The following is a 68,693-nucleotide window of genomic DNA, read 5'->3' as shown; positions in this document are numbered from 1 at the left end:
TGAGCTGGTCGCTCTCGATATCCATGGTCCATTTCCTACTATCCCTCGTGGGAATAAGTATTTACTAGTGGGCGTCGAATATTTTTCGCGCTGGCCAATGGCCTGGCCGCTTTACAACCAGTCGGGGCGGCCATCACCGAGGCATTTCTCGATGGATATATGATGGACAAGGGTGCCCCTGAGCGTATTTTGACCGATCAGGGCAAAAGAAAATATTTTAAATTGCTGCGGGAGGTGTGCGACTTGTTGGGAAAAAAGAAAGTACGTACGTTGCCATACCACTACCAGACAGATGGAATGGTGGAGCGGCTGCAGAGGACTCTGACCTCCATGTTGAGCCATGAGGTCAGCGAGTCCCAGCTTGACTGGGTTTTGCATGTTCCCAGGGTCCTGGCTGCCTATAGAATGGCCCCTCACGTGTCCACTGGCTACTCACCATTATTTTAATGTACAGAAGAAAACACGACCCCCTGATTGATATCCAATTACGACCTGCGCCAAACAAGGCTAAATCGAAATTTCAGACTCCATGCGCTTTACTCTTCAGAGGCTTTCTGAAGCATGAGAGGCTTCCAGAGGGGTCTCAGTCTTTCTGCAGACAGAGCCTGGCTGCACTGTCCACAGATACCAGTGGGTACGTTACACACATTTTTTTAATCCTGGAGGGGGCCAGTTGATGTGATTCGGGTCGTTCAGCCCTAGTGTGTTCAAATTTGGTGGGGTCGGCGGAGTTGGTTCGTACATCCCTCTCGCCTCAAGCCCTTCATCGCACTGCATGAATTCATCCCATCTCCACTACGCAGGGGCCGAGTGTCAGATGTGTCCAGCGAGCTGAGGTGTGTACCCGTGATCCCCATACACACACGCTTCCACACCGTCAGTTGGTTGTCGCACTCAGCAGGCCGTGTTAGTTATTGGCTGAACCTGGCCTTCATGGTGTTTGCGGGTGTTGTGGTGGGATATGCTGGTGGTGGAGCAGATCCCGAGGTTCACGTGTTACTGCGTTTTTTTTATCTTTCTCTCTCTTCCTTTGTTTTGCCTATTGTTCTTCTGTACTTTTGTCCCCTTTCCCCATTAGTTGCTGTATATTTGTATATAGTGTACATTCTTGATTTGAAACTTTCGTGACTGCAAAAATCCATACTCTTTGGTTCTTTCGGTAAAGTCACATAAGTATTTTATTTTATGTTATGCCTACGTGACTTTACCGAAAGAACCGACGAGTAAAGTGTACATATTGTATAGATGGGTTGTGGTATTTATTTGTTGAGGTACACAAGAGGTTATTCATTGGGTTTATTTGTTGAAGGGGGAGTTGACAACCGGGACGGCTGAGTGCTACGACATCGTGAGATGTCACTGTGTAGTGCCGGCCCTAGAGAGGCATGGCGTGCGGTGTAACGACATCGCAGATACCACTATGGTGTCGGTGTCGTTCCGGCCCTACAGGGGCTCGGTGAGTGCTGATTGATAGCGCTAAATGGCACCACGCTTGGCGTGCAGTGCCGGCCCTACAGGATAGGGTGTGGGAGTGCTGGACATAGCAATGGGGTTACTAAAGGCCTTGGCATTCTGATTAACCCGAAAGAACATGTGACCAATTAAGTCTACAAATGAGCCCCAAGTGGGGGCTCAGGGTGGTCACGTGGTCGGGGTCCAGATCCTGCTCGAGGATTTTGGAAGGTGGTCGTGGCCAAGGGCGGAGTCAGCCACGCCGCAGAGAATATAAGCCGGGTCTCCCAGAGGGACCGGCGTGGTTGTTCATCCTGAAGAAACCTTCGTCTACGTCTACGTTCTACGGAGTCTCCAACACGTGCACCTGGACACGAGCTGTGGTCCAGTCCGTAGTAGCTAGTTACATTGTAATTATGGTAGTTAGCCTGGTGGTCACCACCATAGGTTGCTATTCTGTTAAGGGGTAGTTACCCCGTGTGTTGGTGTTAAATACATTTGTTACCTTCAAGAGTACATCTGCGACTCAGTTGAACTCACTACACTTGTCAAGCTTTTAACTGACAAACTGTTGGGTTTAAGTTTTAACAAAGTACACATATATAACAAACTAAGCCCCTGGACGAAAACTCGCTATTTGTCTTTGCCCTTAGTCCAATGTCAACTAATAAAATCACACTTGATGCACGCTGATCATAATGATAACTTTGAGCACGTGCCAATGCACGCTCCGGCGCATGCACGGAAATGCCGACTGATGGTCGCCCCTAGCAACGCAAACAAGCTTGCTGAGCGGCGACGAAGGGAGGTTCTCCTTCACGTTAAAAATGCCAAAAAGGAAAAAATAAGCACAGTTACTGCTGCACAAGCACACGCTGAGGTAAATCCTGAACAGCGTGATGTTCTCTTCTCCCCCGCTCCCCAATGTGTGCAGTTACTACTGTAATGACGACTTGACACACTTGTCTTGAGATGGTTTCTTTATTGTAGAGACACATTCACTCGAACAGGCGGAGACCCCACTACAACTGCCCCGGGTATCCCGCGCATCTCCCTTATATACAGAGGCCACGCCCCCATTCTCAAACCATCTCGCTGGCTCTAGATGCTCGCTCCACCAGCAGACTCTACCGTTCTCTTCCGTCACATGGCCACGCTCCTATTCTCGATCATTCCCGTAGCCACCTATCCCTTCGTAATGCAAGCTAATACCCCTGTCATTACCTCTCGTGGCCACTAGTCCATTCGCACTGTCGGCTGACTCCTCTGTCAATACCTCCCATAGCCTCTAGTCCGCTCACACCGCAGGTTGACTCTACTGTAATTAGACTACTATAGTCAGTAGATACTACTGTAGAGTCAGTAGATACTACTGCAGAGTCAATAAATACTACTGCAGTCCATAGATACTACTGTAGAGTCAATAGATACTGCTATAGAGTCCTAGATACTGCTATTGAGTCAGTAGTTACTACTATAGTGTCAGTAGGTACTAATATAGTCAGTAGATACTAATATACATTGGGGAAATTAAACGACATGTCTCGGACCGTGTTCGCGAACACAAGGCAGATTTGAAACACGGCAGAACCATTACCTCTGCCGTGGCTGATCACTGCTTGAACGCGGTGGGCTCACACGACATTGTTTTCTCTGAGACCAAGGTACTCTGCAAACCTTGGGGCTACCATCAAAGATTTGTTCATGAAGCCATACAGATATTTTAACACAGACATAACTTCAACCGAGAAGATGGGTACAAATTGAGCAATCATTGGAAGGACGTTATTAACCAGGTAAAGCCTTAACTGGTTGTTGATGTTTCCATCCTACCTGCCATTGTCAGCAGTTAATTCCGACACTCTTGAGTCGCATTACCAAGTTAAATGTCTTTACATTATCGGGCGAAATGTCTCACAAACAAGGCCAACGTTGCCTCTTTCTATAACTGTGATGTTGTTGTGTGTGTTTCTCTCTCTGTGTGTTTGTTTCTTTGTGTGTGTGTCTCACTCTGTGTGTGTGTCTTTCTCTGTGTCTCTATATATATGTGTCTGTGTGTGCCTCTCTCTCTGTGTCTCTGTGTGTGTGTGTCTCTGTCTGTGTGTGTCTCTATATATGTGTCTCTCTCTCTGTGTGTTGTGTGTGTGTGTCTCTCTCTGTGTGTGTGGGTGCGCCTCTCGGTGTGTGTCTCTCTCTCCTCCCCTCGATGTGGTGTTGTCCCTCGTTTGTTTCCCTCGTTTTCTAACGAGCTGGATGTCTCACTAGCACAGCCACCGTTGCGTTGGTTCGTTTACATTTGTAGTGACTGTACTTGTCACGGTGTGGTGCCGGGATTTGCGAAGTCACGGCTGGTAATGTTGTCATTGCGGGCAGCCCGGGTTGCGGGCTGCAGTACCAACACTAGCGGTGGTTGGGTGAGCGGTGCCGGCTCCAGTGAGGGAGCGAGAGCGAGCGTCAGCCAGCCAGGGTTACTCTGGGGCATGATACTCTGGCTGACCTGTTGTCACGTGACCGGACGATACTGGAGGGGGGCCACCCGTGGACAGGGGCCGAGGGGTGGTCACATGGTCCCGGAGAGCTCTCGGGAACATTCGAGAAGGAGCCCGAGGAGCCTGGAAGGTGGGCGGGGCTAAGGGCGGAGCCAGCCCCAGCCCGGGAACATATAACGAGAGCTCCGTGAGGAGCTCATAGGTTCTTTAAGTGTTGGTGTTCGAAGATCCATGTCGGGGAGAAGAAGCCTCTAGCCATGCAGTCCGGGACCCAGCTTGTGGTCCGGACCGGGATAGCGAACCGTGTCTAGTTCTGCCGTAGCGTGGTTAGATGGGCATTCGAGACCCGAGCGTAGGTTGTTTTATGTTCGTGCTGTATGTGAATAAATAGTGTTGCTCCCAAGATAATGTCTGCGACTCAGTTGGACTCACTACACATTGACATGCTAATCTCTCACAATACAATGGCCACCTCCTCATCTCTTCCATCATCGTGGAGGTGCATCAACCACAACCCCCCCTTCCTCTCTCATCTCGGTTCCCATCTTTGGATTTCCCACTCGCTTAGGCACAATCTCTAGCCCCCTCCCTCTTGCCCGATGCGGCACCCCCCCCTCCCCCCCTCTCGGCTCTATATATAAGGACTTGTTTCTTGTTTCAGCAGCCAAACAGGCTGCTCTCCCACCTGAAAACGATTGCTTGTGTGGTGATCGAAATGTCGTGATCTATTATTTTTTCTACCTACGTGACCTTACCGAAAGAAACAAAGAGTATGGATTCCTGAGTCACAAAAGCGTCATATCAAAATTGATGTTATCTCCCTCGCCTGGTATGCAGGAGTTTTTTTCTGGGTCCTCCAGTTTTTCCCTCCACATTGAGAATCAACGTGCGTTTAGATTAGTTGGCTGCTATACATGTCCACGTGATAAACCACTGTGTTGAGCTATCCTTTGTGGCTTGGTCGCTTTTGAAAACGAGCTATATAGCTCAGTTGGCCTTACCTGATGAATACAAATTTTAGTTGTACCTATAGTTCTTCCTCAGTGGACGCATTCTCTTTTTCTGTCGATATCTCATCCATGATGCTGATGATGCCTCAGACACGTGTCTTAGCTGTTAATGATTAATTTGTGTTAGCTGTTCCATCGCATATTGTGTACACTGAAGCCCTCACTGCAATGAACATGTGCAGCATTTTTACTGCTATTGACCAAAATCCGTTCAAATAGTTCCACCATGACCATTTTTTTAACTAATGTAAAGGTCGTGTAAGGACACATTCAAGTAAGCTAAGAGTCACGTAAGGGCATGAACGATAGCTGGGACAGCCAGGCGGGAGACTACATTCGATTGGCTGAGGACTTGGGAGATATTTGGCAGGATAATAAAGGGAGAGCGAGAGGTGGAGAAAGAGACAAAGGGACAGTGTTGATGTAAAGGAGGTTTAGAGGAACGAGGAGGAGGATATATGAAGGGGAGTGTGACGTGTGCTCGGGGCTTGGCTGGGAAGAGCTTCCTACGAGTGTGTGTGAGTTGTGTTGCTGGAACAATAAGGTCCGCTTTCCACGACGACTCATGTGGACTCCCTTTCACTAGCAACTGCAATTGTGCAATGCTATACTGCTATAGGCTCGTATACTCACGAGTAGTTAATCACTGGCCCAGATAAAATAGAAGTACAATTATAATTGACCCACCACTACTGATCAGTCCCTACTGGAAATCTGTAAAAAAGAGCTTCATAGGGCGTCGGATTACTCTATAATAAATTACGATTCTGATTCTAATAGCAGTGGAATTTTTCATACATTCAACTGCTGCGACAGGAGAAGGAATCGAACTTGCGTTCTTTAAAGTGCAAGTCAAGTGGTGTGCGCTCACCACTAAGAAGGGAAATGTTGTAGCGTTTCGCTGCTCTAAACGTGCTGGGGAGAGTCGAAATCTGGTACTGATGGTGACGCTGGGCTCTGAACCCGGGGAGGAGGGTGGAAGGGGGGGGAAAGAGAGGAGGGGGTTAATGCGGGCAGGGAAGGAGGGGGAGAAGGGCTTTTGTGACGCCCCCACCTCGGGGGCGTCATAAGAGCCCCGCCCCCATGCTGGGGGTCACCTTGGGAGGCTTCCAGCGTTTGGCAGCAGCAGCATCAGTGGTGGACACGGTAGGACAAGCGCGGCGCCCGCGTTTGAGCGAGCGAGTCACCCTCACCTCACCCCCCATCTCTCTAGTATAGGGAGCGGTGGCGCAGTGATTAGCACTACGAGCCTGACCACCCGAGGTCGATTACCGCTCAAGTCAAAAACATGAGTGGCGAATATCAGAACCGGACCTGGGCCTTCGCCGGGTCAGCGTTGGAATGCGCGCATGGCGCTGTGCACAGCGGCAGCGGCGAAACAATGGCGACTGACCGACCGCTCGTTTCGGCCCTCATAGATGCTCCGCCAACAGCACTTGCCCCGACAGCAGCCTGTGTGGGGTACACGGAGAGTATGTGTCTCAGTATATTATGTGTATACTCTAGTCCCTCAAAAACACTTAGATATGCTGACTTGAGTGACACGTTTTTCGATATATTGGAAGTGACTCTTTACGATTGAAACATTTTGAGTGCTCTTCGTGAGACAGTGGCTGCTCACAGCTGCATACTGTGGGGTTTAAAGCCGAGAGTTTATTGTTCACGAGTCAGTGAGTCAATACACGACACACAGCAGCAATCATCACCCCCTGTTGCCAGCAGACGACTTCCCGCCTCACGGGCCAGGTGCTGAGTCACCCTCGTGCGGCACAGGGACAGCTGCCACTTTGGGGTGCCGTCTCAAATATGTTGAGATGAAATATAAGTCTAATTGAACTAAAACTTAACTTTTTTTACCAAGGTCAAGGCCCACTGAGCTACGTAGATATTTTTCAGAAGCGACCTGGCCACAAATGATAGCTCAACGAAGTGGCTTATCGTTACGTGGAAATGTATAGCAGTCAAATAATCTAAACGTATGTTGTTGATTCCGGAGAAAAATTCACACGACCACGGGGAGAGAGACACAAATTCCAAATATACGGGTGTCAGGGTCGAAGTCGAACCCACGACCTCCCTGTATACCAGGCAAGGTAGTTAACATCTAGCCATCGTGACGCTTGTCGCGTGTGAAACGCTCTGGAGACAGGAAGGAGTACGGCTCTAACGGACACCACTCATTCTATATAATGGGACTTGTTTCTGGTCCCAGGATCAAAAGTCAATGCATAGATTATGGGAGCAAGTGTGTTTGCATGTTTTTGCCACCAGTTCGTGTGGTTAATGCAGACTTTATTCCTTGCAAAAGCTATCTATTTGGTGTTTGAACATTTTAACAAAACTGTTGCCAGATAGGGTAAAAACCTATTTTTTTTCATACCACGCATTCTCATAAGGGGGCGCTACGGTGGCGAGGTGTTAACTACCTCGCATGGTATACAGGTGCTCGTGGGTTCCATCCCGACCCTGACGCCTTCTGTATATTTAGCGTCTGCGTTCTCTTTCTCTACCTCCCTGTGGTGGCCTGAAATTTTATCCGGTTCCTCCACATTTAGAAGCATGCGTTTATGTATTGTTTAGCTGCTATAAGTTCCCACATAAGCTCACTTCGTTTAGCTATTATTTGTGGCCACGTCGCTTCTGAAAAATAGATAATAGCTCAATGGGCTTCATATGTTCAAATAAAAACTGTTGAGTTTAATGGTAATACCCTGGCTAATGTAGGTCGTATCCCAAAACCTCCAAATGAAGTGTAATAATACTATGAATACAACAACTGTACGGTTGTTTTTACAAAATGTGCTGTCAATATGAAGATAGTCCATTCAGTTCAATGAAACTTCATATACGATGCCTTATGGTAAAGAAACTATGTTGAAACAATCCAAGATTAAGGTGCAGCTATTATGTTACATAAAACAAATATAAACACCTCCATAAAAATATCTAAACGAGTTTAATTTACACAAGAAAATAACAATCTAAACAATGTTTCACAAAATGTTTGAAGTATATTTGTATATAGTGTGTGGAGCTGGGTTTTTGTTGTTACTGGTGGTGGTTATGAATGGCCGTATGAAAATGCTTCAAATGTATGCACTAATCATAAGACTCTTTCTCCAGATGGTTGTGCTGTCAAAGGAGTATGGCTGTGTGGTGTTGACAGGTGTTGCCAGCACTTTGCTGGTGACTTACCTGGGCATACGGGTTGGCATGGCTCGTAGGAAGTATAAAGTGCTGGTGAGTTTGCATGTTTTTTTCGTGTGTGATGATGTTCTACCCCAGAAGAACAACACTACATATTCATGATACATCATAGGGTTATTGTTTAAACAGCTCAAAACGCCTTGCATCACATCTAATTTCAAACAATCCGAAGGAGACCCCTAGGGACAATTGTCCCTATGTGGCACAAGGGGACTCGGCTTTGGCCACAAGGTGACTTCGCCTGCTGTGCGGTTTATATGGTCTTGTGTACTAATCGGTGCATTCGTTATTAAAGTTCCACTGGCAGCGGATACCAGCTCCTGACTTTTGAAACTGGCTTCTCAGATACCGTTTTACAGGCCTAGTTCGTCGGGCAGTTTGCTAACAGCTTTGTTACGCAGTTATTTGTTGAAGTGATGTAAATATGTGAGAAATAAGGGTTTGATGACCTGGAAGTTCTGGGTGCTGTCCTCGCGTGCACAAACACTCATTACTGGAGTCGGCCAAACATCCAAATAAAGCAACACAAAGCTTCGAGCAAATGTTGGTACTGGTTCTGGCTGCCCTCCACTATGCCTGTGGTTTCTGTGCGAAAATTTCACTCTATTTTACAGTGTTTTGAGATGCAATTTGTATGACTAACGCTTTATAAAATGAATACTTTATTCTTCTTGGGAGGGGTTTGATGGTTCCCTGTAGATTTAATGCCGAGTAAAAAGTGGAGTCTGAATTTTGACTTCGAAGTGACTTCAGAAGCCATCGCTCTGGTTTAAATGCGTATCTCTACATTGGAAATGTTTAGTTTGTTATCTGCACAGTGGAGAGTTATTTCCTACATTCGCTATTGTACATAGTAGAGCCATTGACCACCAATAATAAGAAATTATGCTGGTGACATGACCCAGCTTGTTGCAGATTTTTCAGTTTGATTCCAGCAGGAAACACTGGTAAATATTGTGAAGATGTGCATTAACCATGCAATAAGTGCCGTCTGCTACACAGCGGACGTTTAAAAAGATCCCGTAACATCATTGGAAACAAGGAGGTCATTATGTGCCGCCAACATGGTCCAAATTTGCCAAAGTTGAAAAAAAATACTCAATTGAGAAAATACATAGCAACGTCACCTCCTATTGGGAAACCACTGCCGACTGTGAAGCAGATCGACCTTCATTATTCGAACAGCACGAATACCAAATGTACTCGTGCTGTTTTGATTGGATAAATATGCAATGTGCTATTTAAGCGACATTTAGTTTGGCTAAGCGTGCAACTTCACAAGCATTAGTTATGTGCCCCAGTTCCAATGCAAAGCATGCACATTTATTAAATGAGCAAAAGCAAATATATTTCATTCCCAAATGTGCATCATCATTCGCTTCGACTCGCTTTGTACTCTAAGTTATAGCGCTGAGGGCAGAAGTGTTAACTCTTGAGCCTCACAGCAAGAATAACTTTGTTCGATTCCTGACTTGGGTACATTTCTCCGTGGAATTTGTATGTTCCCCTATTCTACATGAGTTTTCTCAGGGCTTTTCAGTTTACTGCCATAGTAAAAAAACATACAGTGTCACTGGTTTTGGCCAAACATCCCGAAGCTGAAATGACCTGCAAATTACTCAATTGGGATTACAAACAGCAGCAACATCACCCCCAAACGAGAAAACTTGGCAGGACCCTCCTGAAAAAGAGTCTTGAGGCTCAGTGAGGCTTTTCTGGTTAAACAAGCATGAATAAAATCGAAAAAAAATCAACGGTGTTGACCACAAAACTGCCGATGGAAAATATTGACCTTGTGAGTCTGTGTGTCAATATTTTTTTCTTAAATGTCATGGTTTAAAAAAAAAGTATTTTGGGTCCAGTATACAACAATGTGTATTTTTTAAGCATCTGTTATGGAATATATTACAATACACTTAAACAATGGGGGAATTACAGTACTAGACCCTGTGGAGCGCCCTCTAGTGGAGGCCCCTCTGCCAGCAATGGCGTGAGCAAGCAATTGCAGGGCTGAACCTTTTACCTTTTTATGACCGTTTGAGACGTCTTGGAATAAAAACTATATTTCCACATTAGGGAAAGATGGGTGGACTTTGACAGTAGAGAGGGTGAATTTAATCCACATAATAGAAGCAGATATGAAGACACAGGGCTCGGGGGGCCTGTGCTTAACGATTCTCTTAAAGAAACTTCCTCGGATATTTGTACAGAAAAAGAAGAGGTAGTCGTAGAGTATATGGCACCTCTTTATTAAGCTGATGCACATGCGTCCAGCAACTAACTGCATTGTCATACTGTGTGTTTTCTTACAGTACCCAGAAATGTACAGCAATGATCCGGAACATGGCCATATATTCAACTGCATTCAGCGTGCCCACCAAAATACGTGAGTAACTTTTATTTTGGAGATTGCTCCTGTAAACAAATCTGTAGTTAATTTCTCAAGTAAGTTTTCTTAGCCAATATCCTGATTCATAATTGATTTTGGGTTATGCCATGTAATAATCTCATTGTTAAGAAGTAACCATCTATCATAACATTTGAAATAAATAGCGGTGGAAAGCCATAACCTGCAGAAGTAGATTTCTGTGGTAGAATATTTTTGGTGGCAGAAGACATTGTAGAAGAGTCCACCATCTAAAAGGAGGAGGTGCCATCTTATGGGTGGAAGAACCATCTGGGGCTGGAGAATGGAGGTGTGTTTCAAGATGAGGCTGGGAGTATCCTGCACCCAGTCTCACAATATAATTCTTGAGAACAACCTGGAAAGTTGTCAGGAAAACCCAGGAGACCTGCCTGGAAACACTAATAACTGTGGAGCAGTGGGGTGAACATTTTGAAATTGCCCTTGTTGACTTTAACTTGTACAGACTGTAAGGCCTCATTCCAAGGCACTTTACAAACAAATATAAAATTGTACATAATATGATAGTGTTTGAGAAAAAGACTTAGGTTATTAAAATGGTGTAGTTATGGTGACAGGATAACAAGTGGCAGTGGTTAAGGAGGGGTTGGGGTAGTGATAGGGGTTTGGGTAGTGATCGGGGTAGTGATAGGAGTAGGCCTGGTTGTAGCTGCGCGACAGGGGCAGGAAGTAGCAGTAGTAGGATGTGCTAGAGAGAATATGGGTTTTGAGAGAGGCAATGGAAGCAGGTTAGTGAAGATGATTTTTTTATTTGCTGCAGTAGGAGTTTGTTCCAACTTACACATTTCAAAGGCTATAGCCACAAAACCAGGCTCTCATATATGGCCCACATAAATGAGAATAAAAGAATAATACATTTTAACAGTTCATACATTATTTAAATCTCATTGGTTGCTGTGAGGTCTTGACACCTATTTAAAAAGGCAGGTCAGTTAACACACTTAATCTGACTTCCTGAATCTTGTTCTGATAAGATTTGATGCAGTTTCAGACCAAACATCACTTATCTAATTGATACATTTGATTCAGAGAATTGTGCTTAAACTTACCAGGAAGTGGAAACAATAGGCATTTTTTATTTTATTATGTTTTATTTCTATTATTTTATTATTTCCCTTCTACGTGACTTCACCAAAAGAACCAATAAGAATAATAGGTATGTAAAAAGATTGTATAAGTGATCGTTTTATTTGTTTGGCTGTGCTGGATATTTGAGAATTTTACAGTACAAATTTGTCCAGATCATTTGGTGGCCTAACCCAAAAATCACATATGATTCAAGTGTTAACACATTTCTTGAATTGAGCAAGGTTATAAGGGCTTGGGAAAAGAGACCGTGGGATTACTAAGTGAAGCGGTGTGAGGAAGAAGCAGAAAGAAAAATATGGTGACCTGCAATGTGGTGGTTGAGTGGGTAAGTGTGTGAATAAGTGGATGAATGTGTGAATGATTGAGTGAGTGGATGTGAGTGAATATGTATGTATGTTTAAATTGTTTCGCACTGTATGTAGCCAACCATGCTAATCGGAGTTGCAGGGGAAGAACATTAAACTAAACACAAAAAGCAGCGCTACAGAAATGAGTTTTCAATTTAGATTTAAAAGTGCATAGTTCAAGTGGTATCCCAATATTGTAAGGAAGAGTGTTCCAGATGGCCGTAGGAGTGCATCTGAAAGCACGCGATGCCGTAACCGTCTTTGTTAAATGGTTAGCCAAAAGGTTCTGCGAGAATGACTTGAGTGTGCGTGATGGTTTATGCTCCTTGACAAGATTAGCAAGGTATTGTGGTTCATTTGAGGCTCATTTGTGGCAAGCACTTTGTGTGTAATGAGCGTGACCTTGCAATGTATTCGTTCAGCAACTGAAAGCCAGTGCAGCTCGGCAAGCACCGGACGGACATGGTCGGATCTTTGCTGTACCCGTCATGACACGTGCCAAAGAAATTTGTGCACCTTCTTGGTTCTTTCGGTAAAGTCACGAAAGCTTAAAATCGAAATTTTGTGCACGCTATAGCTTGATAATATTTTTTCCAGACATCCCATAGAGAAGTGAGTTGCAGTAATACTATGCTACATGCCACCATATTGGTTATGTTACGACTCAACAGTGGCCGAATGTGTTGTAGAGCCGTGATAAGACAATTGCAGGACCTGAATGTGGTCGAGTATGGTGCCGAAGCTCTTCCCACAAATGATTTCGCCTGAGCCCAAGTGCCAACCAGCAGAACCTCAGATTTTCCTGGATTAAGCAGCATTCCCTTTTGTGCAAACCACATAAGCACTGCTGCCGTGAAATCTTCGAGGTTACCGAGGCTCTCTATATCTAACTTTCACTTCACTATGGTGTACAATTGTGTATCATTAGCATATTTATGGAATTTGATGTCATGCGATAAGATTACTTCGGCAATTGGAGAGCAGTATGTTGAAAATACGAAGGGCTTGAGAATGGACCCCTGTGGTACGCCAACTAGGCATGGTATAGGTGATGACTTCGTCACCCAGCTTGACGAACTGTGATCGAACTGTGATCGGCCATATCTGATACCTTGACCTTAGCCACCCGATGAGTATCTCATGGTCGATAGTGTCGAAGGCGGCTGAGAGATCGAGACCAACCAATGCTGTGGCAAACCAGTCATCTGTGATCTTGTAGAGATCATCAGTGATCATTATTAAAGCCATCTCAGTGCTGTAAAACTTTTGGTACGCCAATTTGAACAGGTTGAATCTCCTCGTCGCAACGACATGGAGAAGTAACTGCTTCAGACAAAGCTTTGTGGGGTCACTATGGCTCAAGCCAGCTTTTTTCAGGAGCGGTGTTACCTGCGCCATTTTGAACCAGTCTGGAAAACAGCCCTCGCTGAACTAAAGATTTCCCAAGTGGACAATCAGCAGCGCAAGCACACCCGAGCATGATTTGAGAATCGACGCATGGATGTAGTCGAGTGCCGATGTCTTATTTGGCAGCTGTGTGATGAACATCGACACCTCTGCCACTGACATTGGTGCCAAGGTCTCGAGTTTTGCATTGGTTCCAGATTTCTCAAACTCAGATGGCAGACTGAGAGAATGCGTTGCCTTCGAGTTAGAAACTGCCATCTTTACCATCACTATTTTATTGGAAAAGAACATGGTAAGTTCTTTGCACAGACTGAGTTTATTAGTTAATGGGTAGTTGGAAAACGGCAGACACTTCACGACGCGCCCCAAAGCTATGGCGTCATGAGCCAGATCTGCAGGTGGCTCTGTAAGCGAGGAGGACAGTCTCCAAACCAGTTTTCTTCCAGAGACACTGCAGCATCCTCCGGATCTGCTTCTCTGCGATCGCCTCCGGTGACAGCCAGTTACCGCGCGCTTTCCCTGTTCTCTTTTTGATTGTTCAGATGGGGAGAAGTTCATCAAGAACAGCAGTCATGACATTTTCTAATGGATCTTTTAGTGGATGAGGTGTTCGGTGAGTGTGAATAAGTGAGTTGGTGAGTGGGTGGATGAGTAAGTGCATGAGTGTATTTTTGTAACCTGAATTGCAGTAGTAAAACACAGTAGAGTCTGGCAAACCGAGTCTTCCATACTGCACTGTTGACGACTCATTTTACTAGTAAGATCACGAATAACAATATATCACATTGCGTATCCCCTGTTAAAACATTGCATCGCGTTGTTGTGTTGTGCAGGCTGGAGGGCTACCCGGTCTTCCTATTCCTCCTCATGACAGGCGGCCTGCAGCATCCAGTACGTGTTCACCACTGCTCTGCCTTGCCTGCATCACTGTGTCTGTTGCTGGATTGACCATTCAATGATGATCATTCGTACATTTTTGGTATTGGCGCTATCATTCGTATTGCATACGGTTCTCATCGTTACAGGCACAGTCTGCAGTAGTTTCACTGTGGGGGACGATGTTGCAATGTGTAATACCAATTGAGTCATTTGCAGTGTAAATGTATCAATTTGAACCGTGACGCTGGCACATGGGTTCTTTAATGTCCACTGTGAGAGAAGCAGATGGTGCGTAATATTTTACAGTTAATACACCCACAGCATTATCAATGGTTACTTATGATGATAATGTCATCGTAGACGGTGTGCACTTCATGAAAACTCCTCTTTAAACACATTGCTATGTTGAATTTATTTTTAAATACATTTTTTCAAAAAGCAGTCCACTCTGCTCTTGTTCACCTGCTCATGTTCTGTTCTGTTTTTTTTTTATCCCCAAATGTATTTAATTTTGTTCGGCAAACTCGTATATGACTCATAATAATAAATACATGCACATCCTGGTTTAAAACTAGAAACTATTAGTTCACAGTGAAGTAAAATGATACCTCCAATTACTTGCGAGGCAGAAACGGAAACGTGGATTAAAGAGCATTCGCAGGTTAGTGTCATCTAAACTACTGTATTGTCAGCAGAGCAGGAGACAAGGTTTATCAGGAGCACCTTCTTTATTAACGCCTTAACAGGTTCACAGGTTTGCCCTCGCACTCTCCCTAGTCGTCTAGCCTAGCCTAAACACAACCCTGACCATGTAACACTGATGGTACCGATTGAGACAGCCAACAACTATTCGGCCGCGCAATATCTAGTTAAGACGGCAGTGACGAAGGCGGCGAAGGCGACAGCGACGAGACGAGTCCACTTACAGAACCGGCAGCCATGAAGCTCCCACTCTCAGCTGCCTTCATGCTCCCCAGTGTGGCCTGGCTCCGCTCTGACTGCACCTCCCTTCTCGAACCCACTAGCAGGTTCCAGGGGCTTCCAGATGAGGTCTTCCATGATCCTTGCCCCAGTTCCTCCGCCCTGCCAACACATCCGTGTATCACCGTCGTGCATACTGTTCGTCCACCGCAGTTGCAAGTGGGCTTGGGCAGGACGCGTCATGGCTAGAATGGGTGATGGGACAATCGTCAAGATTAATAACAGTGGCAGCCAAGGAATTTAAAGCGTCGAAGAGGATATCCACCTCGGAGAAAGAGGGATGAAATCAACTCGTGTGCAGGGGCTGGGTAGATTGTTGCATTCGCAGGATCATGAGAGGTGGCACTAACTTGATGATGTCTTCATCCAGCAGTGGATTGACCATGCCTGATAATGGTGAAATGTATGTGATGTAATATTTAATTTTACATTTTTATTTCCATTCTCTAGCGGATCTCCAGCGCTCTGGGTGGTGTGTGGATCCTTGGCCGGTTCGTTTTTGCTCATGGCTACTCCACAGGTGGTAAGAGTATTTTCATCACTGACCAAGTGATACAAAACAAAGTCAGCCTGGTAGACCAAGACCTTGAAACGGGTCAAGGAATCAACGAGTGAAATGACCAGAACAGCAATCATTATAGCGATAGAAGTGGATGAGTGATTGGTTAAGTGAGTGGGTGAGATTGGATAAGTGTGTTCAGTCAGTGAGTAGGTGGGTAAGTGGGTGAGTGCGTTTGTTGTTGCCATATGCAGTATAATGAGTCAACACTGGAAGAGACAAAACAGTGTTGTCCTCAACATGGGAGGAGGAATCAATGAGTGAAGTTCATGGGAAGAGTAACCACAGCGAGTGAGTGGGTGGGTGGGTGAGTGAAAGTGAGTGAGTGAGTGAAAGTGGGTGACTGGGCAAGTGAGTTGTGACCTGCTGTGTGGTGGTTGAACAGAGTATGGATGAAAGAGAAATGTCAATCTAGTAGGGTCTACCAGACTCGATTGTTTAGGAATCAAATTTGTCCTGAACTTGGGTGTAGTATAAGAACTACCATGATATGTAAATTTTGCTGTAAATGGAATTGTAATAATTGTATTGGCTTGAACATTCAATTATCTGAATGTACACTTGTTAAGTGAAACGCTCATCTTCTCCTCTCACAGACCCGAGGAAGCGAATGCGCGGGATGTTCGGTAACTTGGGGCTGCTTGGCCTGCTTGGAACTTCGGTCTGCTTCGCGGTGCACCAGTTGGGCTGGGCACCGATCCGCTAACTTAGGAACACCATGTCAGCATAAAACACTCCAACACTAATTATACCGCCAAGTAATAATTAAAGGTATCATGGAGAATAAAATGTAAAATAAATAAGCAACAAGATACCTCATATCTATCCCTCCATATGAAAAATACAAGTATTTTTTACACATCCCTTCAGCCACAGCGTTCTGGGAGTGCATACTATTAGTAGCATTGTTTAAACACAAGCAAACTGTTTTAGTTTTTACATTCAACGTCCCATTAGCAGCCAGGCTTGCTTGATCCAATGCTGGTGAACTGCCAGATGCCATATGCAAGGATCCTCTCGGTATGGGTCATAATTCATTGCAAAAATATATAATAGACAATACAGATTTAACACGTAGGCTTTCACGACCAACCCAAAATCTTCTATTATGGAAGACAATACAGAAAAATAATTAGCATCTAAACGGCCACGTGACTGATGCATTGTGTATGAGAGAGAGCTCTGAAGGTGTATTGTCTGCTTATTTACATTGGATCACTGGTGTGGGAAAGATAACTTGTAAAACAGCCAGGCTACGGAAGTATGTTTGGCCGTTGGTACACTTCGTTTTATATTCATCGTTGATTTTGTGGGTTAAGCCACCACATAATGATCTGATAAAATATATGTAAAGACCCTCCGCCACCCAATATGGCCAAAAATGTTTAATTGTCATTGGCACGGGCATTTAACTCGTCAATTGTTATTGTAGAGCTCAGAACAATTCTCACTGGTGATCTGTAACAAAATTATCATAATTAGCCATTTCAAATAACTGCAGTATGTCTTGACTATCACCAAAAAATAAATTCTACTTTTCTGACCTGACCATAGCTGAAGTATAAAACCAATTGCCATTTCCTATGAACTCAATGTGTTTGTGGTTTATGTCTTTTGAATACGCATTTGTACTGCGTGAGTTTGTGTTTCCTTTGCTTTATAGAAATAGGGTGGCTCGTTGCTATTGTCACACCGAGTATGGTAATCACTTTGGGAGAGGACTTTATGTGGCCAGTATTTGATTCCTTGTGCTGCTCTTAAATGGGTTTGTGATTGTATTTACCTCTAACAGAAATGTCAGCCAATTTTTGGGATGAAATAAAAAATAGTTTGCATATACTGCAGTTAACTTTTTTATTCAAACACTTTCACGTTATAAGATATGCATATAGCAACAAATATCAGTTCTCAAAGTTAAAATTGCTATGTTGTAACACTGGTTCCCTTTATAGTGCTAAACTCTTTCCTGCATCATCAGCCATGATCAGTCCACTGCTGGATGAAGGCCTCCCCAAGCTGCAGCCACAACTCACAATTGTGCGATGCAACAATACACCCAGCACCTGCACACGAGACGATTTTTTATTGCTCCATCTGTGGTGGTCGTACTTTTGGGGACGTCGCCATTAGTCTCAAGCACTGGCCTTGTTCCTTTTTAGCGACGTGTTCTGCCATTCTCGTTTTTTTAAGTCGGTATGATGACCAACTTGCACATATCCTCTTATTCATGTTTTCTTCCAAAGAAGCATGGAGAGATGCACACTTGGAATTACACTGGGAGACAGGAATGTGAGTAAATGTATTAGAAACATACATTGATGTTGGAAGGTGGTGGATCCAATGGAGTGGCAGCCAAATGAAGGAATGTGCCCGAGAGGGCATCCACCACAAAGATGGAGTGATTAAATTAGCACGGGTGCAGGAGCTCGACAGTCTGTTGCATCATGAGGGTTAGACAGATCGTGACAGCTTGCATAATAAAGTGTTGTTTATAAATGTGTCGTTAAACCCACCACCTTCCGACAGCCAATTAGTAAGATTTGTCACGTAAACAAAACGTGCCAATTAGTTGTTACAGCACACCTGTGTGTTGGAGAGTAAACCAACAATTTACAATTCGAGTACGACGTTTTGCTGGTGATTAAAACCAGTCTCATCAGGAAATAGCCAGATTTGTGAAGAAGTCTTCACAAATCTGGCTATAAAGTAAAGGTGATGTCATCACTGTGAGACTATCACAAGACCAGAGGAGGGTTAATGTCATATAAATTGCAATGGATCATGTTAATTTGAGAATTTGCAGTACCTATTATTGGTTGGGTTAGTCACAGTTAATCGACATACAGTGGAATGATTTTGTGTTTAGTTTTCTGTACATACATTATGTTGCTCTGAGAATATTCAGTACCTATTATTGGCTGCTCACAGTTAATCAACATACAGTGGAATGTTTTTATGTTTAGTTATCCAGCCCCGCTCTGATTAGTACGGTTCGCCACTCACAGTGCGAAAAAAGTTCAAAATACATACATTAATTCACAGTTAATCAACATAACTTGTATAGACATGCAGTTAAACAGTGTATTACTTGATAATATGCTTACAAGCAGTAATAAGCCTGTAGCTATCAGAAATGTTAAAAGTATATTTATTTCAATATATTCTCTAGTCTTGGCCAATAGCAATTAGTTTTACACGAAACATTAAAATCAATTGAATGTCCTTGTTGGCACGCATATTCTACAACTGCCCACAGTTGTGTTTGTGAGTATTTAATATTTATATGGTATTCTTTTAGTCTTATACTGATCATTTGTCCCATCTGACTAACATAGCATTGGCCACAGGAGAAATTAATCCAGTACACACCTGTTGATATCTTCGGTAATTCATCTTTATTACCTGATATTAGTTTTAGTATTTTATGTACCATGCCAAATCTCACTCGGATGGTTTGTTTCTCCAAAAATCTCGCTAGTTTATCAGCTTCTGCAATGTATGGTGTTTTAATTGTTTTAATAATTTGATCAATTTCAACATTTATTATATTTGATTTAGTTTTGACATGTAGTGTCCTGTTGATATGTGCATTATAGTAACTGTTTAATGGCAGCGCCTTAACATATTTAATCTCACTCCTCAGACTTTCACCATCTGACATTTTTTTTGCCTAATGTATGAGCATATTGAGAGAGGATTTATGTGTGTGGTGATGATGTGACTGCATTTCGGTCACGCCCAAGCAGACTATCCAGAAATAGTTTTATCCACTGGATGGACGGGTTTTACGAGTTGGGATGATTTAGAAATTCATTCAGTGTAACTTTATCGTGTGACCAGACAATTCATGTGTCGTCCACACACAAACATCAACTAGAGGGTTTTGCTTCAGAGTTTTCCATGTACAGATTCGCAATAGCAGGAGACGACAAAGCAGAGCCCATTGCTGTTACTTCCTTTTGTTTATAGAAATCACCTTTCCACAAGGAATAGGTGTTGTTTAGACAATGCTCAGCTAATTGTGGGATATATTTTGGTAAACCTATGTTAGTTACCAGAGTATCGAGTAATTTAATTGACTAGTTCACCGGAACCCTCATGAACAGGGAAGTCACATCAAAACGTACCAGACTATCATTAGGGTTGTATTTGTTTTATTACGTATTGTGAATTATTAATATGTCGCAAGAGCCTATTGTACTTACTATGGGTCTTAATGGGACACCAGGTGTGTGAATCTTTGGCAACCCATAAAGTCTTGGCGGTTTCGACGCCCTTGGTTTGATTAAGTATTGTTCTTCCTCGTTAATTAATTAATTTCTCAATGATTTCAGTAGTCTTTTATTCCACAGTATTGTTTGGGTCTTGTTAAAATTTCACGGTAGGTACCTTTAAAAAAAATATCAGATTTTATTATAACCCCCACTAGATATCACCACAGTTGATCGGACTTTATCAGCAGCAAGAATTTGGATATTTTCTATTCTCTTAAGGTTTTGCCTCACTGAAATTAACTTTTTTTTTTGGCAATTTACTGTTCTCAAAATAATTGAGAACAAATGTCAAAACTTCATACTCCAATTGTAAATGTTGTTAGGTAAACCTATGTTAGTTACCAGAGTATTGAGTAATTTAATTGACTAGTTCACTGGAACCCTCATGAACAGGGAATTCACACAAAAATGTACCAGACTGTCATTAGGGTTGTATTTTATTATGTATTGTGAATAATTTATATGTCGCAGAGCCTATTGGTACTTACTATGACTCTGAATGGGACACCGGGTGTGTGAATCTTTGGCAACCCATAAAGTCTTAGCAGTTTTGATGCCCTTGGTTTGATCAAGTATTGTTCTTCCTTGTTCATTAATTAATGCTCAATGATTTCAGTAGTCTTACATTACAACGCATTGGTTGGGTCTTGTAAACATTTCATGGTAGGTACCTTTAAAAAACATCTGATTTTATTATAATCCCCACTAGACATCACCACAGTTGATCAGACTTCATCAGCAGCAATAATTTGAATATTTTAATTTTCTGTACTCTTAAGGTTTTGCCTCACTGAAACTAACATTTGTTTAGGCAATTTACTGTTCTCAAAATAATTGAAAATTAATTTTAAAACTTTTAACTCCAATTGTAAATGTTGTGGGTTTACTCCAACACACCGGTGTGCTGAACTAGTAACGAATTAGCATGTTTTGTTTACGTGACGACCCTTAATTGGCTGTGTGAAGTGGTGGCGGGTTTAGCGACACACATTTATGCAATCTAACCCGAAGAAACATGGATAATATTGATCGCAAAAGCCTACATGTTAAAGTGACTTTGGAGAGTCAATCATCCAGCAGTGGATAGATAATGGATGTTTCTGTCTTAATACAAATTTCAGAACATTCAAATTGCATTAAGTAGCAAAATACTCATCGCAAGGGAGTAAGACGAGGAGGCGTGCTCTCACTGAAAATCCTTGCATGAATTTGCTAAACATTTATTTCGTTTGAATATCAGAAGTGCTTTCATGGAAACTTGTCGTCAAGGCAACACTTTATTATGCGTCTTTATTTGTGTAATGTAGTAACTCGGCGGGAGACGACTTCACGGGTAACACACTCTTTATTTTATCAAACTCGTTCACAGGTGACTAACACCTACTTTGTATCTCGGGTGACAAACACCCACTTAGTATCTCGGGTGACAAACACCCACTTAGCTACTTGGCGACTAACGCCCACTGAGCTACTCGGATGACCAACATCCACTTAGTATCTCGGGTGACAAACACCCACTTAGCTACTCGGCGACTAACGCCACTGAGCTACTCGGATGACCAACATCCACTTAGCTACTCGGCGACTAACGCCACTGAGCTACTCGGGACACTCCCTGCCCGGGGTATCCGTCTCGACTGTGGGTCCCCAGCCCGACCCACGGGGGCGTCGGACCCCGGGTCCCACAGCCTCGCCTCCGAGCCACACAGGGCCCCGGTCCCCACAAGGACGGCGGGACTAGGGGTCTCGGGGCACTAGGTCTTCAGCTCCGTCTTCGGGTCTTCAACTGGGTAACTCTCCCCGAGTGCTCTCGCGCGTCCCCCTTTATACCCCACCTGCGGACGTCGCTGCGAGCACCCACTTATTCGACCAATCGCCGGGCGCTGGCTACGATCCTCTTTTCCCACATCTCATCGTGCCTCACCACCCACGCCGCGCCGCCCCGTCATCTGTCACTCCCGGCGCGCGCGTCCACACCACGCCCACAACGCGTGCCCAACCCCGCACCCCGCGCCGCCCCGTGATCCATCACTGTCACAGTCGGCGCACGTCAATACCACCACTACATCACCCCCTACCACATAGCTCGCAGCCGACCCGGCTGCTATAAAAATATACAAACCGCCCTGTGTGCCCCGTAACACAACACAACAACAAGAACAACAACTAACTTAACAACACAACACGACGCGAACACTACCATCCGCAACCCTCAACCAATGCCACCGCGACAATAGAACAATATATACAAACCGGCGAGTGACAATAGCAATGTGTATGCAAAAAGGAAAATAAATGGAAAATTTTTTTTTTCTTTCGACTCGTGCAGTGTCCCCTTCTTCTTCCGAGCGTCCCTACAACGGGACATTACCCCGGCAGAGGGGAACACCGGGCGAGCTCGGTGTAGAGAAAAAAACGTCTTCATGAAAATTGTTGAGACCTAGCCCGAGTCCGCCTTGCCGGTCCGTCGTACGGCACCAGACGCGGTTGAACGTCCGGTGGTGCCGGCGGTTCAGGAAGACATCGGCCAGGCATCGAGGACCCGTGCGTGCCCCGGGGTTCAGGCTCTCGACGGTCAGCAGCCGTCAAGCCCGAGGCACCTGGGGGTGGGTCAGGTGGAGACACGTGAGGATCAGCCTGCGACACCTCCCTCCCCGAGTCGACGGTCACATCACACGCCCGGTCGTCACGGCACAGAACGGGGTCACACGGTGCCGCATAGGGCTTCAGTCGGGAGGGGTGCACGTACCAACGGCGTTTCCCCCATTTAATCTGTATACTCTGGGGTCGTGCAACCCGCACAATTTCCACCGGTCCCCTCCAAGGTCTCAACAACTTGGGGGACGTAGCCAACGGTGCATGTGGACAATGCAGCCAGGCCTTATCGCCTGGTTTCCAATCATGCATATGCACCCTCCGCTCATGCAATTTCTCGTTCGCAATTTGCCGCGACCGCGAATTCAACCTTGCCGCCTCCCGCGCTTCAGTCAATTTGGCGATATTAAATTTGATGTGGTCTGCCAATTTAGATTTTGCACGTGGCTGGGAAATCCCCAGTTGGACGTCCATGGCCGGATCGGCCTCCCGCCCATACATAAGAAAAAATGGGGAAAACCCCGTCGCCGCATGAGGGGCCATTCGATAGGCCGCGAGTACCCCCGGCACCTGTAAGTCCCAATCAACCTGATCGTCGCAGACCTGTTGGCACAACATAGACGTAATCGTCCTGTTCAGACGCTCAACCATCCCGTCAGTCTGCGGGTGGTAGGGGGAAGTACGCACTTTCTTTGTACCCAACAGGTCGCACACCTCGCGCAACAAAACGCTCGAAAAATTCTTTCCTTGATCCGTCAGCAAGCGTTCGGGGGCGCCCTTGTCCAAAACATAACCCTGGACAAAGGCGTCCGCCACCGCCGCAGCCGACTGGTTGGCGAGCGGCCATGCCATAGGCCATCAGGTGAAGTATTCCACGCCAACCAGCAGGAACCTATTTCCCCTTGGTGTAGCCGGAAAGGGCCCCAAGATGTCCAACGCTACCAATTCGTTTATACGCGAAACCTGAATGGATTGCAGCGGTGGATTAGCTGCCAATGGTGGCGGTTTCCTTTTGGCGCACCCTACGCATCCCTTAAGAATATTTGCCACGTCGTTACCCATCCCCGGCCAATAATAGTCTCGCTGGATTAGGGCGAGCGTTTTGTGAAAACCCAGATGCATGAGCCGTTCATGAGCTGCCAGAACAACCCTACCCCGCATAGCAACAGGCACAACGAGCACGTGACGCCGGGACATGTTGTTCCACTTCATCAAAAGGCCCTGTCTGCACACCCAGGAACCGACCCGCGCCTCCCCTACCCCGGGAGCGCCAACTTTCCGACGTAGCGTAAGTAGGGAGCTGTCGGACATCTGGAGGCGGCCCCACTCAATGAGGGGCAACGACAACAGCGAATCCCTCCCCGTGGGGGCGCCCTCTCCCGGCGTGTCAGTGGCGGCGAGCGCAACTCCCGGGGTGCCGGCGACCGGGGGTTTGCACCGCGCCGATCCCAACAAACATGTGCAGTCCGTGCACGGAGGCAACCGCGACAAGGCGTCCGCATTTGAGTGTCGCAACCCCTTGCGGTAAATCGTCGTGAATTGGTAGTCTTGAAGGACCTCCAACCATCGGGACAATTGGCCCGATGGCTGTGCCACGCGCATAGCGTATTGTAGAGCCGCATGGTCCGTACGGACCGTAAAATGACGGCCGTAAAGATACGGCCTGAATTGCTGTGTAAAAACCACAATGGCTAGCAATTCACGACGAGTTACGCAATAGCGTTGTTCGGCGGGGGAAAGAACTCTACTACCGTAGGCGACCACCCGTTCAACCCCCCCGACCACCTGTGAGAGCACCCCCCCGATACCCGTATTGCTGGCGTCTGTGTCAAGCAAAAACGGTTGTGTGAAATCGGGGTAACACAAGGGGGGAGCCTGCACCAAGGCGTCACGGAGGGAGCAGAACGCAGCCTCCTCTTCCGCCCCCCAGTGAAACCTCACACCCTTAGCCGTCAAAGCGTGCAGGGGCCTGGCTATGGTGGCAAATTGCTTGACAAAACGACGGTAATAGGAGGCGAAAGCAATGAAACTACGAACCTCCATGACCGAGGTTGGCGTTGGCCATGAGCTGACGCAATGCGTCTTAGCAGGGTCCGTCGAGATCCCTGAACGACTCACGATATGGCCCAAATACCTGACCGATTCCCGAAGCAGAAAACATTTAGCCGGTTTAAATTTAAGCTTAGCGGAACGCATCCTGAGGAACACCGCTCTCAGTCGCTGGAGGTGCTCCTCGAAAGTCCGACTAAAGACGATGATATCGTCGAGATAAATCAAACAGGTATCCCATTGGAGGCCTGACAAAACCAATTCCATGAGTCTCTGGAACGTGGCGGGAGCGGAATGTAAGCCCATGGGCAAACGGTTGAATTCAAATAGGCCCCCAGGTGTCCGGAAAGCAGTTTTAGGTTTTGACTCGTTATCGAGTGGCAATTGCCAAAATCCAGAAAGCAGATCGAGTGTGGAAAAAAACTGCGCTCCCGCCAAGGCATCCAGCGACTCATCCATCCTGGGGAGCGGATACGCATCCGCCATCGAGATTTTGTTTAAGCGGCGGAAATCGACACAAAACCGCAAGGACCCGTCCTGTTTCTTTACTAGGACAATAGGAGCACCCCACGGACTAGAAGAGGGCGAAATGATATCGGCCGCCAACATATCATTAACCGCCGATTGCACATGTTCCTTCTCGGCTGGGCTGAGCCGGAAGGGATTCTGACGAATAGGGGCCGCGTCCCCTGTAGCTATGTGGTGGCGCAACAGGTCAGTGCAGCCGATATCGTACTTATGTTTGCTGAACACGTCAGCAAACTCGATTAGCAAACCCCTCAATGCTCCCAATTGCACCCCGGACAAGTTAGCAGAACCGGCACACAGCGAGTCCAACCACTCAGTCCCCTCATCACTTTGAGGATGCGACTCAACAGTGAAATCTGCTTGAGCCACGAGCCGTTCCTCAACGGGTAGCGGCGCGGCGTGAGCCAGCACCGTTCCCTGCGCAATTACGGCCGGCCGCGACCCCGTATTCAGGACCATTACGAACGGCTCACTGTCCCCTCTCACCATGGTTTGAGCAACCGCTAAGTCGAGGCCCTTACTGGCTCTGTTTGACGGCCCCAACAGCACCCCCTGTGCCTCCGCACCCACCTCGAGTGGCTTCCTGAACCGAAGGGGTACTAACATTTGCGATCCCGGGGGCACCCGTACAGTGTGAGTCGCCAGCGCCTGCACCGTCGCACAAACCGTGCGCACTTTGGTAGGGCTCGACAAGAACGCAACCCGCCGACCTGACGGAAGCTCTATGCAGGCCTGATCTATAAGAATTTTGATGGGCATTTTGGACAAAAAGTCCGTACCTAGCAAACAGGGAACGGCCAGCGATGATGATACAAAAATAGGGCCCGCCAATTTAATGTCACCAATGCAAATAGTCGCCCGAATCTGGCCGATGATCCCCAGGGATCCCCCATTCGCCGCATAAAATGGCACGTCTACTGGCAGAAGGGGTCTACTTTGGACGGGAAGAATGTTATAAATAAGGTCCGAGATGATGGTGGCCGACGCACCCGTGTCAACAAGCACCCGGACCTCAACCCCGTCAATGAACCCCGTTACCACGGACGACCCGGCCGACGCAGCCACGATCCTGTGGGCCAATTCGGACCACTCGACTGCTTGCGGGCCGCGTACGGACCCCCCTCGCCGAATTGAACCCCCGGCACCCAGCCGCGAACCCCCCACCGCGAAGCGGCGACCCGAATGTGCCGTGTTTGTGGACCGAACGTGTGAGGTGCCGCGACTTGCCGGGTTTTGTTGGGATGACTTGTGGCCCTGGTCGTCGTCCCGACGTGGTCCTGTGGCGCGCTGACGCGGGGCCCGGCACCCGGCTGCGACGTGACCCCGAAGGCCGCAGTTGTAGCAGACGACGGACGTCGTAGGTTTCGGTTGCTCCAGCTTGCGGGGCGAACGTGTGGGCGAACGACCTCCCGTTCTCCACTCCCCCGGACGCGATGCAGCGAAGGCCTGCTCCTGCACCGCAGCTGGCTGAGGTTCGGCGATCGTGGCGGCCAGTGCCGCGTTCCCCGCCCATTTGCAGACGACCCCCGGCTTGCGTTTGAGGACCTCGTACGCGTGAATGCTCGTGGCGATCGCCAGGGAGCAGATATCCATCTCGTCCGCCACGTTGATGGGGACCCCCAACTCGTGGGCCAACACCAGCAGCTGCTCCGTCACCATGGCGTCCTTCCCCTCCTTATCCATGCGGGGAAAAGCTGCGTCCGCCAAGGCGAGTAGTGCCGTGCGGTAGGCGAGCGTCGTTTCTCCAGCCACCTTCCGCCGATCGTAGAACTGGTGGCGACACGTGGAGGGCGGCCCGAACACCTTCGCCATCAGGTGTAGTGCGGCCTGGAGCGTAGAGCGGGACGACCTTGCAGCAGATGTGAAGGCTGCAAGTGCGTCGTCGTCAAGCATCGCTGGCAACGCACGCAGGGCAGTGGTGTCGGACCACCCCGACATCTCCTGATGAGCGAGGAACCTCCGTTGGAAGGCTCCCCAGTCGCCCCCATCCGCCTTGAACGCCGACAGCGCGGGCAATCTTTGCTGGAGGACCCGATCGTCGTCGACGTCGGAGAGATTTTCCCGCGCTCCGCTGGAGTTGTGTAAAATGTCGGCTCGGTTGTCAGGCGCAAAATGGAGGGCTCCGGCGCGCGCTGATGACGTGGGCTGCGCTGCGCGGAGGTGTCCGTCCACGTGGCGTCCGTCTTTCCCGCCAATCGGTGGCGGCCCCCCAAAAACGGCGGCAACTTCCAGACTTTTGGCGCGAAGCGCCTTTTGGCGGGAATCCTCCAACGTCGCTTCCTCCACGACCCCCGCAGCCGTTTTTCCGCTCGCCGGAACGGAGATGTCGGCCAAGACAGCGGCGGCGGCGAGTAGCAACTCCGCCAACCGGAAGTGCGCGTCCTGGAGGCTGGTGTCGGAGGCAAGCGGAGCGTCGGCCATCACCGCAAAGTGCTGCATCGGCGGCAACTCCTCGTCCTCTACTCCCGAGGTCGGTGTCCCCGGTACGCCGTCGTCGTCCCGACCTCGCTCGTGGGTACGGGTAGTCTTCCTTGTGTCCATACTTCTTGAAGACAGGTTTACTTCTGACGCCAGTTGTAATGTAGTAACTCGGCGGGAGACGACTTCACGGGTAACACACTCTTTATTTTATCAAACTCGTTCACAGGTGACTAACACCTACTTTGTATCTCGGGTGACAAACACCCACTTAGTATCTCGGGTGACAAACACCCACTTAGCTACTTGGCGACTAACGCCCACTGAGCTACTCGGATGACCAACATCCACTTAGTATCTCGGGTGACAAACACCCACTTAGCTACTCGGCGACTAACGCCACTGAGCTACTCGGATGACCAACATCCACTTAGCTACTCGGCGACTAACGCCACTGAGCTACTCGGGACACTCCCTGCCCGGGGTATCCGTCTCGACTGTGGGTCCCCAGCCCGACCCACGGGGGCGTCGGACCCCGGGTCCCACAGCCTCGCCTCCGAGCCACACAGGGCCCCGGTCCCCACAAGGACGGCGGGACTAGGGGTCTCGGGGCACTAGGTCTTCAGCTCCGTCTTCGGGTCTTCAACTGGGTAACTCTCCCCGAGTGCTCTCGCGCGTCCCCCTTTATACCCCACCTGCGGACGTCGCTGCGAGCACCCACTTATTCGACCAATCGCCGGGCGCTGGCTACGATCCTCTTTTCCCACATCTCATCGTGCCTCACCACCCACGCTGCGCCGCCCCGTCATCTGTCACTCCCGGCGCGCGCGTCCACACCACGCCCACAACGCGTGCCCAACCCCGCACCCCGCGCCGCCCCGTGATCCATCACTGTCACAGTCGGCGCACGTCAATACCACCACTACATTTGCACCGAGCCAGGCAGCAACGTCATCATTTGTAAAATGCAGTAGTGTTCTCAGACCGCTGCTATGCTTGGTTACTGTTTTTCTTGCAGCACAGATACAATTCTGGTTGCGTAAGCCCCATCTGCTAAGGCTTGCTGCACACACGCTTTGGCTATTTTGGACCTGTTGAGCAGGGCTCAGTCACAGCACTGAAGTTCAAACCCAGACGGGCAGATCGTAAAGTCGTCCACGAGGTTTTGGTCCCTTGTTGACGATGAGAGCCACTATTTGTGCCATAATGGCTCAAGTCCTGGCGTGCTATGTTGGCCCACAGTGATTGCCGTGAAAGACCGAGACATTTGATGTAAGCTGGAAGAACCAAATAAATTGTGAAGCTCTTTCAGAGATGTTCAGCTCAAGCTGAAGTCGGCAATGGTGGTAAATTACAAAGGAAGTTACGTAGATAAAATTAAACAATCGTGCGTAAACTGAATTACACGTTAATTGAATCGCTCAAATATAATTTCACACTCAATTGTATGTAAAGTTACTGTTACATGAAGTCATTGGTTTGTAAACTCAATTGTACGAAAACTCAACCCCGTGTAACCTCAACCATACATATGTAGTGAGTCCAACTGAGTCGCAGACGTCTTAGGGAGCAACACTTTGATTAAACTATTAACACAACATACTCTATGGTGGTAACCACCCAACTAACCACGCTATGGCGAACCCCCTCGATGGGTCCGCAATCCCGGTTCGGACCACGAGCTGGGTCCTGGAACGCGTGGCTGGAGGCTTCTTCAAGCTGGATGTGGATCTCCTGCATGTCCAATAGTAAGAACCCGAGCCCTCTCAGGGACCCCCTTATATAGGGCCGGACTGGGGCTGGCTCCGCCTCTTTCCCCGCCAACCTCGATCTCTCTAGCCCTTGCCCGAAGGCTCTCGAGAGCTCTCTCCATCCCACGTGACCACCCATCGGCCCCCTCCACCGGTGGCCCCCCTCCAGTATCATCTGGTCACGTGCCTCCAGGTCAGCCAGAGTATCATGCCTCCAATGTAACCCTAGCTGGCTGACACTCTCTTGCTCTCTCAACGGGAGCCCGCACCGCACGCTGTGCGTGGTGCCACCGCACTTAACCAGCGCTCACCCAAGCCCCCACTCGGGCTGGTACTACACCCCGTGTCTGGGGTTTACACACAACAGTATACCTCCCGCCGTGGCCTCGCAGGCCCGGCACCACACAGTGACATTCCCAGTCACTACACATACACGAAACAAAAAGTACACCTAGCCCTGACCGCACCATCCACCAAGCTGTTTCTCCCACCATACAGAAACAGCCACTTGAAACTCCGATCAAAACTATCACGTTGCCATACATAGCAGGCGTGACCAAAAATATTTCCAAAATTCTAAACAAACATAATATCCAAGTCCGATTCAGTACAGTACATAAAATCCGTGATCTAATTTTATCTGTGAAGGATGTCATTCCTGACTTGCAATACCCTAGAGTCTATAAACTGAGTTGCAGCTGTGGTGATTGTTATATTGGAGAAACGAAACGTCATATCTCTGATCGTGTCCGCGAGCACAAGTCAGATCTGAAACACGGAAAAATTGAGTCTTCCGCCGTTGCCGATCATTGCTACAACGCTATGGGTTCTCATGAGATTGTCTTTTCTGAGACCAAGGTGCTCTGCAAACCTGGATACCATCAAATGTTTGTGCACGAAGCCATCCAGATATACAAACACAGACATAACTTCAACCGTGATGATGGGTACAAACTGAGTAATCATTGGAAAGATGTCATTAACCATGTAAAAGAGATTTAACTACACATATTTGTACCATCTTATCTGACAGGTACTATTCTACTTTACCGAGTGTTGACATCCCCAGCGTTTACCAGTATTGCTTAATTTTATGCTTATTATCAGCTAACACCGGCCACAACCAAGAGCCGATGTGCACCATTGTTTCTCTTTTAGCCCCACATTCAGACAAGCCCCCCCCCTTCCCCCCTTAACTTGTATTTAAGGACTTGTCTCTTGGATTTTTTCCTCACTTAATACAATAAATTCAGCTGTGACGGTCCCACCTGATGACGGAGACTTGTGTTGCCTCCGAAACGTCGTCATTTATTATTTTATTTCTTTTATAATTTCTATTATTTTTATTATTTATTTTTACCTACGTGACTTTACCGAAAAAACCTAAGAGTATAAAAAGTACACCATTTATGTAGTGCCAAAGAAGAATTAAATTAGAGCCACGCTTAACTTCATTTGCACAAAGCAGGAACAAGGCAAATGAGTTGACAATTTTGTGACATCACTGCGGCTCCTCGTGAAAGACTGTATTTGGCAATCTAGAAGAATGGATGCTTCACGGCCCAATTATGTGGTCTCTACATGCACGATTCGGAGAGAAATGCCTTGAGGAGGCATCCTCTTCACGATAGACAAGGTTATCAGCAAATGCCAACATTTCAAAGTGTCTCGAGAGCACGAAGATGATTATACAAGAGGAGGATGCGAGTATCAACGTGCTACGGCGGGATGGTAGAAGTCAAGACAAGCCGCATGCCATTACGTCGTATGCTACGTCATCTACTGTACATGGGAAAACGCCATGAGCCTCGCTGGACAAGTGTCCAGCCAAGGATTACCTCTGCAATTACTGCTACAAGCCAGGATATTTTGCCTGCGTTTGTTGGCAGGAAGTCAGGACAGCCACGCATGCTGTTGACACAGATGTAGAGGTGATAGTTACTCATTATTCAGGGACCTAGGGTACGGCGTTGCCTTCCTCGGTAAACGGTCGGAGTCAGGGGGAGGTGAGAGCGGATCGCATTTACAGATTCCCGCCAGACAAACGGCCAAGGGTCAGCTAAGAGGAAAGAGGATCCAAACGACAGATTGGGAAGGACAAATCAGAAGGGTCCACAAAGTAGCGTGGGATTGGACGAGCCCAGCCACGAACCAGTATAAAAGCCAGAGCGCTGAGAGCTCTGGTTGGGTTCTCCTCACACGAAGACCGAAGCCCGGGATGTAGAAGATAGGACCCTGGACCAAGCCTTCTAGCTCTTCTAAGGGCTGAGGCTCAGTGTTCCAGCGGTCAAGGGGGAATAGGTCCTGGATAGACAGGACCCTGGGTCCCAGCCTTCCAGCCCTTCTAAGGGCTAAGGCTCTGCGTGACCAGAGGTCAGGGGACCCACCGAGCCAGTGGTGGGTCAAGCTAGCCTACCCTAGGTCCCAGCCGGAGGACGCTAGGGTAGTGGGTAGACTGCATGTAGCTCCCGCCAGTTCAGAGGCTGTACCTCCCTGGGCTAGCAGCCAGACCCGTGTGTAGGTCCCGCCAGATAGGGAGGCTGTACCTCCTCAGGTTACGGGTTAGGGAACCGTATATCCCTCTGCGTGTAGGGACCGTGTCGGAAGAAAGACAAATAAACAGTGTGTGCCTTAAAGGACTTTATTCATCTGTTATTCAAGACACTACACAGACATCAGCCAGATCATCGACAGCTCAGAAGAGGACAGCCTTGAGGATGACTCAGAATGTGCATATCTGGTTATTGTGGTGCATGCGCCGCGAGAGAGAGGTAAAGACATTTGGTTGGGAGGAAATCCTGATTGAGGGGAAACCAGTCCGAGTCACTTCACACCCTTCATCGTTTGCTCTCTTCATGCTCCTCTAAGGCTACATTTTATATTGCTTAGCGACTAACACTGTAACATGCATCTGTTCACTCATTTGCATGTTTTTCATATTATCAAATTAAAACACAGTCATTATAAAAGAACACATGAAAATGAACAAAATAACAAATTATTAAAAATATCAGTCATGGTGTTTTCGAAACCTACTACCCCTTAATTCCGATGTAATCAATGGTTATTATGATGCTACAGTATTTTTGTATTACGCGGTGTTCTTCACTAATGCAACTACCGTGTTATATAGATATGACAATGCCATCTGTTGTCCATGGGCTGCGCCGACAACCAAACGCCCGAATAAAAAAGATAGTAGCCAAGATGATGGAGATGGAGGCAGAATGTCACACCTCAAAAGTGACAGATCCCACTGATTGGGTCAGCTCCCATGGCAACATTGTTAAAGATTAGCCAAGTATGAATCTGCATTGACCCGAAACACTTAAATATGGTCATCAGAAGGAAGTATTACCCCATTACCAAAGTGCAGATAGTGGTGACGTCATTGCCGCCGGATGCCAAAGTGTTTTCAGTAATTGATGTCACGTCCATTTTATTACCAGTCACGCAAGACAATGAGTCCATACTCTTAGTTCTTTCGGTAAAATCACGTATGTAAAAAATGAAATTAAAATTAAACAATAAAAATCACGACGTGTCGGAGGCAAAACAAGTCTCCGTCATCAGGTGGGACCGTCACAGCCAGATTAGCTGTATCAAGTGAGGGAGGGATTCAAGAAACGTCGTGATTTTTATTGTTTAATTTCATTTTTTTACCTACGTGACTTTACCGAAAGAACTAAGAGTATGAATCCTTGCAGTCACGAAAGATTCAAATCTAGAACTATGAGTCCAGCCTGCTAACTACCTACATTTAACACGCCAGTGGGATGATACAGATGGCTCCGACTCACATTTTACAAAAGTCAGTCCCAGAGTTGTACCCAAAGAACCACAGACAACTTGTTATAAGACCTTCCAGGGGCCATAGCTATTATGGTTGATATCCTAAGAGCAGGACGTAACAATAAAGAGCCTGACAAGGTCACGAATTGGGTGGTGGAGAGAACAACCAAATACAACCTGAAGCTAACTTCGACAAGTGCCAGGTCAGGTCTGGTCCAGTCAAGTACGTGAGTCACATTATTCTTAGTGCACGACTGATGGTAGATGACGATAAGGTGAAGATTGTACGAGAGATGCCCACGCCAAAGTCTCAAAAGGTGTGTGGCTCTTTATCGACTTCATACGATAACTTGTCCAAATTCCTGCCAACATGAGCGAGGTGGATGTCCCGCTTTGTGGGCTGCTGTGCAAGACGGTCACGTTTCACTGGGACAAGCCTCAACAAGGGATCTTAAAACGGTTCAAGGATTTGTAAAGCAGAGTCCCGGCGCTTGCCGAATACAAACACGCACAGCCAAAAACAATCGAGCTCGACGGGAGTAGTTTTTATTTTGCTTGCGGGGAGAGTATTTCTCGTGGGTGGTCGCCCTGTTGCTTGCACATCGCGTGTCCTGACGGATTCGGAATCGGTACCAGATATGGAGCTTATTTATCACTGATCAACATTGCTGACTACGTCACATTGACCCCATCCTGCTCCGCCCATTCCCAACAAGCCACAACCCAGGATATGGATGAACTGCACGCCATGATAAACACATTCCTGCGGAGGGAGCTGGTAGGAACGTTGGGTTGCTCGGTCAATGGCCAGAGTCAACGGCAGCGTGGTGTATTCCGCAAATATGGCCGACTGTGAGGGCGGGCACAAGCCGGCGTGAGTAGGTTAAACGTTGAGTTTTATAAGGGCACGACGGGGTGACCAGCCCCTCCCCACCCAGCCCCACCCCTCCCACCTCCCACCCAGCCCCTCCCCACCCTCCCCTCCCCACCCTCCCCACCCAGCCCCTCCCCACCCTCCCCTCTCCACTCAGCCCCACCCCTCACATTTTTAGATGCACGACGGACGGACGGACACAATAATCCCCTGTGGGCTGGTGTAACCAGGAGGTTCCTACCAGTATCAAATGATGACTGGACACAAAGTCAGTGATGCCCCACGGCATCCAGGAATTCTGGCCCTTCCGTGACAAGCTACTTTAATATGCATTCAGTTTATGTCTGCGTCCATGTCCGTCCCACCAGAAAAAACAATACTGTATTTGTATAATTTGTGATCTATGATCATCGGATGATTACCGAATGAATGGATGGAGGGATGATCACCCGGGTGATCATGCTACATTAAAGGAGATAACGACCTATTTCATATCATATAGCACTATTACAGTACTGTAATGTATGAGATAAAAATATTTCCGCGTGGCTTCCCGCTCCTGCCTGGCATGCGGCCAAGTGTGCGGGCACACGCGCGCGGTGGTTTCGACATAGACACATCTGTGCAATGACGTCTCCACGCATCCCACAGCGTTGAGCCAAGTTCCTGCGTTGCTCAACATCCTACGACAAGCATGCTGCAGTGTGAATGAAGCCAATTCATCCAGCAGTGGATTGACACGTTGCTGTAAATTATAATCACTGTTAGAAACATGTTGTATTCGCTGGCCGGTTAGCTGGAGGGAGGGATGGACGGTCATATTCAAAGGACGTGCCGGCTGGTAGTAATCTATTTGGACATGAGAATTGCAGTGCCACCCTGAGGACATGAGAATTGGAGTGAGGCCAGCAACGCGAAAGCAGACCAATACCTTTGTAGTCACCGGCACGCGTTGTCAGGGCCATCTCCATTTGGTGCGATACTCCCGCGACGCCTTCAAACTAAACCGCAAGTATTACTTGCGACACCGTGACGTCGAAGCACGGGGCCCCCAAAGCGCGGGGTCCGGGGCAGTCGCTCCGAATCGCCGTACCATACATAGGTTCGGCTCTGCTTGTAGGTCACAACAACACAAAGACAGAGATTCCCCGTATAACCTTAAGATGCTGTAGGGGCAAGTGCTGTTAGCGAGCACCTATGACGGCCGTGCCGGCACGGCACACGAGGGGATAGGTCACCAACACTAGTGGCAATGTTTACATAACGCACCAGGTACTCATTTGAGGCTGAGTCAACCTAGCGGAGGCCCAAGACCGGTTCAAATAATCGTCACTGGTGTTGGCCGAGAGCAGGAATCGAACCCGGGTCGCTAGGTTCGTAGTGCAGAGCGCTAACCACGGCACTACCGCTCCCCACAACAACACACCCACTCACTCACCACACTGCAGGTCTCAACAACCCACCCACTCACCACACTGCAAGTCACAACACACCCACACACTCACCACACTGCAGGTAACTTCACATCCACTCACTCATCACACTGCAGGTCACAACAACCCACCCACTCACCACACTGCAGGTCACAACAACACACCTACTCACTCACACCACTGCAGATTACAACACACCCACTCACTCACCACACTGCAGGTCACAACAACCCTCCCACTCACTCACAGCACTGCAGGTTACAACAACCCACCCACTCACTGCACTGCAGGTTACAACAACCCACTCACTCACTGCACTGCAGGTTACAACAACACTTACCCACTCACTCACCGCACTACAGGCCACAACAACACACATGTGGTGACTGTGAATATCACTGTGGGGTGCCGGGCTTACGAAGGCACGGCGGATAATGCGTTGGCTATATGTGTAGCACGCTTACTGGGCATAGTACCAGCCCTAGCGGGGCTTGAGTGAGCGCTGGTCAGCGCGGAGGCACCACGTACAGTGTGCGGTGCGGGTTCCCGGTGAGGGAGCGAGAGGGAGTGTCAGCCAGCCAGGGTTACGTTGGAGCATGATAAGCTGGTTGACCTGCAGACACATGACCGGATGATATTGGAGGGGAGCCACCGGTGGACAGGGGCCGCTGGGCGGTCACGTGGTATAAAAGAGCTCTAGGGAGCCTTCGGGAAAGAGCTCGATGAGATCTAGAAGGTGGGCAGGGCAAGGGACGGAGCCAGCACCAGCCCTGGCGGATATAACGGGGTCCCCGATGGGGGGCTCGGGGTTCTTCGTGTTGCGGGTGAAGAAGATCCACGTCGGGTAAAGGGAGACTCTAGCCACGTGTTCCGGGACCCAGCTCGTGGTCCGGGCCGGGATCTCGTGTAGGTGTGTTATGTTATGATGAGTTGGTGAAATAAATAGTGTTGCTCCAAAGACAACGTCTGCGACTCAGTTGGACTCACTACACCATACTGCAGGTCACAACAACACTCACCCACTCACTCACCTTACTGCAGGTCACAAGAACACACCCACTCACCACACTGCACGTCACACCCACACTCGACACCGTAGGTAACAACTCACCCACTCACCACACTGCAGGTCACAACAACACACTCACCACACTGCAGGTTACAACAACACTCACCCACTCACTCACCGCACTGCAGGTTACAACAACACTCACCCACTCACTCACCACACTGCAGGTCACAACAACACTCACCCACTCACCACACTGCAGGTCACAACAACAACTCACCCACCCACTCACCACACTGCAGATTATAACAACACTCACTCACCACATTGCAGGTCACAACAACACACCCACTCACTCGCCACACTGCAGGTCACAATAACACACCCACTCACTCACCACACTGCAGGTCACAACAACACTCACCCACTCACCACTCTGCAGGTCACAACAATACACTCACTCACCACACTGCAGGTTACAACAACACTCACCCACTCACTCACCACACTGCAGGTCACAACAACACTCACTCACTCACTCACCACGCTGCAGGTCACAACAACACTCACCCACTCACCACACTGCAGGTCACAACAACACACTCACTCACTACACTGCAGGTTACAACAACACTCACCCACTCACTCACCACACTGCAGGTCACAACAACACTCACCCACCCACTCACCGCACTGCAGGTCACAACAACACTCACCCACCCACTCACCACACTGCAGGTTACAACAACACTCACCCACTCACTCACCACACTGCAGGTCACAACAACACTCACCCACCCACTCACCACACTGCAGGTTACAACAACACTCACCCACTCACTCACCACACTGCATGTCACAACACTCACCCACTCACTCACCACACTGTAGGTTACAACAATACTCACCCACCCACTCACCACACTGCAGGTCACAACAACACATCCACTCACCACACTGCAGGTTACAACAACACACCCACTCACTCACCACACTGCAGGTCACAACAACACATCCACTCACCACACTGCAGGTTACAACAACACTCACCCACCCACTCACCGCACTTCAGGTTACAACAACACACCCACTCACCACACTGCAGGTTACAACAACACACGCACTCACTCACCACACTGTAGGTCACAACAACACATCCACTCACCACACTGCAGGTTACAACAACACTCACCCACCCACTCACCACACTGCAGGTTACAACAACACTCACCCACTCACTCACCACACTGCAGGTTACAACAACACTCACCCACTCACTCACCACACTGCAGGTCACAACAACACTCACCCACCCACTCACCGCACTGCAGGTCACAACAACACTCATCCACCCACTCACAACACTGCAGGTTACAACAACACTCACTCACCGCACTGCAGGTTACAACAACACTCACCCACCCACTCACCACACTGCAGGTCACAACAACACTCACCCACCCACTCACCACACTGCAAGTCACAACAACACTCACCCACCCACTCACCACACTGCAGGTCACAACAACACTCACCCACTCACTCACCACACTGCAGGTTACAACAACACACCCACTCACTCACCACACTGCAGGTCACAACAACACACCCACTCACCACACTGCCGGTTACAACAACACTCACCCACCCACTCACCGCACTGCAGGTTACAACAACACGACTCACCCACTCACCACACCGCAGGTCACAACAACACACTCACCCACTCACCACACTGCAGGTCACAACAACACTCACCCACTCACCACACCGCAGGTCACGACAACACTCACCCACTCACTCACCACACTGCAGGTCACAACAACACTCACCCACCCACTCACCACACTGCAGGTCACAACAACACTCACCCACCCACTCACCACACTGCAGGTCACAACAACACTCACCCACTCACTCACCACACTGCAGGTTACAACAACACTCACCCACTCACTCACCACACTGCAGGTCACAACAACACTCACCCACCCACTCACCGCACTTCAGGTTACAACACACCCACTCACCACACTGCAGGTTACAACAACACACCCACTCACTCACCACACTGCAGGTCACAACAACACACCCACTCACCACACTGCCGGTTACAACAACACTCACCCACCCACTCACCGCACTGCAGGTTACAACAACACGACTCACCCACTCACCACACCGCAGGTCACAACAACACACTCACCCACTCACCACACTGCAGGTCACAACAACACTCACCCACTCACCACACCGCAGGTCACGACAACACTCACCCACTCACCACACTGCAGGTCACAACAACACTCACCCACTCACTCACCACACTGCAGGTTACAACACACCCACTCCCCACACTGCAGGTTACAACACACCCACTCACCACACTGCAGGTTACAACCTTTTCTTATGCTTCTTCCCTCGCAATACTCTACTTTGGAATTCCCTCCTCACATTGTCTCTTTCCCCCCAAAGCTCTTACAAAAACCTTGCTCAATTCAAGATACACATTCACCCTTTATCTAGCACAACTTTGATAGTGCTGTTTATTGATGGCTGTTTGACGGTTTAGACCTTTTGTCACGTGCTCAACAATTGTTTTGCAGTGTGGCGAGTTGGTATGAGGGTGACGCTATTAGGGTTACGCAATGAGGGAGTTGGCGCTTGGGTGAGTGTTTGCATTAGTGGTTGGGTGATTGAGTGAGTGGGTGGGTGAGCGTGTGAGTAGGTGGGTGATTGGGTCCGTGAGTGGCTGAGAGTGTCAATAGGTGAGAGAGTTGATGAGTGAGTGAAAGGGTGGCTGAGTGTGTTGTAACCTGCAACAGCATTTGCTCCAACAGTATGTGAAGGCTCTACGGGGGGTCTTCGTGACCTGCAGTGTGGTTCAATCTTGATTTTAAGCTTTTGTGACTGCAGGAATTTCGGTAAAGTCACGTAGGTAGAAAGAATAATAGATCACGACGTTCCGATCGCAACAACACGGTGCAGACTGCTGTGGACGATGCATTATATTGCGGTCGCTTATTGTTTCGATCGTAACGTCGTGATCTATTCTTTTTTCTACCTACGTGACTTTACCGAAAGAACCAAAGAGTATGCAGTGTGGTTGTTGAACAAATATCAATATGGGACGATACAGTCTAAAAGACTCAGTCCTTTCATGGCTGGAGGAATATCCAAGTGGAGATGCCCTGGGAATGTGGAGCCTCCCTTTCGCCCTGCGAGGCGCGCGTTATAAGTCTCCGAGGTAATGTCCCCACACCCCACCCGCAAGGTGTGCCACCCTCCCCCCAAGGTGCGGCCCCTCCCCTGCGGGACCCGGTCGGGTGAGATTCCTTCCCAATCTCCCGCCGCACCGCGCGCGCCACCATCCCACTCGTCGCCTTGCGAAACCTCGGCTGCTGCTACCGCCTCCCTCCCTTGAGTAGTAAAGTCCGTGCCCTCAGAGCCCCTTCGCCTGTCCAGCGCGATAGCTGTCCACCTAGTATTTTCCGTGTTCTCCCCCTCCCTCGTGTCCTCCTGCTCCCCGTGTCTTCCTGCTCCCCGTGTCCTCCCGCTCCCCGTTTCCCCCCACCTATCCTGGTGTCTCGTCCTCCCCTCCTGGTGTCTCGTCCCACCCCCCTGCCCGTTGCCGCCATGGACCCCGCGCTCCTCTCGCTGCTGTCGGCAGTCGCATTCCGAGCGTTGGGCCCGGCTCTGGGTCCCCTGGCGCCTCCGCCCGCAGTACTCCGCGGGGATGCGACACGGCAGTGGCGCTGGCAGAACCTGCGCGTGTCCATGGCCCACGCACTCATCGCGGGGCCCTCCGCCCTCGGCTGGTGAGTGATCCACTTCGGTTTGGGTCTCAAACTCAACAACGGGGTCTCACATTCACACTACCACCACCCCAGTTATCACCAGTATCACCCACAACCACCGTCATCACCGCTTTCACCAGCTCCACGACCACAGTCATGATCGCTATCATCAGATCCACGGCCTCCTTCATTCAACACCACCATGTCCACCACATCCACAAACACCACGACCATCGATGCCGTTTTGCCACCACGACCGCTTAAACAACCACCACAATTGTGCAATAGCGCGGGTTTATACAGCGGCTAAATTGTGCGTGTACACTTTTGATATTGCTTATCTTGTTTGGTGATTACTGTGTTGTGAAACGCTTTAGTTTGTTTTGTGTTTTTGGGTGAGAACGCCAGAGACAAGAATAGTCTCATTTGCTAGAGTGACCTGTGTCGCCATCGTGACAAAAGCAATAACGTAAAATAAAGTACAACAATTAAAAATAAAATATAATCCGTAGAGACAACCAGATACGAATTAGATCTAAAGCAACCGCGTTACTTAAGAAATAAAAATAGTGCAAAAACACAATTATTTAATTTAAAAAATCAATTTCCAGAAAATGAATTCGCTTTTTTAAGATTCGGATTCAAATTAAGTTACAATAGATTTAAAGTGCTCATTGCATCAGTATGCTGAAATCCTATGCTGATAAGAATACTGCTAAACATTACACGATGATAATTATTTGTCTTTGATGGAGCGCCCTTAATGCGTCAGAGCGCGTTACATGTGTAGTAACTGTGAATGTCATTGTGTGGTTCCGGGCTTGCGAGGCCACGGCAGATAATGTCATTATGTGCAGCCCGGTTACTGGGCATAGTACCAGCTCTAGTGGGGCTTGGGTGAGGGCTGGTTAGCGCAGAGGCACCACGTACAGTGTGCGGTGCGGCCTCCAGGTGAGGGATCGAGAGAGAGTGTCGGCCAGCCAGGGTTACGTTGGGGCATGATACGCTGGTTGACCTGCCGACACATGACCAGATGATATTGGAGGGGGGCCACTGGTGCACGGTGGCCGCTGGGTGGTCACGCGGAAAAGGGCCAGAGAGATCAAGAAGGTCGGCGGGGCGAGAGGCGGATCCAGCCCCAGCCCGGGCCGATATAACGGGGCCCCGTGTGGGGCTCGGGGTTCTTGACTGTTGGTGAGTGAAGATCCACGTCAGGTTGAAGAAGCCTTAGGCCTCGGCAAGGTAAGGTAAATTACCCTTTTTACCGGGTAAAAGGGTAAAGGTAAAGGGTAAAGGTGTCGACATGCCAAGGGGTAAGGTAAAAGGTAGGGTAAAGGTAGCTCGGAAGAATTACCCGGTAGGGTAAAGATAGCGCGAAGTATTACCCGGTAAATACGGTGCCTTGTTCACCGCTAGAAGCTCCGTGGCGCAGTCCGTGGCCTCCATTTAATAAAAAAAAAAACTTTAAAAAAACACGCTTTTATTAAATGTACTAGTAATGGCAGAACTCCACGACTCCAGGAAGTGGCCCCGAAGCTCGCCATAACGTAAGGGGCTGTGGCTAATTACAGCCAACGTGAGTTGAGCGTGGACAATTAGAGCCAAGCCGAAACATAGCGTATACAAAAGATCGTTTAAAAATATGTATTTTTTTAGTGATATAATATAGTATTGTCATCATTATGACATACATATGTAATAATGTTCCAGGAGACTTTGACGCCGGGGTTGGAGGCACACATATTTATTCTGTGTCGGGTACAGCACAACACTGGACATACAACACTGGAGGGGGTATCGGGCCCCCTCACCCGTCTAACTGGGAATACACCCTCTAGCTACGCCTAGCCTACCTCTTGGTCCTCCACTAACGGCTAGGGGAGGCTAGCTAGCCGACACTGGTAAGTCGGGCTCACGGTACCCGGAGTCCCAGACCAGCTCTTACAAGAGCACCGGCTCTGGCTCTCGGGACCACGCCGCTGGCTCGATCCTGTTCGGCCCTGATAAGGGCGGTGATCCAGGGGAGTCCAGGGCTCTATCTAGACGACCTGTCTTCACTGGTTAGCTTCAACATCTCTCCCCGAGCCCTCCGGCTCATCCCCTTTTATACCAAAACCCCCGCTGAGGGGTGGGGCCCCAGGGGATCCCAGCTCCGAGTCAGCCCCCCAGGCTGCCCGATGCGGACGTCGCTGGGAGCACCTTCCCGTGCACCGACATAGCCACGCCCACTGTGTTTCTTTCCCGTGTGATCCCATTGTATAACAGCCCCTCCGTAACACCCCTACATCACCCCCCCCCCCCCCCTGTACAGCTCGCAGCCGTCCCGGCTGCAACAAAACGACAATAAAAGTGTATTTACCCCTTGAACCCGCGTGTGCCTCACAATTTTTTTCAACAATAACGACAACAAGAACAACAACAAGAACAACAACAGTAAGAAGAGAAAAGAACCCGACGCACCCCCCCCCCCCCCCCGAATAAATACGAATTCCGTAAGAGCACCATATATACAATTAGCAGGAAACCACACCACCCACACAACACACAGTGAACACAACATATATACAATCCTCCGGGCATCAGAAAAGTCTGCGCATTTTCGCGCGCGTTCTTGCAGCAGGCCCGTCACACGGGGCAACCCCGGATGGCGGACTGTTGGGTGGCAACCGTCCGTGTCCGAGTGAGTCACTTTCTGTTGCCGCGTGACCCTCGGCATCCCCAGGAGAGGTTGGCGGGCGTGAGCCCGTCACTCCCGGTGCACCTGGGGGCGGGACAGCCGGCAGCACGTTAGGTGAGAGCAGCGGAGGCGGACCCTGGGAGTCGGCGGACCCCCCACATGTTTGGCCATGCGTGTGTGAAGTGGGAACTCGGACCGCAACGAACGGTTTCAATCTGGAGGGGTGCACAAACCACCGCCGCTTCCCCCATTTGATACGTACACACTGAGGCCGCAAAACCTGAACCACCTCCACAGGACCCCGCCACGGCCGCACCAGTTTAGAGGAGGTTGCAAGTGGTACTTGGGGACAGTGTAACCATGCCCTGTCACCTGGTTTCCACTGCAGCACTTGCGCCCGACCCAGCCTGAGCCTCTCGTTAGCCTTCTGGCGGAGGTCGGAATTTTGCATAGCAGCCTCCCGTGCCTCTATTAATTTAGCAATATTGAATTTCACATGGTCGGCCAATTTAGATTTACCCCGCGGCGTGGAGATCTGCAGCTGGGTCTGAACAGGTGGGTCAGGTTCGCGGCCGTACATCAGGAAGAAGGGGGAAAATCCCGTCGCCGCATGGGGAGCCATTCTATATGCTGCCAACACCCCTTGAATTTGAAGGTCCCAATCGGTCTGTGAGTCCGAGACCTGTTGGGACAGCATTGACGTGATGGTTCGATGCAGACGCTCCACCATCCCGTCAGTTTGCGGATGATATGGGGAGGTACGAATTTTTTTCGTGCCCAGGAGCTCACAGACCTCTTGGAGAAGTTTACCAGAAAATGTTTTGCCCTGGTCGGTCAGCAGCCGCTCCGGAGCACCTTTGTCCAGGACGTATCCCTGGACAAAGGCCTCCGCGATGGCTGCTGCCGACTGGTTGGCAAGGGGCCAGGCCATAGGCCAGCGCGTAAAATATTCCACCCCGGTCAACAGGTATCTGTTGCCCCTGGGGGTAGCGGGGAATCGGCCCAGAATATCAAGCGCGACAAGCTCGTTGACCCTGGAAACTATGATGGATTGCAAAGGCGGGTTAGACTCCCGTGCTGGTGGTTTACGTTGCGCACACCGAGGACATGACCCCAACAGATCCCCGACATCCCTTGTCATGCCCGGCCAAAAAAAATCCAGCTGGAGCATGGCGAGGGTCTTTTGAGTCCCCAGGTGGAGGAGACGCTCATGCGCGGCCCACACCACCTTACCCCGCAAACCAGAAGGGACCACCAGCCGGTGTCGATGGGATCTCCCGTCCCAATGCATTAACAGACCCTGGACCATCTCCCATGAGTCGACATCACCCCTCTCCCGCCCAGCACTTCCGACGCGACGACGCAACGCGAGGAGGGAGGTGTCCTCCATCTGGAGGCGCCCCCATTCAGCAACAGGCAACCCCAGCAAGGAATCTTTTCCCTGTTGTGCAATCGAACCCGTCATCGACGTTGCGTCAGCGGCGGCCGCCAGGACCGGAACAGACATGTCACTCGGAGGCCTGCAACGCCCCAACCCCAGAAGGCATGCGCATTCAGAGGTGGTTGGCAGCCGTGACAGAGCGTCCGCATTAGTGTGGCGAACGCCCTTACGGTACGTAGTTTCGAAATCGAAGTCCTGGAGAATCTCCAACCATCGAGACAATTGTCCCGATGGTTGTTGAACTCGCAGGGCGTACTGTAGTGCCGCATGATCTGTGCGGACGGTGAAATGCCTACCGTACAGATATGGGCGATACTGTTGGATAAAGTTAACAATTGCCAACAGTTCCCGACGGGTGACACAATATCTTTGCTCCGCTGGAGACAACACCCGACTACCGTACGCTACTACCCGTTCCACGCCATCAACCACCTGCGAAAGCACGCCCCCAATTCCCGTGTTGCTCGCGTCCGTGTCGAGCAAAAAGGGTTTGGAAAAATCAGGGTTAACCAAAGGAGGAGCCTTTACCAGAGCGTCCCGGAGGGATCGGAAAGCAGCCTCCTGTCCCCAGTGAAACCGGACCCCCTTAGATGTCAAAGCATGTAAGGGCTTTGCAATCGTTGCAAAATCCGCGACAAACCGTCGGTAATACGACGCAAATCCAACGAAACTCCTGACCTCTCCCACAGAGGTGGGAGTCGGCCAGGAGCTGACACACTGCGTTTTGGCGGGATCGGTAGCAATACCTGAGCGTCCGACAATATGTCCCAAATAACGCACAGATTCGCGTAACAAATGACACTTCTGGGGTTTAAATTTCAAATTAGCAGCCGGCATTTTGAGGAAAACCGCCCGCAACCTCTGGAGATGTTCGTCGAATGTTTTGCTAAAGACGATAACGTCATCCAAATAAATCAAGCACGAGTCCCATTGTAACCCAGCCAAGACCAATTCCATCAATCGCTGGAAAGTTGCCGGCGCTGAGTGGAGTCCCATCGGCAACCGGTTGAATTGGAACAGGCCGTGCGGTGTACGGAATGCAGTTTTGGGTTTCGAATCATCGTCCAGAGGAAGCTGCCAGAATCCCGAAAGCAAATCCAATGTGGAGAAGAATCGCGCCCCCGCCAAGGCGTCAAGCGATTCATCCATCTGTGTGAGCGGGTATGCGTCAGCAACAGAAATTTTGTTGAGGCGACGAAAATCGACGCAAAACCGCAACGAGCCGTCATGTTTTTTAACTAAGACAATCGACGCTCCCCAAGGGCTGGTAGAAGGAGAAATGATGTCGGCGGCTAACATGTCATCAACAGCCGATTTGACATGGTCCTTTTCGGCGGGACTTAACCGAAAAGGATTCTGGCGTATTGGCACGCTGTCACCCGTATCAATATGGTGACGCAGCAGATGAGTGCAGCCCAAATCGTATTTGTTCCGACTGAAAACGTCGGAAAATTCACGCAGCAGTGTTTTAAGCTTTTGACGCTGTAAGTCTGACAGGTCCGTCGATCCCGCACAAAGCGCCTCGAGCCACCCCTCATCACTGTCCGTATGTGGTCGCGGCAGAGGGGCAGCGCTTACGTGATTCACGACGGGCTCCTCACAGGGCACCGGCGTTGCATGCGCAAGCACGGTCCCCTGTGGAACCACCACCGTCCGCGACCCCACATTGAGGACCGCGATGAAAGGGTCCCCGTCCCCTTTAACGATGGTCTGGGCCGGAATTAAGTGAGGTCCGCTAACCCCGACCCTAGACGGTCCCAGCAGAACCCCCTGGTCCCCAATCCCCTTAGCGAAAGGCCGACGTAGTTTAAGAGGCACCAGCATCTGGGCCCCCGGCGGTACGCGTACCGTTCTATCGACGAGCGCCGGTACCGTCGCGAACGCCGTCCGACCCGCAGAGGGAGACGGCAGAAATGACATACGTCGGCCCGAAGGGAGCTCAATACAGCCCTGGTCGACTAAGATACGGATCGGCATTTTGGCCAGGAAGTCCGTCCCCAGCAGGCACGGAACCGCCAGCGAGGAGGAGACAAAAATTGGGCCTGAAAATTTGATATCCCCGATACAAATTTGCGCTCGAATTTGTCCAATGATGCCAAGTGAGCCCCCATTAGCAGCATAGAACGGAACATCAACGGGCAGCAAAGGACGGCTCTGAACAGGAAGAATGTTGTAAATTAATTCCGAAATAATGGTCGCCGATGCTCCCGTATCGACCAGGATGCGCACCTCAACCCCATCAATGTGCCCCACAACGACTGACGACCCCGACGACGCGGCCACAACGCGATGGGCCAACACGGACCACTGGCTGGGTTGGATATTAGTCCCCACAGTGGTACGTGTTGGTGTGCAATTTCAGACCCCCGTTCGTTGCGGTGCGTGAGTGTGTGATGGGTGTGTGTGTAGGCCAACCATGTGGGGTGCCGCGACTCGCCGGGTTATGTTGTTGGAGCTTGGGAAGAGGCGCGGCGTCCTGTCGAGGCGTCGCCCCGCGCTGCCGAGGAGACCGGCATCCCGAGGCCACATGACCCCGGAGGCCGCAATTGTAGCAGCGCGGGAGCGCTCCCGATGACTTTGGCTGGTCGAGGCGGCTCGATCCTTCCCGAGCCGGCCGTACTCCCGCTCTCCACTCTAGCTGACGGTCGACGGCGCAAATTTCCTCCGCCGGGAGGGTGGCTGCAGCCACGGCACGGCCGGTCGCCGCCTTGCTGGCCTTTCGTCGCTGCGAGAGTAAGTTGGCGTGGAGGTGTCGTGCGGCCCGGAGGGAAGACATCTCAGCGTCGTCCTGCGCCATGACGACAATATCCAATTCGTCAGCCAGCAAGAGGATCTTCTCCGTCACCATGGCATCCACTCCTTCGTCATCCATTTGCGGGAAAGCCGTTCTTGCCAGTGCCAGGAGAGCTGTGCGATACGCCAGGGGCGACTCCTTGGCACCCCGCTGACGATCGTAGAATAGCTGTCTGCAATCAGAAGGTGGTCCGTAGACTGCAGCTAGCAGCTGAAGCGCCATCTGCAGCGTGGCGCGCTTGGCTTTCGGCGCCGAGGTGAGAGTGGCGAGGGCATCGCTGTCTAGCATCGCCGGCAGCGCGCGGAGAGCCTCGGCATCTGTCCACTGCGCCATCTCCTGGTGTGCGAGTAAGCGCCGCTGAAAGCCGCCCCAGTCACCATCCTCGCCCACAAACTCCTTGAGGGGAGGTAAACGTTGGTGCAACGCAGCGGCCGCAGTCGAAGGTCACCCCCCGTTGCTCCCGTCACTCGGCTCGGCTTCGGCGTGAACGACGAGTGGCATCGCCGGTCGCACCACTGGTGACGCGCTGGCCGCTCCTGATGACGTAGCAGCCACTGTATGCCCGACGTCGGACGCGAGGCTCAGCCCAGCCACGCCCTCAGCAGTCGCTGCGGCGATGGCGGGAAATTCAGAATCCGGCTCCGTGAAAGTGGCGGGAACCCGTGCTGCCCGTCGGCTGTCGTCGCTCCGTGGCGGTCCACCAGCCCCCAGCCGCGTAATTTGGTCAAGCGTGGCGGCAGCAGCGTAAAGTAGCTCCGCCTGTCTCGCGTGAGCCTGCCGCAGTCCATCTGCTGATGGCTCCCCTCCATCCAGACGCTGCGGTGTGGATGGACCCGGCCCCGGCTGCTCGGCGTCGCCTTCAGCCATCTCGGGCTCAACTTCGGCAGCAGTGTCCTCCGCCCCCGGTTCCCTGGCACGAGCCGTCCGTCACGTGTCCATGTTCGTAGCAGATCACTTCTGACACCAGATGTAATAATTTTCCAGGAGACTTGGACGCCGGGGTTGGAGGCACACGTATTTATTCCGTGTCGGGTACAGCACAACACTGGACATACAACACTGGAGGGGGTATCGGCCCCCTCACCCGTCTAACTGGGAATACACCCTCTAGCTACGCCTAGCCTACCTCTTGGTCCTCCATTAATGGCTAGGGGAGGCTAGCTAGCTGACACTGGTAAGTCGGGCTCACGGTACCCGGAGTCCCAGACCAGCTCTTACAAGAGCACCGGCTCTGGCTCTCGGGACCACGCCGCTGGCTCCATCCTGTTCGGCCCTGATAAGGGCGGCGATCCAGGGGAGTCCAGGGCTCTATCTAGACGACCTTCTGTCTTCACTGGTTAGCTTCAACATCTCTCCCTGAGCCCTCCGGCTCATTCCCTTTTATACCAAAACCCCGCTGAGGGGTGGGGCCCCGGGGGATCCCAGCTCCGAGTCAGCCCCCCAGGTTGCCCGATGCGGACGTCGCTGGGAGCACCTTCCTGTGCACCGACATAGCCACGCCCACTGTGTTTCTTTCACGTGTGATCCCATTGTATAACAGCCCCTCCGTAACACCCCTACACATATACCAAGTTTGCAGTCGATACCACATTAGGAAGTGTGTTAAAATTGAGTTACAAGATTTGAGGATACGACAGCGACGACGACAACAACAATAATGACAACGACAGACAGAGTTCAAAGAAAGCATGTAAAATTGGAATTATCGAGAGTATTCTACATGAATAAAGCGCTCTACCTACCATTTACCATTATAAACCTTTTCATGTGGTAGTACCCCAGTAATTACCCTGTAATCGGGTAATTTGTATGGGTTAAGGGTAAAAGGTAGGTTAAAAGATAGGCTCGTTGCTTTTTACCTTTTACCTTAGCTGCTAAAGGATAAAAGGTAAGGGTAGAGTGATTGTATTGTGGTAAGGTAAAAGGTATGGTAAAGGTAGGCTCGTTGTTTTTACCTTTTAACTTTTACCTTACCTTGCCGAGGCCTAAGAAGCCTCTAGCCACACGGTCTGGGACCCAGCTCGTGGTCCGGACCGGGATAGCGGGACCGTGTCTAGTTCTGCCGTAGCGTGGTTAGATGGGCGTTCGACACCCAAATGTAGGTTACGTTATGTTGTGTTGAGTTTATGTAATAAATAGTGTTGCTCCTAAGACAATTTCTGCGATTCAGTTGGGCTCACTACACATGTGTTTTGAGTTCAACTGAGTCGCAGACATACTCTTGGAGGCAACACGTTTATTTAACACCAACACACAGGTAACTGCCCACCAGGCTAACTACACTAATTACAATGTAACTAACTACTACGGACCGGACCACAGCTCGGGCCAGGTCCACATGTTGGAGACTCGGTAGAACGTAGATGAAGGTTTCTTCAAGATGAACAACAACGCTGGTTCCTCTGGGGGACCCGGATTATATTCTCTGCGGAGTGGCTGGCTCCGCTCTTGGCCATGACCACCTTCCAGAATCCTCGAGCAGGATCTGGACCCCGACCACGTGACCACCCCGAGCCCCCACTTGGAGTCCCTTTGTAGACTTAACTGGTTATGTGTCCTCTCGGGTCAACCAGAGTGCCATGGCCTTTAGCAACCTCATTCCTATGGCTGGCACTCCCACACCCTATCCTGTAGGGCCGGCACTGCACGCTAAGCGTGGTGCCATCCATCGCTATCATTCAGCGCTCACCGAGCCCCCCTAGGGCCGGTACTACACGGTGACATCTCGCGATGTCACTACATCACCCCCCCCCCCCCCTTCGTAGCACTCAGCCGTCCTGGCTGTCAACTCTCCCTTCAACAAACATAAAACAAACAACCCCTTGTGTGCCTCAGAAAATAAATACCCCAACCCATCTATACAATATGTACACTATAAACAAATATACAGCAACTAACGGAGAAAGGGGACAAAAGTACAGAACAACAATAGGCAAAACAAAGGAAGAGAGAGAGAAAAACAAAATGCAGTAACACGAAAAACCTCGGGATCCCCTCCAGTACCAGAATCTCCCACCCTCACCATGTAACAACACCTGTGTAGTAGAGTTCACGACTCTTGGACGCCGGAGTTGGAGGCACACGGGTTTATTTCATACAGCACGGTTGTGGCATACAACACTAGAGGGGGTATCGGCCCCCTCACCCGGCTAGCTGGGGATACACGCGCTAGCTACTCCTAGCCTGCCTCCTAGTCCTCCACTAACGGGCTAGTGGAGGCTATCTGGCCCGACACTGGTAAGTCGGGCCCGGTACCCTGAGTCCCAGACCAGCTCTGACAAGAGCACCGGCTCTGGATCTCGGGACCACGCCGCTGGCTCGGTCCTGTTCGGCCCTGATAAGGACGGCGAACCAGGGGAGTCCAGGGCTCTAGCTAAGACGTCTTCAGTCTTCACTGGTTAGCTTAACATTCTCCTCGAGCCCTCCGACACATCTCTCTCTAACACCCCTACACCTGCAAGCACAATAAAGGCCAGGTTCAGCCAATAACCGATACGGCCTGCCGAGTGTGACAACCAACTGACGGTGTGGGAGTGTGTGTATGGGGATCACGAAAACCGACGATTCTTTGATCGAGTCCTTGTGGCCGGGTCCCCAGGGAAGGTAGGCTTACTCTCCCTGGGGGTCCCGGGGGGAATCTGAAAATGTCCCGTCCAACCCGGCTCCTCACAAAGAGCAGTCGGCCGGGAGACACTGCAGGTGGCGGCTTGGGGAACGTTAAACGCGTGGCACCTGAGGATGGGATCAGATGACTCTCCTGAGGACCAACCTCAGTGGGTACACACTTCAGCTCGCCGGAAACATCTGACACTCGGCCCCTGTGTAGTGGAGATGGGATGACTTCCCACAGAGAGGGATGTACGAACCAATACCGCCGATACCAGCAAATTTGAACGCACTGGGGCCGAACGACCCGAATTACATCAACCGATCCTCTCGAGATTTTAAACAATTTAGGTGATGTACCCACCGGTACCTGTGGACAGTGCAGCCAAGCTCTGTCACCTGGAGCCCACTCATGTGCGGAAAGATGGAGACCCTTCAGCCGCTCATTTGCCAATTGTCGTGAATTGGAATTTTCTCTGGAAGCCTCGCGCGCTTCAGAAAGCCTCTGAAGGTTAAAGCGCATGGAGTCCGAAATGTTTGATTTAGCCTTGTTTGGCATGGCTCGTAATTGGACATCAATTGGGGGGTCGTGCTCTCTTCCGTACATTAAAAAAAATGTTGAGTAGCCGGTGGACACATGAGGGGCCATTCTATAGGCAGCCAGGACCCCAGGAATATGCAAGTCCCAGTCAAGCTGGGACTTACTGACCTGATGGCTCAACATAGAGGTCAGAGTCCTGTGCAGCCACTCCACCATTCCATCTGTCTGAGGGTGTTATAGTGACGTACGTACTTTCTTTGATCCCAACAAGTCGCACACTTCCCGCAGCAATTTAGAAGAAAAATGCTTGCCCTGATCGGTCAAAAAATGCTCGGGGGCACCCTTGTCCATCACATAACTATTGAGAAATGCCTCGGTGATGGCCACCGCCGAATGGTTGGAAAGCGGCCAGGCCATCGGCCAGTGCGAAATATGTTCGACACCCACTAGTGAATACTTCTTCCCACGAGGGGTAGTAGGGAATAGACCGAGGATATCAAGAGTGACCAGCTAATTTATGCGAGAAACCTGAATGGATTGCAACGGTGGACAACAGGGTTTAGACGGGGGCTTCCGCCGTGCGCACTGCACACACCCCTTCAAAAAATTAGCGACATCTTCTGCAATGCCAGACCAGAAAAAGTCGAGCTTAAGTGTGGCTAGTGTCTTATGGAAACCCAGGTGTAACAATCGCTCGTGCACCGCTCAGCTTACTTTACCCCGTAGGGCAGCAGGTACGACAATGTTGTAACGTTGCAACCCTCCGTCCCAATGCATGAGCAATCCACCTCTGAGGATGACAGAGGCTACACCCCGTCGAACTCCACCCCCCTCTGCCTCCTTGGCATGGTGGCGTAACTTGAACAGGTGCCCCCACTCCACATGGTCTAAGCCAATAATGGCGTCACACGCCACAGGACTATCGACATTCTCAGAGGTGTCAACCTTGGCCGACACCGCAAGGGGAGGGGCGAGTCCTCAGCAGGCGCCTTACAGCGCCCCGAGCCCGAAAAACACGCGCACCCATCGCTCATTGGTAATCGAGACAGGGCATCCGTGTTCGTGTCAGGTACCTTTGCGATAGGAGACAGTAAAGGAATAGTCTTGGAGGATTTCCAACCAACATGAAAGTTGGCCAGATGGCTACTCAATACGCAGCGCATACTGTAGTACTGCATGGTCAGAGCGCACATCAACGCATCTGCCATAAAGATAGGGGTGATACTGTTGCACAAAAAAAACAATAGCCAAAAGTTCCTGGCGTGAGACACAGTACCGTTGTTCGGCCGGAGACAGCACTCTGCTGCCATATGCGACAACACTCTCGACACCATTGACAACTTGAAACAGAACAGTGCCAATTCCGGTGTTAGCATCTGTATCAAGGAAAAGTCGGGGTATCGCAGGGGAGGGGCATTCACCAAGCCATCCCGGATCACAACAAAAGTGGCCTCCTCTTCCTCCCCCCAATGGAACTTCTGACCCTTTGCCATCAAGGCGTGGAGAGGTTTGGCGATAGTGGTGAACCCGGCGACAAAACGGCGGTAATAAGACACAAAACCAATGAAACTTCGCACCTCCTCCACTGACGTGGGAATCGGCCAAGAACGTACACACGCGTTTTTTTCCGGGTCTGTCGCTAACCCTGATTTACTGACTATGTGGCCAAGATACCTAACAGATTTTCGGAGCAGGTGACACTTCTGGGGTTTAAATTTGAGGTTTGCCGCACGCATTTTAAGAAAAACAGCACGTCGCCATTCCAGATGTTCTTTGAACGTATGGCTAAAAACGATAACATCATTAAGGTATATTTGGCATGAGTCTGACTGGAGGCCAGCTAGAACCAGTTCCATCAATTGCAGGAACGTAGCCGGCACGGAATGAAGAACCATCGGAAGCCGATTAAGTTCAAGCCTTGTGGTGTATGAAAGGCTATCTTGGGCTAAGAGGATTCATCTAGCGGCAACTGCCAAAATCCGGAAAAGAGGTCGAGTCGAAAAATAACATGCTCCTGCTAGAGCATCTAGGGAATCGTCCATCCAAGGAAGAGGGTACGCATCAGCCACAGAGATCTTATTAAGCTTACGGACGTCAACACAGAAGCGCAAACTACCATCCTGTTTTTAACAAGAACAATTGGGGCTCCCCACGGGCTGGGGACGGCGAGATTATATCGGCGGCAAACATTTCATCAACCGCCAGTCTTCTGGCTCTGCTGGATAGGAGCAGCATTGCCCGTATTGATGTAGTGACTCAAAAACATTGTGCGGCCGATGCCAAATTTGCCCTTGCTAAACACATCGGAGAATTCACGCAAAAGCGACCTCAACTCCCCCCTCTGGGACTCAGACAATTCCGAATTTTCAGACCAAAGTGTATCCATCCATTTTTCATCAGAAACCTGTTGCGGCTTTGTATTCGACGCGACCCCCACACTGCCAACGATGTTTCCCTCGCGAATCACAGGTGACACGTGGGCTAGTATGGTTCCCTCCTGAATGACAGACGTATCCAACCCTGCATTCAACGGTTCATGGTCATTGGAAAACCAAAGTCTGGGCCCCCACCAACGTCAACCCACGAATGGCTGTGTTTGAGGGTCCTAAAAGGATTTCTCTCGCAGTTACCTCCTGGTCTAGCAGCTTGTGCAATCGTAAGGGAACCAACATCTGCACGCCGGGGGGAATCTTTACGGCCTTGCTTGCAAGCGCTTGTACAGTAGTGTTGGCCGTTCACGAACGGGTGGGAGAAGGCAAAAAGACTATTCGATGGCCCGAAGGTAACTCAAGGCAATCCAAGCAAGCAAGGAACAGCAAGGGACGTTGATACAAGAACTGATCCCGTCAATTGTATATCCTCAATGCACACCTCCGCTGTTATTTTCCCAATGATGCTCAATGAGCCGCCGTTTGCGGCAAAGCACGGAACTCCGACGGGACGTAAGGGGCAAAATGTTAAAAATCAACTCGTAAATGAAAGACATGGATGCACCAGTATCGACGAGTATTCTGATTTCAACCCCCTCTATCAATCCGATAACAGCGGATGAACATGCGGTCCCGGCAACCACTCGATAGGCCAACTCCGACCACTGACCAGGTTGGAGAGGCCAATCAGCCCAAGCAACATCTGAATCCTCGCGCACCAACACACGACGGGAATGAAAACCGACCGAACGTGATGAGTGAGGTGGATTTAGGGGCCGAGTGTGTGATATGTGGCAACTCCCCTTCGGGTATAGTGGAGTGGAGGACGGTCGGGCGGAAGATGGCGGTGGTCTGAGGAGGCGTCGTCGCGGCACGCGGCAGCCCGACGAGACGTGTCCCGATAGGCCGCAGTTGTAGTACACGACGAGCACGCTCCCAGGATGAGGAGAGGTCTTTCACCGTCTAAGTTGTTAATTCTCTCGCACCATGCAGTCCCCTCGCCAGCCTCCGCTTTGGGTCGATGCACAGGCTTGGACGGGCTCCACATCTTCGGGTGTATCACACGTCTCACGAGGCGCGGTACACGCCGCCAACCCCTTATGTCATTGCGACGACCATCCCAGAGACAGCTCATCGCCGTCGGGGAGGGAGCGCCACACTTTCTGCTCGCGCCTCACAACTCCTCGAGTCTGTGGCGGTGATCGTCGTGGAGCTCCACCGCGAAGAGCCAGCGGTGGAGAAGAGAGCACCGAAGCTGTGCGGGAAACCTCCGTGGTACAGCCCACGCAAGCGGCTGCCATTTTGCTCGCGGAGCGGAGAGCCCGACAAATCTGAGACTGCATCGAGTTTCGCTGTTGATATTCCATCTCTCAGGTGACGACTACCCTTTGTTAAAGAATTTTCAGCCACCAGAGGCAACTGGGTGGCCTTCAAGCGCAGGTTCCTGACGAACAGCGACTTGGCAGGGTGGACGGAGGCGCTGAGAGCGCTGCCCACCGCACTTGGCGATGACGTCTTGGCGGTGTTTCTCACCATCCCGCCGTCGGAGATGGCCAAGCTACATAAAGCCTTTGCTCAAATGGTGGCAATCTATGAACCGCCATGAAATGTGCACCATAAGCTCGCTGCGCTGAGGAGGGGGGAGGCTGAGATGCCCCTCGCCTTCCATAGCGCACTATTGCCTTCCCGAAGATGGACCATGACGGAATCGACTCGCCGGTCCTTGAGAGATTGATGACGTTGGCGAAGGACCTCAACATCGTCCTGGCACGCTCTTCATCCTGGGAGCGGCCCCGTCATGTGCTACAACTGCTGCCTGCCGGGGCATGTCTCGTCGGGCTTCCGCGTGCCACGACGACGCCTCCCCGGACCACTGCCATCGTCCGCCCGACCGTCCTCCACTATACCCGAAGGTGCCGCGCGTTTGACGTCCCCCAAGCCGCCACCTGCGCCGTCTCCACAAGATTCGGGAGAGGAAGGCCCGTCTGCCCGGCCAACTGCTCTTCGTGAGGAGCCGGATTCGACGGGACATTTTAAAATTCCCCCCAGAACCCCCAGGGAGAGTACGCCCACCTCCTCTGGGAGCCCTGCCACAAGGACTCGATCAAAGACTCTTCGGTTTTCGTGATCCCCCACACACACACGTGCTCCCACACCGTCAGTTGGTTGTCGCACTCGGCAGGCCGTATTGGTTATTGGCTGAAGCTGGCCTTTGTTGTGCTTGCGGGTGTTGTTACACGTTGTGGTTGGGAGATGTTGGTGCTGGAGGGGGTCCCGAGGTTTCACATGTTACTGCGTTTTGGGTTTTTTCCTCTCTCTCTTCTTGGTTTTCACCTTTTGTTGTTCTATACTCCTGTCTCCTTTCCCCGTTAGTTACTGTATATTCTGTATATAGTATACATATTGTATAGATGGGTTGGGGCATTTATTTGTTAAGGCACACTAAGGGGTTGTTCGTTTTGTTTTGTTGATGGCGAGTTGACAGCCTGAGTGCTACGAAGGAGGGGGGGGGTGATGTAGTGACATTGCGGGATGTCACTGTGCAGTGCCTGCCCTAGAGAGGCACTGCGTGCGGTGTAACGACATCGCGGACACCACAATGGTGTGGGTGTAGTCCCGGCCCGAGAGGGGCTCGGTGAGCGCTGATTGATAGCGCTAAATGGCACCACGCTTGGGGTGCAGTGCCAGCTCTACAGGACAGGGTGTGGGAGTGCCGGCCGTAGGAATGAGGTTACTAAAGGCCACTCTGGTTGACCCGAGAGGACATGTGACCAGTTAAGTCTACAAAGGGGCCCAAATGGGGGCTCGGGGTGGTCACGTAGTTAGCATCCAGATCCTTCCGGAGGATTGTGGAAGGCGGTCGTGGCCAAAGGCGGAACCAGCTACGCCGGAGAGAATATAAGCCGGGACCGGCGTTTTTGTTCATCCTGAAGAAACCTTCGTCTATATCTACGTTCTACGGTCTCCGAGCAACGAGTCTCCAACACGTGGACCTGGACCTGAGCTGTGGTCCCGGTCCATAGTAGCAGTTACATTGTAACTAGTGTAGTTAGCCTGGTGGTCACCACCATAGGTTGTTATTCTGTTAAGGGAAAGTTACCCCGTTTGTGTTGGAGTTAAATAAATGTGTTACCTCCAAATATATGTCTGCGACTCAGTTTAACTCACTACACATTTAATCATGCTATTTATAGCTGGCCACTTGGTGTTTTGGGCCTTCAACGATGAGTGTATTTTATGAGTTGAGTATTTTAACCTTAATCCTATTTGTTTTTCCAGCTTGATTTTCTTTCCTGAGGTGTTGACTGACCTTACCAGCTATACTCTGCCAATGAATGTGCTCCTAGCCATCTCCACAGGTAAGGGAGGGATTTTTTCACAATGGTTATGATATGGCTAGGCAAATAATTTATGTAATGAGCCAGCCAAATTTGTGTTGCATGACCCTTCACCAGATATCACCAAATAAATGTAATTGTCAGGTACCGATTTACGTAAACGATGTTTTTCCTGAAAATTTTCCAAGCAGCTTCAGGACAAATTTTAATTATGAATCGTTCTCCTGACTGGGTAAAGCTATAAAAATTGTGCAATGTTCTGCAGCTTCATTGAGTGTGCAGTAATTTGACGTGTGGCTCTGTGCAGGCTATTTCTTGCAGGACACACTGGATATTGTTTGGAGTGGTCAGGTGAAGGCTTCATGGGAGTTTCTATTTCACCACGCGCTGGTAAGTGTCTCATGATCCTCGAGGGCAGTTTACACTCTCCACTCCTCCTCGTGCCCCTCTGCATTTGTCATCTTCCCTCGTTGCTGGTTATCTCATGCATTTATACTCATTGATAATTACATTAAACCTAACCCTACTTAATAATGATAAGAATTATATAGTTATTGTGGTTTTGTGCCATTATAATACAATGCTATCATGGAGGCACTGTTTCACGCATTCTCAAATAGTTTAATCCCAATTGAGTAATTTTAAACTTTGGCAAATTTAGATTGTGATCCATAATAGAGGTTATTGGGGTTAAATCGCATAAATATGAATGTGTCGTTAAACCCGCCACCACGTGACACAGTCAATTAGTAAGGTTTGTCATGTAATGAAAACATGACAATTCGTTACTCATTGAGCACACTGGTGTGTTGGAGAGTAAATGCACAAAATGTACAATTCGGACGTTTCACCGGTAATTCAAACCAGCCCCATCAGGCGACAGGCAGAGTTATGGAGAAATCCTCCTCTTTCAGTCTTCAATATAGGGATAAACGTAATGTTGTCACTTGTGAGCCAATCAGGTGTGAAGACCAGAGTATGGCATTGGTTGCGAAAGCCTACGTATTAAGATGTCGGTACACAATGGCCTCCTCGTTTAGAATGATGCCACAGGATCTTTAACATCCACTGTAAAGCAGATGTCACATTTCTTATGGTTAATCACTCGCAGTTTTAATCAGGACAGCCTGCCAAATTCCAACTGTGAACCTCTGCAATAGTGAACATACTACCACTGGGCCATGTCAATGCCCCAAGCACACTTAAGATTTGAGAACATTGTTGAACATGTCTTGTGGTTCCTATTCTTTGGTTCTTTCGGTAAAGTCACGTATAAAGATAAAATAATAAATTAAATTAAATACTAGCATACGACGTTTCGATTGCAACACAAGCAATCATCATCAGGTATAAATTAAATAGAAACACAAAAAAACACACGCAAAAATCTAGTATACTTGTATACTAGATTTGTGTTTCTATTTAATTTATACCTGATGATGATTGCTTGTGTTGCAATCGAAACGTCGTATGCTAGTATTTAATTCATTATTTTATCTTTATACGTGACATTCCTGAAAGAACCAAAGAATAATTCCTGCAGTTACGAAAGCTCCAAATTAAGTTTCTTGTGGTTCCCTTTTATTTTGACTTCCCGGTTTCATGACCTGAAGATGGTTGACCCAGTTCCAAGAAATTATTGTCAGCTCAAACCATAATACTTGGTTCGCTAAATCTTGTATACATGTACATTTGATTTGTTTGGCTACGTTGGGTGGTGGAGGGTCTTGAGACATATTTGGCCAGATCATTTCATGGCCTAACCAAAAAACAACTATTAATCATATGAAAGCCTGTTGCCCGGTGTACAAATAAAGTAACAGTTTCATCTCCCAGCTATTTAGACCAATATCTTCCTACAACATGGTTTAAGCAGAAAAAATATGGACTGGTTTTGACTTTTTCAGTCTCATCAGTGGCATCTGACCTATGAAACAAATTCTGAAGTGGTGCATATTTCAGCAGCCTTGGCATCCTATTCAACCAATACAGAGGCAAGCATATTATGTTTCAGCTGCTTTGGCTTCATGTTAATGAGCACGTTTTCAAGCTCGTACTTGCAATCATGGATTTTGGCAGCAGAATATGAATTAATGTTGTAACATGTGAATAGCAAATAATGCGATTTAATTAATCTTGCTCAGACACCTGTCTCCCCGATCAGACGTGTTTATACACATCTGATGAATAAACTACTGTACTTCTACACTTTAATTGGAGTCTCTTTCCATCGTCATGAAACAGAGATGGAAGTCTGATTCTTAATCCTAAGAAACAGAGGCTAATGTTGAAAGTCGGCTTGGCAACAAAGCAGCAAACACACTACCACTGGGCCATGACACTTACCCCTGCAGATATATTTTACCAGTCTGTTGAAAGTACCATTAGTGAGAATGACCATGTAGTGAGAACATGGCTTGGTGGGTGATGGCTGTGACCACGATGCTTTCCATCATAAAATCTCGTCACCATCGGCGTGTTAAAACCTGCATAGACGGTCGATTCATTTGCAACTCAATTAGAAAATAACATTACTGCTGTTCTTGATGAACGCGCACCCATCCAAACAGGAACAAAGAAGTCCGGAAAAGCGTGTGGTAAATGGCTAGATTCGAAGCTTTCGTGACTGCAGGAATTACTCTTTGGTCTTTTCGGTAAAGTCACGTAGAAAGAAATTAAATAATAATAAAATACGACATTTCGATTGCAACACAAGCAACCATCATCAGGTAAGAATGAATGAGAAAACAAACATAGTAAACTTAGAAATATAATGCAATACCACACAGAGTCGGCTAACACAACAGTCATAACCCCACCTGGTTGATTACATTCTTCCAAAGATTGCTAAATTTGAGAGAGCGACAAAACACAGACATGGAGACACATAGACAGACACATGCAGAGAGAGACACAGAGAGACACACACAAAGACAAAACAGAAAGACGTCTCTGTGTCGAGGCCTTAAATAGAGAGAGGGGGGAGGGGTTGTTGCAGAGAAAGAGGGGGGGGGGTAGAGAACAATGAGAGAATTGTGTGGAATTCCAGACCATAGTGCCCAGAGGAGAGACAATGGACACACAAACAAGCACGGAAATATTTAGAGCAAGAAAATTGGAAGTTTGATAAAAACTAATTTCGTAAAATTGCAACACAGAGTTGGTTAACAGACAGTTAACGCATAGCCTGGTTGATTACGTTCTTCCAAAGATTGCTAAATTAGAAGTTGAGTTACTCTTTCGTTTTTTCGGTAAAGTCACGTAGAAATAAATTACATTAAATAATAATAGAATACGACATTTCGATTGCAACACAAGCAACCATCATCAGGTACAAATGAATGAGACAACAAAATAGTAAACTTGGAAATATAATGCAATACAACACAGAGTCGACCAACAAAACAGTCAACACCCTACCTGGTTGATTACGTTCTTCCAAAGATTGCTCAATTTGAGAGAGAGACAAAACATATACAAGGAGGCACACAGACACACAAGCAGAGAGAGACTGACACAGAGACAAACATTACACTTGCTAATTTTACTAAATTTGCTTTCTACCGTGCTTGTTTATGGGTCCATTCTCTCCTCTGGCCGCTATGGGCAGTAATTCCACACACCGCTCCATGCTTGTTTGTTTAGAAGTCCAGTGTCCAGCTCGTCCGTCCCCCTATGGGTAGGAATTTCACACAATTCCCCCTCTGCCCCCCCTCTCTCTCTCTATTTAAGGCCTCGACACAGAGACGTTGTCTTTCTGTGTGCCTATGTGTGTGTGTCTCTCTGTTTGTCTCTGTGAGTCTCTCTGCTTGTGTGTCTGTATGTGTCCTCCGTGTCTATGTTTTGTATCTCTTTCAAATTTAGCAATCTTTGGAAGAGGAAGAACGTAATAAACCAGGTGGGGTGTTGACTGTTTTGTTGGCCGACTCTGTGTTGTATTGCATTATATTTCCATGTTTACTATGTTTGTTTTTTCATTCATTTGTATCTGATGATGGCTGCGTGTGTGGCAATCGAAACGTCGTATTCTATTATTATTTTATTTAATTTCTTTCTACGTGATTTTACTGAAAGAACCAAAGAGTAATTCCTGCAGTCACGAAAGCTTCGAATTTAATTTGAACCACCTCTACGGGGAGGGTTTCCTCACAACTTACGTTTAACTTCTAATTTAGCAATCTTTGGGAGAACGTAATCAACCAGGCTATGCGTTAACTGTGTGTTAACCGACTCTCTGTGTTGCATTGCATTACACTTCCTAATTTCACTAAATTAGCTTTCTCAAACTTTATATTTTCTTGCTCTAAAAATAGCCGTGCTAGTTTGTTTGTGGGTCCATTGTCTCTCCTCTGGCCACTATGATCCGGAATTCCACACAGCTCTTTCGTTGTTCTCTGCCCCCCCCTTTCTCTCTGCCCAAACCCCTCCCCCTCACTCTATTTAAGGCCTCGACAGAGGCGTTGTCTTTCTGTTTTGCCTTGGTGTTTCTCTATCTCTGTGTGTCTCTCTCTGCATGTGTGTCTGTCTGTGTCTCCATGTCTATGTTTTGTCTCTCTCAAATTTAGCAATCTTTGTAAGAACGTAATCAACCAGGTGGGGGTGTTCACTTGTGTGTTAGCCGACTCTGTGTTGTATTGCATTATATTTCTAAGTTTACTATGTCTGTTTTCTCATTCATTCTTATATGATGATGGTTGCTTGTGTTGCAATCGAAACGTTGTATTCTATTATTATTTTATTTTATTTTCTGCGTGACTTCACCGAAAGAACCAAAGGGTAAATGGCGTTTACCGGATTTGATTGCAGTGCAGTGGATGCGGAGGCTATAGCATCTCTGAAAGAAAACTGGTTTCAAGACTGTCCGCCTCGCTTACAGAGCTGCCTGCAGATCTGTCAGCTGACTCATTATTGAGTCTCGCAGATCGTTCTGTGCTCTGTGCATCAATGGATCAGCTCACGGATCCCTGTGCTCTGTGGCGCATCGTGAAGGGTCTTCTGCACTCCAACGACCCATCAACTTGTCAATCCGGTCTGTAAACAGTACTTGTGATGTTCTTCGCCAATAAAATAGTCATGACCAAGAGATGGCAGTTTCTAGCTTGAAGGCAATGCATTCTCCCAATTTTCCATCTGAGTTTGATCGACATGGAACCAATGCAAAACTCGAGACCCTGGCACCAACCATGGTGGCAGAGGTGTCGATGTTCATCAAAGAGCTGCCAAATTAACATCGCCACTCGAATACATCCATACATCGATTTTTAAATCATGCATGGACGTGGTTGCACCGCTCATTGTCCGCCTGGCAAAATTCTTCATTCAGTGAAGGCTGTTTTTCAGACTGGTTCAAAATGGCGCAGGTGACACCACTCCTGAAAAAAGCTGGCTTGAGTCAGAGTCACTCCGATCTCAAACCTGAGTACGATTTAAAAGGTCATAGAGAACCATTGTTTGAAGTGGTTACTTCCCCACATCACTGAAATGGGCAGATTCCACCTGTTTCAGTCTGCATACTGGAAGCTCCACAGCACTGAGATGGCTCTACTAAAGATCACTGATGACCTCTACAAGATCACGGATGACTGCTGCGCCACAGCATTGGTTGGCTTCTATCTCTCAGCTGCCTTCGACACCATCGACCAAGAGATACTCATCGAGCAGCTTAGGTCAAGGTTCAGTGTATTGGGTATGGCACTGGGGTTGATTGAGTCATACCTGCATGGTCAATCACAGTTCGTCAAGCTGGATGACAAACAGTCATCACCTATGCTGTGCCTATTTGGCGTACCATGTGTTTGTTGGTGTAGTTGTGTTCGAGTGATTGAAGTTGCGTGTATTGAAGCACTTCTTGTGATGATTGCGGTTTGAGTGGTGTTTGGTTGTGGTTCTTTGAGCATTTGTTGTGTATGGTTGTGGTTAATATTAGCATTATTCCTAACAAAGTAATACGCTTATAACATTAACATTGCATTATACTTTATAAAAAAAATAACATTATTAACATAATTTTTACGATATAATAAACTATGACGACATCATGAAAACGATATATTAAACTATGAAGACAACATTGCTGTGCTTGCCTCTGCCACGTGCACTCGTTTCTCACGTGGCTCCTGCCGCCGCTCGACCCGCATCGTAAACAAGAGTGTCCACCCCATCAGACGCTGAGTTCATTCTTCTGCTGCTGCTGGAAATTGGTGCCAAAATCCCCGTTGCAGCTGATTTGGCTGGTTGGAATGGGAGTGACATCATAGCAATGGCTCTCACACAGTTCCGCGTCTGCGGAATGGCTGCATACTCGGGCCCCGAATGCCGAGTCGCCTTGCGTCGCACAGGGACAGCTGCCACTGGGGGTGCCCTCCGAACGATTGAGATGTGATGCAAAGTCGCTTTCAGTTGCCGAGCCACTTCATCCACGCCATGTAAATGCAAAGATGGTGATTATTATTACATATCCTTAGTCAGTCCTTGCAATATATCACCTGTGCTGTTGTGCTCCTACAGGTGTTGTCGTGTTTCGGGTACTCACTGCTGACCCTACAGTACGTCGCTGGGACCACAGTGGCTCTGCTTGTAGAAGTGAACAGCGTGTTTCTGCACGCGCGTCTGCTCATGAAGCTGGCAGGAGCCAACGCGGGCTGCAGTCGGGCCTATCGACTCAACCGATACCTTAACGCATTCACATACGTCATTTTTCGTCTCGGTGCACAGGCCTACCTAACTGTCTATGTTATTGTACAATGGCAGCTCTTGATGCATCCACTTTTCTTCTGTATAGTATTGAATCTCATGAATATTATCATGCTCATCTACTTCTATCGGTTGCTGCTCACAGATTTTTGTCCCAGGTTAAAACAATGCAATAACAATAAGTTTGTTTCAGACTGAGCTTTTCCTGAATTAAGCGATGGTTTGGTTGAGTGGTTAACAGAGATGTCCAGTTTGTCAGGTTAATTCCCATGTGGGTTTTTATTTTTGTATGCTTTTGATGATTTGTATTTTTATTTTGAACACCTTAAAAGTAATTAAATATGTTTTGGTAAGACAAAATATTTTCTCGTAACACAATACATGTCAACACGTGACTGAGTGAGCAGAAGGGCGCAGCACAGGCTTTAACGCTCGTGCTTCACAGCAAGAAGACCCTGAGTTAGATTTGTGGATGTCCTCCCCCTGTTCTGAGTGGATTTTCTCCGGATTCTCAATTTTTCCATCCTTAGCTAAAACACATTCAATGCAACTACAATTGGCCAAACATCCCAACTGACAAATGCCCTGCAAATTACTCAAATGAGATTACGCACAGCAGCGACATTGCTCCCGACTGCAGAACACTGGGAGGACCCTCCTGACAAAGAGTGGGTGACATCACAGATGTGACGTCACCGCTCACTTGCCGTGCAAAATATATCCATTATTGCGCCCCCACCCCCCCCAAAATACAAAAGTCTATTTTTATAATTTTGCATTGTGTACAGTCTGGGAAAGTACCCACATGGCAAATTTCAAGTTTGTTGCATGTCGGGAAGTACGCTAAACATTTTGAACAGGCACATTCACAAATTTCCATTTATATACTGTATATAGATGAATTAATTAACTGGGAACGAAGGAAGCTCAAGTTTTATTGTGTAATGGTGAGTACACTTGATTTGCAACGGGTGGGTGGATGCACGAGTGGGTGTTAGAGGGTCGGTGAGCGGGAGGGTGAGTGCGCGAGTGGGGTGGGTGAGTCGAGAAAGTGGCTGAAATGTGCAGTTAAATGAGTGTATTTTAACACGTAGGCTTTCGCGACCAATATCCATAAGAGGGTTTTTTTGGGTTAGATCGCGTGAATTTAAATGTCGTTAAATCTTCCACCACCCGACACAGCCAATTGGTCAGGTTTGTCACGTAAACAAAACGTGCCAATTCGCTACTCTTATGGATGTGTGTTTCTCCGCGTGTCTCCATGGCCGTATCTCCGTGTCTCTTCCCCATTTATGTGTCCACGCATCCGTGACTCCATGCGTCTATCTCCACATTTTTCTCCCGTGTCTGTGTCTTTGCTCCATGCCTCCATGTGGTCTCTCCGTGTCTTTGTGTCCCCGCTTCTCTCATGTATCCTGTCTCCCCATTTCTCTTTTCCTGCTACTTACACATGCAGCCCCCCGTGAGGGTTCCGTGACCCCCACCTCGCTGGCATCAAAGTGTAATGCGGGCGTAAGCGACCTTCCGGAGGTGACGTCACGGGGGGTGGAGTCATGTGACGTGGGGGTAAGGTTCGGGGCTTTAAGCGGGTAAACCGGAAGGGGAAGGCAGTCGGGGTGTGAGCGGAAAAGAGTGAGGCCACGCGGGCAAGTGTGGAGAAGGGGGGGCGCCGACGGCGATCGGGAGCCAACCCCGAAGATAAGAGCAAGCTGCGGAGTGGTGTGCAGCTGGGGAGGAGACAGCCAGGAGGAGCTGCGGAGAGAGAGAGAGAGGGGGTGCTTGATAGAGGCAGCGGTGTGGCTGCCAGGAGGAGCTGCGGAGGGAGAGAGAGAGAGCAAGAAGCTGTGAGAGCTGCGGAGGGAGAAGAGCAGCAGAGAGTACAGCCAAGGGGGGCTGTGTGAGAGAAACAGCAGCGGAGCTGCTGTTGGGGATCGGGCCGACATTGGAGTCAGCACCGTGGAGAAGCTACAGAGTAAAGACAGCCGTGTGGGTGTACAGCACGAACCGAATAATAAAGGACACTGAGCCAGACATCGTGGTCCAGTCGTTTATTACACTGGTGTCGGAAGTGCAACGGCATGTCGAAACAAGTGAGGAAGAAAGTTAATCCGGCGCCTGCATCGGCTTCTTCGTCCGACGACGACGAACTCCCTCCAACCACGGATCCTGTTGGGGTGGTGGAGGAGAGCCAGGCTGAGGCGACCACGGGAACGGGTGTGGAGGATGTTGGCGCGGTGGCGGGTCCGTCGACATCATCAGACGCGGATCAACGATGGCAAGCGATGGCGGTACAACTGGAGGCACTTCAGGACGTCCTGGCGCATCTATGCCATCTCGTCGCGCCAGGGACGATGGATGATGCAGGTGGTGCTCCGCGGGCCGCCACGTTGCCTGTCCTGCCGCCGCCATTGCCCACGCGGCAAGAGGCCGCCATTTTGCGCGCTCCGTGGCGCCAAACCGCCATCTTGGCCACGCCGCGGGCCGACGCCATTTTGAATTTGCCATCACAACCACCACCATTGGAAGACGGCGGGAAGAGGAGTCGGAGTCGCCACCTTACAACAGTTAAAGAATTTTCCGTCGGTGGGGACTGGAGCGCGTTCGCCTGCCGCTTCTTGGCGGCGGTACGCACAGCAAGATGGACCGATGCGGAGGCTTTGGAGGTGTTGCCGACTCTTCTGGACGACGAATCTGTCCGATTCTTCCGTTCCATAGCGACCGATAAGAAGGCAACTTTATGTGGTGTTTTTCAAGAAATGGCCGATGCTTATGAGCCACCAGATGATGCGCATCGGCGATTCGCTCAACGACAACGAGCACCAGAGGAGTCGCCCGTGGCGTTCAGGGGTGCGGTGCTGGAGCTGGCCATGGCAGCTTATCCTGAGACGCCACAGGACCTGCTTGAGCCTCTCATATTAGGGAAAATGTTGGAGTTGTCTCGGGATCTAGGGATCCCCATGCCTGTGTGTGGGCATGAGAAGCTAACTTCCCGGATGGCTGCTAAGTGTCTCGATGCGCAATTCAACCTCCGTCGCTGGAAACAAGTGACGGCGTGGACGGGGGGGCCCGTCAAAGAAGGGGATGCGCTGGGGTGGGACCCTGCGCAGGCCGTCTATGTTCCGGATGACCGGGGCCCTCAACAACTGACGGCCGCCTCCGCTCCATGGACGGGACGCGGCGGGCCGAGACCGCGCGCGATGCTACCAGAACGGGGCCGTCAGGAGCCGAGGCCTGCGCTTCGGCGCAACGAGGCCGAATGTTTCCGCTGCGGGCGTAGGGGCCACTACGCCAGAGACTGCTGGGCCCGCTTCCCGGCTCCGCCGCAGCAGGAGGCCTCGGCACCGGTCAAGTCGGCTAAAGATCCTCCGAAACAGGCATGTCGGCACGCACCAGACACTCGGCAAGGCTTTCCACCTCACCCACCACCTGTGTTGCGCGATCCTATTGTTGTTGTTAAAGAAAGGCCATCGACGGGGCCTTGTCATTCAGTTACGCAGTGGCGCAAATTGGCACGGAGAGTTGTCGCGGCCGCTACGGGTTCGTCCACTGTACCGGGGTCCATACAAGGTGTGGACGTGCGCATTTTGGTCGACTCGGGGGCGTCTGCGACTATTATATCGGATGTCATTTTCCATCTGTTGGGCATTCCGTCGGGGGCTGTGCGTCCGGTTTATGGGTCGTGCGTCGCTGCGAACGGGGGTAGCATGGGCATCGTGGGTCAGGTGGATGCTAAGATATCTATTGGGGATGTGTCGGCCTCGGGTGTTGTGTTGATATCGAGATCTTTGGCGGTTCCTTGTTTGTTAGGCACCGATTTTTTGGCTAAGATGCCCATTTTGATCAAAATCAATGAGAATTGTATTGAACTGCCGGGGGGCCGTCAAATCTCGTTTCTGCCGTCGCCCTGGGGGCGACCTGCTTCGGCCGTACAAGTGCAGGCGCTGTCCGTCGCATCTGTGGACATTCCACCTGGTACACAGATGCTTATACCCTTGCGGTATCGGAAGCCCCTGCCTGATCGGCTAGGAGCAGTAGGGGTCTTGTTGTCACCGTCCGCCACGATAACAACCGGGTTGGCGTTAGTGGGGGCACAGACCATCGTCCGGCCGGATCAATTACCGTTTTTACAGGTGCTTAATGCGGGGGGAGAAAACGTCCGTGTCCCGGCCGGTACGGTTGTGGCACATGCCACTACGGCGTTTGCGACCCATGATTGTCCACATAGCCGGGGAGTTGTTGCTGGGGTTTCCGAGCCAAGGAGTTCGGATGATCGTTGGGTTGCTCAATTATGTGACGAAAATTCTTCCCTGTCCATGGAGCAACGTGGTGCGCTGCGTAAATTGTTGTTGACATATTCCGATGTGTTCAGCTCCGATGATTTGGATTTGGGCCGCACTTCCTTGCTTTACCATCACATTGAGACGGGCGATGCTGCCCCTATTCGATTAAATTCGCATCGGATGAGTCCTGCGGAGCGAGAACACGTACGGGGGGCAGTGGAAGACATGTTGGCTGCGGACATTATATCGCCATCTAACAGCCCATGGGGCGCTCCAGTCGTCTTGGTTAAGAAGAAGGATGGCAAATTGCGATTTTGTGTTGATTTCCGCAAATTGAATAAGATATCGGTGGCAGATGCGTACCCCCTGCCGCGTATGGATGACTCCCTCGACGCATTGTCGGGGGCTAAGTTCTTTTCCACACTGGACCTCTCTTCGGGATTTTGGCAGCTTCCCCTTGACGAGTCCTCACGGGAGAAAACCGCTTTCCGTACGCCGCAGGGGTTATTTCAATTCAACTGTCTCCCGA

The 68,693-nt window shown here is 49.5% G+C and overlaps 2 protein-coding genes across 3 annotated transcripts; both read left to right on the top strand.

Moving 5' to 3' along the window:
- Window positions 1-5,963: 5,963 nt before the first annotated feature.
- On the top strand, window positions 5,964-17,682 carry MGST3 (microsomal glutathione S-transferase 3). The gene is made up of 6 exons (XM_078599016.1): window positions 5,964-6,097; window positions 8,075-8,191; window positions 10,471-10,544; window positions 14,260-14,317; window positions 15,737-15,809; window positions 16,442-17,682. Exons 1-6 carry the CDS (start codon window positions 6,035-6,037, stop codon window positions 16,549-16,551), a joined length of 495 nt encoding a protein of 164 aa, XP_078455142.1. The 5' UTR covers window positions 5,964-6,034; the 3' UTR covers window positions 16,552-17,682.
- A 22,081-nt stretch (window positions 17,683-39,763) lies between these two features.
- Window positions 39,764-64,244, top strand: LOC144721412 (TLC domain-containing protein 1-like). 2 transcript variants are annotated; one of them, XM_078599015.1, is made up of 5 exons: window positions 39,764-39,894; window positions 40,239-40,386; window positions 57,133-57,212; window positions 57,499-57,581; window positions 61,998-62,276. In XM_078599015.1, exons 1-5 carry the CDS (start codon window positions 39,819-39,821, stop codon window positions 62,226-62,228), a joined length of 618 nt encoding a protein of 205 aa, XP_078455141.1. In that variant the 5' UTR covers window positions 39,764-39,818; the 3' UTR covers window positions 62,229-62,276. The 2 variants fall into 2 exon arrangements, with proteins under 2 accessions (XP_078455141.1, XP_078455140.1); XM_078599014.1 differs by lacking the exon at window positions 61,998-62,276 and adding an exon at window positions 63,699-64,244 and having other exon boundaries at window positions 39,804-39,894.
- The last annotated feature ends 4,449 nt before the right edge of the window (window positions 64,245-68,693 follow it).

The sequence above is a fragment of the Lampetra planeri genome, chromosome 11, assembly GCF_965212315.1.
Source record: "Lampetra planeri chromosome 11, kcLamPlan1.2.h2, whole genome shotgun sequence".
In the NCBI taxonomy this organism is placed as follows: Eukaryota; Metazoa; Chordata; class Hyperoartia; order Petromyzontiformes; family Petromyzontidae; genus Lampetra; species Lampetra planeri.
This window is presented reverse-complemented; position numbering and strand designations above follow the sequence as displayed.

Excerpts from the sequence above, each read along its gene's own strand:
- MGST3 (XM_078599016.1), top strand. The coding sequence starts at position 6,035 with ATGCTGGGGGTCACCTTGGGAGGCTTCCAGCGTTTGGCAGCAGCAGCA. Across the intron at positions 6,098-8,074 it reads CAGCATCAGTGGTGGACACG|ATGGTTGTGCTGTCAAAGGA; the intron begins GTAGGACAAGCG and ends CTCTTTCTCCAG. Across the intron at positions 14,318-15,736 it reads CAGGCGGCCTGCAGCATCCA|CGGATCTCCAGCGCTCTGGG; the intron begins GTACGTGTTCAC and ends TCCATTCTCTAG.
- LOC144721412 (XM_078599014.1), top strand. The coding sequence starts at position 39,819 with ATGTCCCCACACCCCACCCGCAAGGTGTGCCACCCTCCCCCCAAGGTG. Across the intron at positions 40,387-57,132 it reads GGGCCCTCCGCCCTCGGCTG|CTTGATTTTCTTTCCTGAGG; the intron begins GTGAGTGATCCA and ends TTGTTTTTCCAG. Across the intron at positions 57,213-57,498 it reads GCTCCTAGCCATCTCCACAG|GCTATTTCTTGCAGGACACA; the intron begins GTAAGGGAGGGA and ends GGCTCTGTGCAG.